The 66,472-nt window shown below is 40.8% G+C and overlaps 3 protein-coding genes across 3 annotated transcripts; 2 read left to right on the top strand and 1 right to left on the bottom strand.

Moving 5' to 3' along the window:
• The first annotated feature begins 6,082 nt into the window (after nt 1-6,082).
• Pdcd2 (programmed cell death 2) lies at nt 6,083-12,868 on the top strand. Its single transcript, XM_028783498.1, has 6 exons — nt 6,083-6,409; nt 7,001-7,240; nt 7,980-8,111; nt 11,311-11,414; nt 12,176-12,289; nt 12,415-12,868. The coding sequence occupies exons 1-6, from the start codon at nt 6,127-6,129 to the stop codon at nt 12,571-12,573; spliced, it is 1,032 nt and encodes a 343-aa protein (XP_028639331.1). The 5' UTR covers nt 6,083-6,126; the 3' UTR covers nt 12,574-12,868.
• A 4,060-nt stretch (nt 12,869-16,928) lies between these two features.
• Nucleotides 16,929-32,283, bottom strand: Tbp (TATA-box binding protein). The gene is made up of 8 exons (XM_028783478.1): nt 32,147-32,283; nt 28,551-28,715; nt 26,945-27,324; nt 24,305-24,392; nt 20,526-20,617; nt 19,756-19,923; nt 18,473-18,567; nt 16,929-17,651 (listed from the first exon to the last, which is right to left on the bottom strand). The coding sequence occupies exons 2-8, from the start codon at nt 28,602-28,604 to the stop codon at nt 17,572-17,574; spliced, it is 957 nt and encodes a 318-aa protein (XP_028639311.1). The 5' UTR covers nt 28,605-28,715; nt 32,147-32,283; the 3' UTR covers nt 16,929-17,571.
• A 1,795-nt stretch (nt 32,284-34,078) lies between these two features.
• On the top strand, nt 34,079-51,048 carry Psmb1 (proteasome subunit beta 1). The gene is made up of 6 exons (XM_028783490.1): nt 34,079-34,233; nt 38,519-38,626; nt 39,402-39,483; nt 41,994-42,123; nt 49,309-49,415; nt 50,554-51,048. The coding sequence occupies exons 1-6, from the start codon at nt 34,124-34,126 to the stop codon at nt 50,737-50,739; spliced, it is 723 nt and encodes a 240-aa protein (XP_028639323.1). The 5' UTR covers nt 34,079-34,123; the 3' UTR covers nt 50,740-51,048.
• The last annotated feature ends 15,424 nt before the right edge of the window (nt 51,049-66,472 follow it).

The raw sequence follows: 66,472 nt of genomic DNA, 5'->3' as shown, positions 1-66,472 counted from the left end.
CAGAAGAATCCTGAAGTGTGGCGTGTTCTCCTTTTCGGCGAGGCGGCGCGTCACAACCAATCATATTGTTCTTAGTTGCCATTGCTCTATTCTACCCTTGGAAACTGTATAAAAACTTGCTGTATGAGCTGCCCTGGGTCGCCTCTTCTTTGGATGCAAGATGACCCCAGTGTGCTGGAACAATAAACTCCTCTTGCTTTTGCATCGATCTCCAGCTCCATATAGTTCACTGGGGGTGGGGGGTGGACGTGTTCCCAGTAGCTAGGGCTCATTGGAGTCTTACACCAGCCATATGCTCTTTGGTGTGTGGCCGGGGGACCCCAAAAAAATACGCAGCCAGGTTTATTGCTGTTCTATTCATGCACAATAACAAGCAAATAGAAACAACTTCAATGTCCTTTAACCAACAAATACATAATGAGAATGTGGTTACATCTACACTATGGAATACAAGTCAGTGTGTGGACAGCTTTTGGGGCTGCTTCTAGAAACTTGGCAGGAATTTGACATTGGGCCAGGACAGGGAAGTAACTTAGGCAGGAATCTGACTTTGGGCTAGAACAAAGAACTAGGCTTTGAGTAGGAATTTGACTTTGGGCTAGGACTCAGAAGTAGGCTCAACTAGCTCCTCCCCCAACAGACTTCGCCCCTACACAGCAGGAAGTAGTTTAAGAGAAATGAGGCCCCATCCCTCTTTCACCATTGGCTTCCCCTCTCCTTTTTTTTCTTTTCTATAATAAGAAAAAGTGAGGTATGTTAGTATAAGTCTGAACCAGTCATCATATTCATGGGCCAGTGGCCAGGCGACTCCTGCATTGTTACTGAGGCAATCACTCCCAGGATTCACCTGTCTCGCTCACCTACACCTGGGAAGTTACACGTCATCACCCACTTAAATAATTGAGACTGCCCCAACCTCTCTCTCTTCTTCTTCTCCTCTTTGCTTCCTCTGCCATCTCCCCCGCTTCTCTCTCCCACTCCCCTCCCTAAATAAACCCCCTCCTGTGGGAAAAAAAAGAAGTAGGCTCAAGATGAATACAGCTGAGGAATGTGCTCTTTGTATCTTGATGGGTCTTGTTAAGACTCTGAATACAATAATCATGGGACCTTTCTGTCTATGCTTTGTTTGTTCCTTAACTACTTTGTTTATGACTTAGGACTGACCATATCCTTTGTATATACCTAGTATGATATAAAAGCAGACTGGAAAAAAGTAAACCTGCTGGGGTTATGCTACTGTGTTGTCTAATTGTCTTTTTTCTTTTTAATCCTTCCTTCTTCCCTCCCTCCCTCCCTCCCTCCCTCCCTCCCTCCCTCCCTCCCTCCTTCCCTTCTTGGAGAACCCATTGACTGACTGATCTGACTTGGTGATCAGTGGTAAAGAAAAATGAAACCATAAACTTTGCAGGTAACTACATGGGACTAAAAAAAAAAAAAATCATATTATGTGAGATAACCAGGAAGACAACTGTTGCATGTTCTTTCTCATTTGAGGTTCCTAGCTCCAAATCTTCAGATGCAAGTACATAGCCTATAGTAATTACAAAACCCAGTAAAGTCAAATGAACCATTGCCAGATTGGGGGTAGGGGCAATAGATGGGGGAAATAGCAAGGTACAAATAATCTGATCAGGGAAATGGAGAAAAAGAGGCATCTGCAGGAAAGGAGAGCAAATACAGAAGAAGGTGGGAAAGGGTAAAGGGGAATAGAGGCATACACATTATCTGATATCAGAAATGGGAAAGAGACAGGCTCCTTTGGGAAGTAAGGGAGGTAAATACAAGAGGTTGGAAGTGGCAAAAATAAACAATATGAGTGGCTGAAAAACTCACTGGAAATCATGTTTTTAACTATTTACCTAAAAATATAATTAACATAATTTATTACACACATGCATACACATAGTTTTAATAAACTTTTCTAATCTAGGCTGATGGTGTTTCCTCCAAGAGCCAAAAAACATCTGAGAAAAGAACAACAACAACAAAAAAAAACCCCACAACATGCCAGGCAGCAGTGGTGGTGCATGCCTTTAATCCCAGCACTTGGGCTGGAGAGTTGTCTCAGTGGTTAAGAGCACTGACTGCTCTTCCAGAGGTTCTGAGTTCAATTCCCAGCAACTACATTGTGGCTCACAACCATCTGTAGTGGGATCTGATGTCCTCTTCTGGTGTGTCATGTCTGAAGACAATGACAGTGTACTTACATAAAACAAATATTTTTTTTTAATTTAGTTGGGAAGCCTGTACATATTCATATGGGGGATGTTTAGGTTTGGTCTTTTGCTATCTATTGTAATGCAAAGTGTGTGGCCCCAAGACTTAGTTGTCTCAGAAACGTGAGAGTCTGCACATACACCTTGGCCCTAAGTTATATCTGACTGCCAATAGCTAGGTAGAAGAGACTTAGGTGAGGTTTAGGTTTCCTGGCCTTTGGGGTCAGGGAGAGAACCATGAGGAGGAGAAGGAGAGTGCAGGAAGAAGGGGAAGCTGCCATGGATTAGGAGTCAAGAGAACACGGCCCTGAGGGCTGCCCAACTGGAGTTAAGAGCAGCTAGATGAAACATAGTATGTAATAACTAACTTGTGGTTATCTATAGGAAAGTAGATTCTAACAACACAGAGAGTAGTGTCCACCCAGCTCTTATGTTGTTTAAGGCTTACTGTAAATATGAAGGTTGTGTGTGTGTCTTTCATCCAGGAACTTAAGTAGCAAAGGTGGAGTAGAAACCTGTGGCTGGGAGTTAAATAAATTTCTGCAACATGGGGAAGGTATTTTGGGATGTGTACACAGCTGTAGATGTTCAATTTAAGATAAACACTTATGGGCATGCTCAATTACACTCACTGTTCAAGAGGAAAATGTGGCAGAAAACCCTGCCCATATAAATTGTGACAAAGTTGTAAAGACAAGGGGAAATGAAATTTCTGGGGTAATCAGCACACATCACAGACACTTAACAGTAGTGGGAACCTGCTGATTGCTTCCAGCCTTCATTATTAGTCTCTGACAACTACAGAAACAAGAAAACTTTAAAAGTCCTAGGACACTAACCCCATCTCCCTAGACCCTTTCCCTAGTCTCACAGTTTCCTAGCAACTTGAGCCTTCTTGATCTTCCTGTAAACAATCACAGTCCTTAAACTTTTAGATGTGACCTGAGAAGGCTAGGCTTCAAATTGGCAATTAAGGAGACTAGGCCTAAATCTCTGTTTCCAAGAACTGGGCAAGTCCAGGCCTCAGAAGCTGCCCTGCCACCTGGTCTGAGGCAAGGACACTGGGTCAGCAGCAGTTTCCAGATTTCCTCAGCTACTTCCTCAGTCAACAGTTTCCAAACCACCCCAGAAAAATTCCAGCCCCTACACCCCAGTAATGGAATGTCCATAGAGATGGACCCAACAGATTAACATAGAGGTCACCTACCCTGGAATTTCCTAATGTGCTTTAAATAAGGCCTGTGACCTCACTTGATTATCTCTCTATCTTGGTGATTGGGAGACTCGAGATGCTGGACTTCTGCAGAATAAAACTTTCTTTGTGTTTACCTACCTTTGAAGAAGAGTTAAAAACTGATTTGTTCCAAGATCCTTCAAACTCTTGTGGCTACTAACAGCACAGTGGTCATTAGCTTGCCTTCTTGGAGAGTCAAAGTTAGCCCAGACCAAAAGAATTCCCTGCTAAGTCTAGCCCAAATCCTCACCCTGAAGAATCACAAAATCACATTTCTGTTATGCTACTAAGAATTTGGATGGAAGCCCTGAGTGGTGCATGTATTTGATTTTAGCCCTCAGAAGGCAGAGGCTGGCTGATCTTGGTAATTTCCAGTCCAGCCAGGGCTACAAAGTGAGACCCTGTCTCTAAAGCTTTGTGGGGAGGGGCTTCAAGTTCTTTTGTTTTGCCTCTGGTCTGCTACCTACAGGGGAACTGCTGCCAAAATACAGTTTCATTAAATGTATAGGGAAGATCTTCATGCTTGGGACTGAACCTTCAAACACTATAGAAAATATAAGGGCCAAGATGCTGGATAAAGAGTTCTTCCTAGCCGGGCGGTGGTGGCACACGCCTTCAATCCCAGCGCTTGGGAGGCAGAGGCGGGTGGACTTCTGAGTTTGAGGCCAGCTTGGTCTACAGAGTGAGTTCCAGGACAGCCAGGGCTATACAGAGAAACCCTGTTTTGTAAAACCAAAAAGAAAGAGAGAGAGAGAGAGAGAGAGAGAGAGAGAGAGGGAGAGGGAGAGGGAGAGGGAGAGGGAGAGGGAGAGCGGGAGGGGGAGGGAGAGGGAGAGGGAGAGAGAGAGAGAGAGAGAGAGAGAGAGAGAGAGAGAGAGAGAGTTCTTCCTGGTCAGTAAATTGACGTAAGCTGCTGGCACGGAGTTGCTGAAGGCAGGGTGGGAGAGTGTCTAATGTATAGCACAAAGTCTCCTTTGTCTTCAGCTAAAATTTGAAGGTGTAAGCTGAGCATACCAGGAATTACACAGTCTAGAGATCTTGATCAGGCCTATTTTCTCTGCCAGTAAAGAATTAAAAGTCAGGAAAAATCTCAAGTGTAATGAATAACAATGCAGAAATCTCAAACACCACAAAACAGTAGACAGAAGAATCAGCAGTTGAAGAGAGGCTTTTCTTACGGGTGAGAAAACACACACATACAGTAGGTACACAGAGAAAAAGACTCTTAAAAAAAGCAGAGATGGGGACTTTAGGAACCAAACAACTCAGTCTCCTCCTCCTCTTTTTTTTTTTTTTTAAGATTTATTTATGTATGTGAGTATACTGTAACTGTCATCAGACACACCAGAAGAGGACATCAGATCTCATTACAAAATGGTTGTGAGATACCAAGTGGTTGCTGGGACTTGAGCTTGGGACCTCTGGACAAGCAGTCAGTGCTCTTAACCGCTGAGACATTTCTTGAGCCCCCAGTATCTTTTTGAAATCTGCTTCTCTCTCCCTCCCCCTCTCTCTGCCCCTCTCTCTGTTCTTTGGAGTTACCCTACACCCACAAACAATTCTTGTGTGGACTAATCTTGATCTGGCTTCAAATTTGTTAAACCAGCCCAACAGCAGGGAGTCTACTAGCAGGAGAAAAAAAACGCTTACAAAGCCTTTGCTTTAAGCTGTCAGGCTTTTGACTCGGATCAGGAGGGTGAAGCTGGCCATCCTGAAGTTTGATAACCACGTCCCCCTCTCCATGTGTGTCTACCTACCAGGGTATTTGTCTAACTTGCAATCCCTCAGCAGACATCACCTTTTTGTTGTTGTTTGTTTTTGTTTTTGAGATAAGGTTTTTGTGTTGCCTGGTTGTCCTGGAACTCACTTTGAAGACCAGGCTGGCTTTGAACTCAGATATTCACCCCCTCTGCCACTTGAGTGCTGGCATTAAAAGTGTGCACCACAGCCGGGCGGTGGTGGCGCACGCCTTTAATCCCAGCACTCGGGAGGCAGAGGCAGGCGGATTTCTGAGTTCGAGGCCAGCCTGGTCTACAGAGTGAGTTCCAGGACAGCCCGGGCTATACAGAGAAACCCTGTCTCGAAAAACAAGAAGTGTGCACCACGCCTTTAGCTATTGGATAAGAGACTCAGACCGGATCAGAAACATTTCATAGTTTATTCAACGTTAGGTATTGTCATAGTCTTTGTGACTATCTTAGGGGTGGTCTTCAAAAGAGATTTTTCCTGGAGCTGAGCAAGTTTTACAGAAGCTGAATTTTCAGATTTCTACTAGGACAGTTCTATCTTTAGCAAACGGAACTTGCTAAGTGGATATTGGTGGTGGTCACTTGTAGCTAAAGGCTACAGCTGCGAACTAATTAAAGTTTTTCTTTTTGCCTCCGAGTGCTGAGAATGCCCCCACGCCTCTCACCAGTCGTAAGATCTAGAACCAACACCTTAAGCTCAGAGGTCTGAAAGAGAGTCTAGCTTTCGCGTCCCCGGAAACAGTGACAGGGCGGTGGAGTGATGAAGAGGGTTAGTCTTGCCCACCAGTGTCCTTTATTCATTTTTGTTTCCTGACTACCGAGTTACCTCCAGCCCCGTCCCAACTCGAGATCCGACCCCGCCTTCCGCCTTCCGGTCTAACACGTGACCGGCCTCTTCCGGTCTGGTGGCCTGAGTCCTGCTGCGAGCATGGCTGCTGCCGCCCCTGTTCCGGTGGAGTTGGGCTTCGCCGAGGAGGCACCGGCCTGGAGGCTGCGCAGCGAGCAGTTTCCCAGTAAAGTGGGCGGGCGGCCCGCGTGGTTGACCCTGGCCGAGCTGCCGGGACCCGGGGCGCTGGCGTGCGCGCGCTGCGGCCGCCGGCTCGCCTTCCTGCTGCAGGTGTACGCGCCGCTGCCCGGCCGGGACGACGCCTTCCACCGCAGCCTCTTTCTCTTCTGCTGTCGCGAGCCGCCGTGCTGCGCCGGCCTGCGAGGTGAGCGGCTGCCGGGGCAGGACCTGGGCGAGGGCTGCCACGGGGGCTGAACCCCTGACGTGGGACGATCGGTCGGTGCGAGTGGTTGTATTCAGGTATCAGAATTGTCTTAGAATCGTGCCCCTTTCATCTTTGGCTCGGACACTTTAGAGCCAGTAAGTTACTCGTGTCAGAGGGAGCTCTTCCCGGTTTTAAAAGGTCTTTAGCTTTCTTTCTTCTTTTCTTTTTTTTTTTTTTTTTTTGTTTTTTGTTTTTCGAGACAGGGTTTCTCTTTGTAGTTAGTCCTGGCTGTCCTGGAACTCACTCTGTAGACCAGGCTGGCGTCCAACTCAGAAATCTGCCTGCCTCTGCCTCCCAAGTGCTGGGATTAAAGGCGTGCGCCACCACCGCCCGGCTTTTTTTCTTTTCTTTTAGCTTTCATTTTAATCCCCTCTTATATAAAAACTGCTCCCTGAAAGCGAAAACCGTAGTTTTCTTCCCTAAATGACATTTTATGGGATGAAGCACCAAAGACTGTTCAAATGTTTGAATTATTTTGTTTCACTGGAAAAAAAAATACTCTGACGTACCCCTTTCTCCTCTTCATTTCAGTTTTTCGTAATCAGCTACCAAGGAAAAATGCATTTTACTCATATGAGCCCCCTTCTGAAACAGGAGCTTCGGATACAGAAAGTGTGTGCCTCCAGCTTAAGTCTGGGGCCCATCTCTGTAGGGTTTGTGGCTGCTTGGCCCCTATGACATGCTCTAGGTGCAAACGGGCACATTACTGCAGCAAGGAGCATCAGACATTAGACTGGCGGCTAGGACACAAGCAGGCTTGTACACAATCAGGTAAGACATCCCTGTTTTTAGTTTAGCTTCACTGCCTCTATCAACTGAGATACTTCAGCTTCTAACCAGAAGTTTAACCAAAGTTGAAATTAGGAATTGGTAACATGAACACTTCGCTAAATCTAAAACACAACCAGCTTTATTAACAGGGAAACAGTATTTAACAGTGATCATGCAAAAAGCTTCACTATCTTTTGGTTGTCAGCACATGCATGCATCCCTAATCTGATAATGAATTAATTGTTCCGTGACTTTGTAAACTGTATCTCTTCACTTTATTCATGCTTGTGCTGTTGTAAACATCTGTAGTGTTAGTATAGAAAGTTATGTATAATATCTAATACTTGAGAACAAGTAAGTTAACAGTTGGTGTATTTACTGTCTTTTAAATTTTACTGAGCAGGTACGTACATGGTGGTACCTATCTATAGTCCTAGCACTCAAGTGCCAGCTGCAGGAGGATTTAGAGTTTGAGGCCAATCTGGGCAATGTAGTGAGATCCCGTCTCCTAACAATAAGCCATATTATATATATGCAGCAGCTTCACACATTTAATATCTGTTGCTTCATGTGATGGCTAGCATGAGGCTCTATAGTGATTGTCCTGTACCATAGCAGCTCTGATGTTCAAACTGTGATGACTTCACTCAGCAACACAGATCTCAGAACTTTAGAAAATGGGAAATTTTAGGTCTTCAAAACCAAATGTTTATTAATGATGCTAATAACTTTCTTGTAGGCCATTTAGACCATACGGTTCCAGACCACAATTTCCTGTTTCCAGAATTTGAAATTGTAACAGAAACAGAAGATGAGGTTTTGCCTGAGGTTGTGGAAATGGAGGATTATTCTGAAGTGATAGGAACTATGGGTAAGGAGTATGTGCATCAATTTTACAGTACTATGACCAAATATACCTTGGGGAAAACCAGCAGGGAGGAAAGGCACCGTCACTGTTTGTCTGTGGTGAGGCAGAGAATGTCATGGTAGAAGACTGTAGATCCCAAGTCAGTGTAGAACAGTGTATGACAAGAGGGGTCCTTTGTAATGTAGTCTTTTAGCTCTACTTTGAGATACATACTTTGGTTCATACCAAAAGTTTTTGGTTCATGTAAGTACATACATACTTTCTCTAGAGTTCATGTTCTAGGGCTGTGTCTTTGGTGACCATCTAACAGAGACTTGAGCAGTGACCCATGCAAGTGTTGGTCATGAGTCGAGCATTCACCTTGCCCCGGGATGTTTGTGCATGGGCTCATTCAAACACCTAGCAATACACTTTGCCTCATGCTTCCAGTGAAGAAATTGAAGTTCTCGGTATCATGTGTTTGAACAAAGAACTTAGTTTTTATAGTTTGATTCTAGATCTTACTGACTCTAGAATCTGAGCTTTTAAACCATAAAGTCAGGTTTATAGAACTAAATTAGAATCCCAGTTTACTGGCTCATTTGCTGCAAGATTACAAAACGAGAGTATTGTGGCCCAGTTCATGCTTGGTAACAGAAATATAGGAAGAATGGTACCCAGTAGTGGGGGGGGGGGGAGGCTTATCTCAGGTGGAAGCCCACAGAATACTCAGTCAAGTAAAATGTCTTGTGACTGAAAAGGAATCAAAGGCTGGAGAGTCTTACAGAGGACCCAGGTTTGGTCCCTAAAACCTACATGGCAGTTTTCTAATTCCAGTTCCAGGTGATCCAGTGCCCTCTTTTGGCCTTGACATGCATATACATACCTACATACATATGGGCAAAATATTCTATAAAAATACATGTGCCATAGGAACTACCTGGATGTAACTACAACATGTCTGTTCGTGCATGTACTGTTGCTCATGTTTTCACAAGTGGCAAGATATGAAAATGTTTTCCTTCAGAAAGGATGTTAAGGGGAGGGCTGGTGTACTCAAGAATTGACTGTAGGACCTGACAGTCATTTGTACAAGTAATCATTATATAAGAAGCAAGATTATATGATTATATAATCATTATATAAGTAGTTGAATTCTATAACCACTTAATCCAAGCCAGTGATCCCTACTAAAATATATTCCAAGAATGAAAAAAAAAGGTGAAAAAAATTTAAATACACATTTTTCTTTAATTTTGAGACAGATTCTCATGGAGGCCAAGCTGGCCTTGAACTGTCTTCTGCCTCCACCTCCAGAGTGCAAATATTACAGGAGTTAGTTATATCATTTTACACCTGACTGCTGTTATTTTATTAGTAAATTTATGTGTTGGGTCTGGGAAAAGAATAGTACAGATTTGCAAAAAGGTGAAGGTCTGAATTTTTATTAGAAGATGCCAGCAACTTGTAAGTACATTTATCTACAACAAAGATTTAGAGATAATGATCATCTTATTTGTAGTTGGCACTCCATATCTATAAAATGTTGTATTTAGAGAGGTGGTTGACTCTAGAACTAGGGAGGAAATACTCAAGAAGTTAGTAGTTAAGAATTCAGTTATCATGCTTTTAATCCCAGCACTAGGGAGGCAGAGGCAGGTTCTCTGAGTTCAAGGCTAGTGGGTCCACAGAGTGAGTTCTAAGAAGGCTATGCACATTGAAACCCTGTCTCAAAAAAATAATTCTGTTATTAGTGGGTCTAGGGATAGATGTATAATTCCAGCTACTCAGGAGGCTTAAGGCAGGTTTGAAGTCCAGGGACTTCTAGGGCTACCAAATGAGTTCAAGGCAAGCCTGAACAAATGTGTGAGACCTATCTAGAAGAATAAATAAAAGCGATGGGGGTTGAACTCAGCATAGAGCATTTTGCCTAATGTGTACCAGGCCCTTGATTCAATTCCTGGTTTTGAAAAGCAGAAATCTCATTAATCATCAGAAACTTATTTGTAGATAAAATCAAGTGACTTGGAGATGTTGAAATTTGATATGAAGCTGATTCTTGGTACTTGACAGTTAACTACAGTATTTGTTCAACATTTACAAGATAAAATTTTCAAAATGCTTCTCTGAAGCTACTGTGTTGTAGCTGAGAACTGGTTTGGGCTTCAAGGAGAAAGGTTGGGAGGGAGGACACAGGAGGTTTGCCTCTGGAAGTTTTGTAGGGTCCCCTAAATTATCTTTGCTTTTACACTTTGAGAGAACATCCATCTGAGGGAATTTTTTAAAGATTTATTTATTTATGTATTCACCATTGCTCTCTTCAGACACACCAGAAGAGGGCATCAGAACCCACTACAGATGGTTGTGAACCACCATGTGGTTGCTGGGAATTGAACTTGGGACCTCTGGAAGAGCAGTCACTGTTCTCAACCACTGATCCATCTCTCTAGCCCAATTTGGAACCTTAAAGACTAGATTTATTTATTTATTTATTTATTTATTTATTTATTATAATTTATTTTTTCTCAAATCGTAATTCATTCACACAGGGGTTATAAACACAGAAAGGCAGGATGTGGGGAAGGGGATGACACTGGAGTGTGGGTGTTCAGGGGGAATACAGATATCTTTAGAACCGGGTATCGGCTGGGTGAAGGTTCAGGGGACAAGTCACTATGATTCTGCCTGTGACTCGATTGACCTTATCTAAGTTGGTATTGTCTGCCAAGGCTACCTATTTACAAGGTCTATGACTACTCAGGCTTGTAGATTTCCACAAAAGCTGCCTGTTTACATTAGCTTATAGCCATCTGTTTCAATGTTTTTCCACTGAGACCCAAGACTTGGTGTTAGTATACATGTATGACAGGCCTATTGCTGATTTTAGGCCTATGGTTGATTTTAGGCCTTCAGTGTGTAAGCAGGGCTAGCCTTGACATCTCCCTTCTCAAAGTATAGAAGGGCTGTGGCAAATCTAATCTTGCAAAAGCGGGGATAGAGGCCTGACCTCCAGTAATTGAAGGGGACTTTGTAATGGCTCCGGTCCCCCTGTCGTTGTCCAGTGAGGTATGAGAAAGACTAGATTTATAATGATTACATAATGTTACATAGAAATAAGCACTAATGTTACTTGAATAGAGGAAGCTATCTAATTAGAACTAGCTTCCCCATACATTTGAATTGTGAAATTGATTATCCCAGCATTCCATGTTGTTTTTTTCAGGGGGAATACCTGAGGAAGAACTAGATTCCATGGCAAAGCATGAATCCAAGGAAGATCACATATTCCAAAAGTTTAAATCCAAAATAGCCCTTGAACCAGAGCAGGTAAAATGGTATTTATAGTTCATTGTGTTTTCAAAATGATGGCCACACCTACTTTTAGCTTATAAAAAATCCATATGTTAATGACAAGTTTTCCCCACTAAGTTGCTTTATCATAAACAAAAATTACTAAAGGCAGCTTCCTAACAACACTCCATCAAGTGTCCAGGATAACAGGAAGCTTTGATCTGGTCCTAACACTTAAGGTGGTTTTGGAAATGGTGATAAGTCTTAAACAAAAGACACTCTGAAGCTGACTATACTGAATTTACTTTTTAAAACCCCACGTTTGAATTCATACATACCCATTTTTAAGCATTTAAGGATCCTGATTATATATGAAGACAAGCGCTAACTAGCTACCGTTGGCCACATTTTATATGCAGACTCTAGTAATGAGCTGGTACAGTGCCGTGATAGAACTGATTCCAGTGTGGGGCCAATGCCTGTGGCTGCACTTGGTAACTTGAGTTTGATCCTCGAGACACACATAGTGGAGAAGTTGACTTCCACAAGTTACCATCTGACTTTCATACTTAGACTTTGACACGAGTGCTGCCACGTACATGTGTGTGCACAGTAATTTTTAATTGTTTTAGAAGATTCTGACATTTTAGGGAAGAATATCACTATTAAGGAAATCAGGTAAATTCATGGCTTTTGAGGTTTAGCGGTGTTGGCAGTATATAGGAGCCCATGTGGATCTCCAAATGATCCTCAGATCATGGTTTCATTGGAAATACTTAGATATGTTGATCTTTTAGATTCTCAGGTATGGAAGAGGTATTAAACCCATCTGGATTTCTGGTGAAAATATTCCTCAAGAAAAAGATATCCCAGATTGCCCATGTGGTGCCAAGAGAATATTTGAATTCCAGGTATTACCTTAATTACTATTTTAGAAAACTTGCTCTAGGTGGCTCACATGCCAGAACAGAGGGGCTATAAAGTCAGAACAGACAAAAGTGCCCTTTCTTGAAATATTATGTTGTCTTCTTCCCAGGTCATGCCTCAGCTGTTGAACCACCTAAAGGCAGACCGACTGGGCAGAAGCGTGGACTGGGGCATCTTGGCTGTCTTCACCTGTGCTGAGAGCTGTAGCCTGGGTATCGGCTACACAGAAGAATTTGTGTGGAAGCAGGATGTGACAGATACACCTTAAAGGGGTTAAATTCTTAAAAATCAATGTTCCTTATGCCTCAGTACCTCACAATTCCATCTCTGGGACAGTTACCAAAGACAGAATTATGAAGATGTTGATTTACAATGTCTGTGCATTACTAAAACAAGTATCCAATGACAGGGAATTAAATTTGAGGTATAGCCACAGCAAAGGGCAATAGTGTTACACAGACACCAAGAGGGTTATACACTGACATCAGGATACCATTATTGATGTCCATGGCATGCTAATTTTATAGAAATACTCAAGTATGTAAAGAAAAAAATCTGTTAGAGAGATGGCTCAGCTGTCTGTTATTGCTATTATTTAAGTTTATTCATGTATGGCACCACAAAGTGCCTGGTGCCTTCAGAGGCTAGATGATAATGTTGGGTTCTGTGGAACTGGAAGTTAGGACACTTGTGAGCAGCTGGGTGAGTTCCAAGAATCAAACCTGGGTCTTCTGCAAAAATAGTGAAGGCTCAGTTAATCTCCGAGCTAGCTCTCCAGCTCCAGCTCAGCCATTAAGAGTGCTTGCTACTCTTCCAAAAGACCCAAGTTCAGTTCTTAGAGCACTCACATCAGGAAGTGTACAACTACCTGTAACACCAGGTCCAGGGGATCTGATGCCCTTTTGCTCTTGTGGGCATGCATACATATGTGGCATAACTCTCTCAGATACAGAAAACATGCACATAAAAAAGTATCTGGAAAGGGAAGCTTTACACATATATTTCCTATAAACCACCAGGTCCAAAGCATTTCCCCACCTCTAAATTTACAGTTAGAGGTACCGTAAAACTCAAGGAGACAAATCCTGTCTGGTACAGAACAAAGAGAAACATCTTTGTTAGACTAAGTAGGATAAAGAAGAAGCCAGTAAAGTAGAAGTACCAGGAGTGGTGGGAGCCTGGATTTGAGGCCCTACTTCAGAGCTAACCTTGAAAAGCCAGGGAACCTGCTTATAGAAGATTGACAAACAAGACTCTTGTTTTCCCTTCCCAGACTGTCTTCACAGGTTGACAGAGGAAAGTGAACAGAGAAGAAACTGGCCCTGGAAGCAGTAACTTGAGTAAATAGAGGGGCTGGGTCATGTTTCAAGTATGAGATAGTCCATATAATACACTACTAAACAATGGCCAAATCTTTAGATGTTAATGGCATTTCCAGTTGCCACTCAAAAGTGAATTCTCAACATCAGAGATCCACACTAAGACAAACCTAAAGAGAGCTGTTGTATCATGTTACCCTAGCATTCTTGTTCACTCTGAATTTTAATCTGTCAGCCTTCACAATTTTATGAGGTCACATCATATTCTACTACCATTGACTTTCTGACTACAGCAAACTACACAAGAGTCCTGGCCTATGAGTTCATACCATCTACGTGTACCTTAAGATATATGGGATCATTTAGAAATTCCTATGGAGAACACTTGTTAATTACCAAGCTACTTGTAAGGGTGGAAATGCAGTTCATTTTAACTTGAAGCTAAATCAATAAGAACCACAAAGAACTAGTAGTATAGTCCATAGCTGTGGAAGGAATTTGCGTCAATTAGTGGCAAACATGTAGAAACAGTGACTCAGGAAAAGCCTCAGACAGAGGTGTGAGTGTGGCTTCACATCCCAAATTACCAGCAATGCTGTCTGCTCAGAATGTATTACAGAAAGTTCTAAATGCTTAGGGCTTCTAAGAGTAAATGCACTAAGGAATTTATAAATAGCAAAAGCTATTATTTGAGGATATCCCTAGACAGTGTGGACAGGAATGTACCCAGCTAAGCACTCACTTGAGTACATCTGGGTCAATCTTGGAAGTCCAGATTCATGGCTACCCTGGGCCACAAACTGAGTGCCTGATCAGCCTAGGCTAGTGGTAGTAAGATCCCTTCTCACTAAAACCACTGTATTTGTTGGGTTTTGTCAACTTGAACCAAACCTTTTTATGTCCGAGTTATAGACAGAGGGAATCTTGAGAACATGGCTTTGTAAGATTGGCCTGTAAGCAAATCTGGGGGTATTATCTTAACTGATGTGGACAAGCCCAACTCAATGTGGGTGGTGCCAGCCCTGGGCAGGTGGTCCTGGGTTGTATAAGAAAGGAGGCTAAGCCAGCCAGTAAGCAGCATTCTTTCATTGACTACAACTATATGCTGAAATAAGCCCTTTCCTCCACAAAAGTTGCTTTTGGTCATGGTATTTTATCACAACAAAAGAAACTAAGACAATCACATTCTCAAAAAGTCTGCTGCATGTGTAATCTAGATACACAACACAATAGTCTAGTACATACTCTGAGTGTAGGTCAGTTACAGAGGCCATTCCCTGCAAGCACAAGAGCCTGTGTTCTATCCCTAGTAAGGATAAAAGGATATGCATAATACAGGACCAGTTAAATGAAGACCTTGGTGAGCTCCAGTGGCTTATAATCCCAGCTATTTTTCGAAACAGTAAGGCAGAATCACTGACCTCATGGCCACCTGGGTTACACAACCCTAACCATGACACCCTGTCTCAAACAAAAAAACAGAAAGAAAAACAAAAAAACTAAGATATATTAAGATGATGAAAATTGAGATGTTGAAAATAAATACCAGAAAGAAAAAACAAAATTAGTACTTATCAACTATTACATGCCTAGAACTTAGGGTTCAAATGCAGTCAACTCTTAGTAGTAATAAAAGTTCAACAGATAGATTGGAAAAAGATAAATATGTATCAACATTTTCCCTTAAAATGTTACAAACAATTAAAACAAGAAACCATGATGAAATAATTAGCTTTTATGAATTGGAAATGTCCCCATATAACAATTATAAAACTTTAAAAGAAACATGGAGAATACCTTTTTACATGGGGAAATAATCTTAGAAATACTAGAATAATGTCTTTCCAAATAGTTCATATATTATTGACATCAGTAATGCCTGGGATGTGCCAAGAAAAGGTACTTTATACACTTTTGTGGGGAGGGGTGGGTTGAAATCTAGTATTGATCTGTCAAAATTTAAATCATATACACCATCTATAACACAGCAATTCCTCTTGTAAAAGTGTATAGGAATCTGTACGTATTCAAAACCACATACAAGAATAGCTGGTCCAACACTGTACAACGCTGTGTACTACCATCACTAGGGGAAGGGTTCAAATCAAGGTATCTAAGAAGACATTACACTGCATCTTGGAAGTATAGCTGATACACTGACTGCAAAAAATTAGTCACAAGAGAACATGTGCTTCAGTGTTTTTCCAAAAATGAGATGAAAAGCAGACCCAAAGGATGGATTTGCACATTGAAAATTATAAAAGAAGCCGGGTGGTGGTGGCGCACGCCTTTAATCCCAGCACTTGGGAGGCAGAGGCAGGCAGATTTCTGAGTTCGAGAGTTCGAGGCTAGCCTGGTCTACAGAGTGAGTTCCAGGACAGCCAGGGCTACAGAGAAACCCTGTCTAGAAAAAAACCAAAAAAAAAAAAAAAAAAAAAGATATATATATATGAAACACAGCTGGTAACTTTAACATCCTAGTCCATCACCTCACCATACTAAACAAGTCAGCAAGTCAAACCCCACCCCCACCCACCCAGTCCACAGTTCCTTCCCATACTTGGGTCCTGAGTGACATGGTATCTGGCAAGTACTAAGGACTAAAGCCTTATTTTCCTGGCTGTTGGCATTCAGTGGCGCTCTTCTCAGTCTTGTTATCTCAGACAGTACTCTAGTAACCACAAAGTTCCAGGACACTCATGCCACCCCAAACCAGTCACTTACTAATGTTCCCTCCCAGCCTGCTGCCACTATCAGGCATCTGAAGAGTTCAGGCATAATATAGGGGAAGATGAAGAGTTACAAGACACCCACTCACTAATCTGGAAGTTACTCTGGGAAAATAGGAAAGGCCAGGAAGAAAAAGATTTCCATCTGATTATACATACTTGGGACTGTACAAAATGTACTTTTAGAATTAAAAAGGACAGAATTCTCTCCAAAATAACCTGAGGCTTTGTAAATGTTCACCTGATATTTCAAGAGAAAACAGCCATGACAAAAATACTATACCAGAGAAGTAGCTATCTGTGGATAGGGCACCAAACTTCTATGCTTCAACTACTGACTCAGAGCCCTAATGTCTCTTACTAGCTATGAAACCTTAGACAAGACTTTGGCAAAGGCTGAAAAAGGAACAAAACAACTAATTTGGTGAAAATCCCAGGCACAGTGGACTATTTAGGAAACCGGAGCCTGTTCAATGGGGATCATAAAATCTGTGGCATGTCCATTCTCACTTCAACAGACAATAAATGTTAACCAAAAAACCAAAAATCAAACACACAGACAAGCAAACAAAACAATGGTCTCAGGCATTATATCTAAAATAAATTTCTTTGACAGTATGATCACATGACTTACAAGATATCATTTATAACAAAAATCTAACAATTTACAAGCTGTGTTTTTGGGCAGAGTACTCTGAAGAAAGAAAAGTATGTACAGCCATTTGTTTTGATTAATACAACTATTCAGTCCTGCAATACTGGGAAGGCGGAATGTATCTGGCACAAAAATAACTCCTAAGAGTTACAAACTAGAAAAACAACACTTTTAAAAAAAGATTTTTACTTTTCTGGTAGAAATATAAAAACTGGCTTGTGTGGGAAAGGTTAAAATAAAAAGTCCAATTGTACAGGTGGCTTGAACACTTAAAAGTTCTGTTCCTTAAACCAACAATCACCAACAGCAGTGTTTAAAACCTAAATATAAATAAATGGGCAGTGCCGCCCAAGTAGCAGCACAGAGCAAGCAACTCACAGTAATGCTGCAGGGTGATCTCAGTGCAGAGGAGGGAACCTTTCCAGTATCCTGCAGCAGGACACACGGTGTCACTTCATGCTGCCACCTGTAACTGAGTCCTCACGACTGTACCATCAGTGGTACCAAAACTGACTGGTTTTAAAAAATACATGGGTGGGGAGGCAGGAGTACATGGCAGACAACTATGTGGTCTTCCTGAATCCCTTTAAGATGGGGTAGATGTTTTCAAATGCTTCATAAATCTCTGCTCTAACTTTAGCACCTACAAAGACATATTGGAATAGAAATGAGATGGTTAAGTAACATTTCTTAAAATAGACAATAACATCATTACCTTAAAACATAAGTACAGTTCCCTCCATACCCAGTTAAGACAAACAAATGGTGGTGTCCTCTTATCACAATCCCTACTGCACCCCTTTTTTCTGAGACAGGGTTTCTCTAAGTAGCTCTGGCTGTCCTGGAACTTGTGTAGACCAGGCTGGCCTGACTCTGCCTCTGCCTCCTAATTAATAGGATTAAGGGCCATGCCCAGTTAGCTCTCCAGCTATCTTTTTACAGTATTTTGTTAGCATTTTAAAAAGTGATATACCTAGTGACCTTTAAACACCCTAGACCATCATTTCCTTACTACATAGTTGGTCCTAGGCCAGGATCCACACGTTAGCAAGACAATAACCACTCCCTAGTCTAGTTCCTTCTCATACTTGGTCCTAAGTGACATGGTAGCTGACAAGCACCAAGGACAGAAACCTTATTCTCCCAACTGTTGGTATTCAATTGAGCGCTTCTCAGTCTTGCAATCTTAGAAGTATATTCTACTACCCCACAAGGTGCAGGGGCCAACTGAAAACAGTCAGTGTTCTTTCCCTTCCTACTGCCAAACTCAAGCTTAATCTAGGTGACAGCAACATAAGCAGCAGGACTCTGCTGTTCTCATTCTTCCACCTTTCTCATGAAGGTTAGGATGGAATGTAAAACTTAAAAAGCATCCTTACAAGTGGCTAGACAACTGCCCCAACACAGAAAATGCCATCTTAACATCCTTTGCAGTTTCAGTACACAACTTCCCTTTCAACTTACCTGTTAATACAACTTTTCCAGAAACAAAAATAAGGAGAACAATTCTGGGTTTGATCATTCGGTAGATTAATCCAGGAAATAATTCTGGCTCATAGCTAGAAAGAAAATGGAAATATAGTTTAGAAATCACCAGTTTTTTTGTGTTTCTAGATACAAAGAGGCTTTGTTCCAGAAAGCACTGAGTGAACAATCCAGGTGTACACAAGTAGGACACACAAGAAGAAAACATTGACCAGTTAAGACATGTTGACTAACTACTGGCTACATGTCCTCCTATCACTTAATGCTATCTTCAGACTGTGATAAAAACGAGAGTTGATACTCACACTCTGATCCCAATTTAGATTCACTTTAAGGTAGTCTAGGTATAGAAAGCAGCTTATCAAAATGTCACCATTCATTCCTAAGCTAAGAGTGACAGTCAGCCTTGTAATCATCTCACCTTCCTCAATAGAACTATTCTGGACCTGTCTGTTTTTCTAACAGGTGACTTAGCCAGAGTAAGAAACCAGACATGAGCTTTGAACCTGGTCATACCATCTACCTGAACTGACATTAGTTATTGTACTTTAACATAGTGATTTCAGATTTCTTAGTTCAGTCTACAAAAGGATATGTTATGTCTTTCTTGTGAGTGATCCAGAGATAAACTCAGGACAGGTCTACATGAGGAAGAGCAACATGAGTGAACTGAAACTCAAACAGGAGTTTCTATGTTGAAAATTGTACCCAATATGCCAGGGTTAAAAGTGTCATATGCAGAGGCCATGGAGCAAGAGGAAGCTGGTGAGTATGAGAGAACTGGTAAGCTGGTGTGGCTGCAAATAGAAAACAGATGCCAAGATAAGGATGTGAGTAGGGATACTAAGCAAATATTCAGGCAGAGAAAGGACAGAATAATACGGGACAGTCGACCTCTGCTGCTCATCTTTATACTGTGTTGGCATGTCGACAAAAACAGACTCAAACTAGGAGAAAAGTGATAGAAGAAACTACAAATTCATGTATTTACATCTATTTACTGATGAACAAAATGGTGAGGCATACAGTGGTGAACCAAGTCATTCCAATGAGAGAGAGTCTGGGTGTCATGTGACTAAGGAAATGGGGATTATAAGGACAGTAGAGAGTACAGTAGCACAAGCAGCAATACCTTGTGTTTAGAAGTACTTAACTTGCAATTACATCATACATGCTTAGAAATTGGACATCATCCTAAATGATGCCTGAGTAGATTATAAATGGACTGTTGGAAAACTATTCCCCATACTTCTTAGACCTACCTACTGAACTGCTGGTGGGTCAACACAAGGCCTTCCAGCCTTATAGGAAACTTCACATCACAGCTCCCCACCATGTTCTGGATCTTGAAGTCTAAGAACTTAGCTGGGAAGCCCAACTTCTGCACAACTCTAGCGTATTTTCTTGCTGCTAGTCTGGATTGTTCTTCACTACAGAAAGAAAATCAGTGAGTTATGTACAAAAGCCTATTGGAATAATTTAGACAAATAACGGAGTCTAAATTAGAAAAGTAATTAAACTATCCCTGTGTCCTTAAGAGAACCATACATCTATCAAAACATCATCCTTCTGTTTGGCACATTACTGCCAAGCCCTAGGATTTAAAGGACTCGACGTAGTGTGTGGTTCAATTAGCATGATCACTGTCATTGCCACATTCTGACCTATAAATCTCTACAGAAATGAAAACTTCATCTTTATTAAAAAAAAAAAACTAGTAAAATTTATTATTGAGAAATACAAATTCTATCTTCCTTTATATCAAATCTCTTCATTTTTAGGATATCACTATTGGATAAAACTGTGATTTCCCAACTCAGAGTTTTATCTCAACAGCAGAATGCAAATGGCAGTGCTACAACAGAGCACAGGAGATCAGGAGTAACAAACTGGAGTGTGGGGCACAAAGCTATGCAGAGTAATTAGAGCAAACCATTCAAAAATAACATGTGCTAGCTTGTAACACACAGATGGCAGAGCCTTCTTTCTTTCACAATCTATCCACTAGAAACAAAGCATTCCTTAAGGATACCTTTTGGCTCCTGTGCACACCATTTTTCCAGAACTGAAAATCAGCGCAGTTGTTCGTGGCTCTCTTATTCTCATGATGACTGCAGCAAACCGCTAAAATGTCAGAAAGAAGCATAACAAGGTGTGAATGGAAGGGTAAAAAGGAAAAGTTGCCATCATGTTGACTGATAAACAGTCTTGTGTGACTGAGGAAAGATGTAGTGCTGCGTGTCCTAGGTCAGACTCTCTCTGCTACATCAGAGATTCCTATCAATGAACTTAAAAAGTATCATTTAAAATGATTTTTAAAATTCTTTTTCTTACATTTATCTACTTTTTGTATTTCTTTATAAATTTTTAAAATTTATTTTTAAAAAGCTTGATCTTTTTTCTATTATTTTCTAACCTTTTTCTTTCTTCTCTTTTGAACTTTCCAAGTTTGTCCAACTAAAGCAACCCATGAGTACTAAGTCAGCACTGCAGAAAATACTTAAAGAAATGTTACACAAAAAGGAAAAAAAGATAGACATGAAAGCTCAGGAAAGAATAATAATCTTATGAGGAACAGATGAATAAGTGAGAACCAAGAAAGAACCAATTCTGTCAGACTCAGTAAACCAACTAACTCCTAATGAGGATAGGAGAGAAAGCCAACCAGACAAATCAATCAATAAAATTTCAGGAATCAGATAATGTTTTCCAATAATAGCTCTAAATGTAAACAGTCTTAACTATCTAATGAAAAGACAGAGACTAGTTGTTTTTTTTTTCTAATCCCACAATTTGCTAACTGTAAGAAACACACCTCAATTGTAAAACCATGTGCAAACTGAAAGTGAATGCAAAGGAAAATAATAAAGTAAATAGAAACAGAAAACAAGCAAGGGTAACTACACTCATATCTGACAACGTAGGCTTCAAGCAAAAATGAGATGAGACCACTACATCTTAATAAGGGTGAATGATCCATCAAGTAGATATTACGGTTATAAATATTAAAAACAACAAAAACTTGGTTATCTAAAAGTGACCAGTGACCAAACCGATTCTTTGTATTTAATCTTCCAATTAGCCTTATACTCAACTATGAACTGGACATGAAATTGATCCCACATTTCCTATATTCACAAGACCATTCTTTCCCTCAGTCTCTAGATACTACTATATTGCCAGTTTCAAGATGACACACAACTAATGAGATTATAGTACAAAGCTGGGGAGAGTGACACAGTTTTAATTCCAGCATTCAGAAGGCAGAGACAAAAGAATCTGAGTTTGAGGCCATAAAAAATGAAATCATATTATAAAGTATGCAACTCTATTACGGATAGAAACATAAGGCAGGCAATGTTTATACAGAACAGTTATACAACTTAGGACTCCACTTGGTTTGGGCTATGAATACACCCTTCTGCTGATAATGGACCTGGCAGCCTGAGACCCTTACCTGCATGCACAATACACATACAGTCCCCTCCAAACCCAGAAACCCAAGACTCACAAACCAGGAACTACACCTATACAGATATATATACAGGACACTTAAAAACAATGGAGTAAGTTTCTCTTTCCTTTGATGATTGTCAAACACAGATATTCAGTTATGTCCAAGTACAAGGTGTGTGTGTTGGGGGGGCTGATTGATTAATCCTGACTATTTGGATGCAAAAGGCAAACTGTGTCCTCTGTGTAAACTTTTAAGGGGAATCCCCTATTACCATCTTATCCCCATGCAAAACTAGGCATGTATATCACTAAAATCAGTTGCATCACAACTTCATAATAGACACATTTATAACCCAAATCTGTTTGTCAAATAGTAAACCATACCCCCGCTGGGCGGTGGTGGCGCACGCCTTTAATCCCAGCACTTGGGAGGTAGAGGCAGGTGGATTTCTGAGTTCGAAAGTTCGAGGCCAGCCTGGTCTACAGAATGAGTTCCAGGACAGCCAGGGCTACACAGAGAAACCCTGTCTCGAACCCCCACCAAAAAAACCAAAACAAACAAACAAACAAACAAAGAAACAAACCAGAAAACCATACCCCTAATAACCAGATTCCTCTCTTCTTTAGCTCTATAGTATCCTAGGAATTGGGAGCCCTTGAGTCCTTTCTCATTCATGTAGCACACCCTCATTTCTAACAGTGTATTTCTTTCTGATCTATACTAATGCCTATAAAGGAATTGTTAGTTTGGAATCTGTGTGGACCTTTAATTCCTTGAATAAAACGCCAAGAAGCTCACAGGAGGATGCATAAGGCACTCCCACAGAAGAAACTAAAGGCTCTCATGGCCAATATCAACTAAAAATATACAAAAAAAAGGGGGGGGGGTGGACACTGGTGAAGGAAATGGGGCTAACCCAGTAAAACTAAGATATGGTACTGAGACCAACAGCCAGGTTATGGTACAGAAAATTTCAATGTGTCTGAAGAATTTACAAATAACTAGAATTGTGTATTCTTTAATGACCTATATCAAGTTGTAAAAGGACAAAAAGCCTGAGTAGCCTCCTCCTGGCCACCAGCTATCAGCGGCTGTCCTGAGTTCTTTCTGTTGCCTTCTCCTTTTCATTAATAAAACTTATATACATGTGTGTGTGCATACACAAAAACATCTTATTTTCCTTTATTATTAAAGGGAATCTATGAGGTACTTGTTTCCACAGTACAGGTTTACAAGTACTAGATGGCCCTTAGATGAATACTTCCCACTTGAAGAAACTATCTCTACAAATTTTCTCAACCTAGCCTTCTCCTTCAACATCTAGGGACCTAGGCAGCTCTCCATCTCAACCTCACAATTGTCTGCTCATCTGTCAATGAAAATGTTCCCTACAGAAAAAAGACAGAAAAATGGAATCTTTCCTACTGGTGCAGATTTTAAAAAAAGAAAAAGCCTTTAAACACACACTAGGCTGTTCTGATGGTTTGTATATGCTTGGCCCAGTAGCACTATTAGGAGGTGTGGCCTTGTTGGAGTACGTATGTCAATGTGGGTGTGGGCTTTAAGACCCTTCCTCATCCTAGCTGCCTGGAAGCCACTCTTTCATCAGCAGCCTTCAGATGAAGATGTAGAACTCTCAGCTCTGCCTGCACTATGCCTGTCTGGATGCTGCCATGCTCTCACCTTGATGATAATGGACTGAACCTCTGAACCTGTAAGCCAGCCCCAAATATATGTTGTCCTTTATAAGACTTGCCTTGATCATAGTGTCTGTTCATAGCAATAAAACCCTAAGACAATCTTGTCTATCAAAAAAAACCTTAAAAGTTATAGCCAACAATTATTACTGACTAATCTTTTACCACCCATATAATCCATTCCCAACTCCTTCACAGAGCTACTGAAGTAGATACCACAAGTATGTCACTAGATATGCTTCAGGATCTAAATGGGATATTCTGTTTTCCAACTTCATGCCGTGTGCCCACTACAATGTGAGCATATATAAACTTAGTTTACTGTATGGATTTCTACATTTAGAGGGCCACATATATAGTAGGTATTTAATAAAATACAAGTTAAAGAACTGAGGACACAGCTCAGTGGACAGCACTTCCCTAGTGTGGTTAAGGTCCCAGGTTGAAACTCTTAATACTGCAATAACAGGAAAACCAAACAAAATGAAAACATTCCAGAATGAACTTTTCCTATGCACTTAACATTCAAGATAAGCATGATACATACTTACTTTGCTAGTATCAAGAAACAAGCACAATACAAGTTTTCTCACCAACATTTAGGAAGAATTTTCTGTTTATCTCACACAGTATGAAACACATGAAAACGGGTCTGACCTTGGGATTATACTCAGCATTTCTGGCACGAAGTGCAATGGTCTTTAGGTCAAGTTTACAGCCAAGATTCACGGTGGATACAATATTTCTGCAAGAAATTTGAAAACATGATTACTGAAAATATATAACTTTTAAACAATGAGGGCAATGTCTTTAGGTAAAGTTTATAATCAAGATTTTCTATAAAACAATATTTCTGCAAAAAATTTGAAAAGAAAACATGATTAATTGATGATTGTTTATCACCAAGCTTTAATTTAAAAAACATAACAAAATCCTGCTGACTTTAAATGTCTAAAAAGTGCTCCAGATATTCTCACTTAGTACTCAAAATATACTATGAGGTGGTAACTATTACTCCCATATTCAGACAAACCAGCTGAGCCTCTAGGGAACATACTATCTTTGGCTTGGGATGCATGTGACGAGCCAGCCTGGCCAAACCAGCAAATTTCATGCTAGTGACAAATCCCATCTTAAAAACCAGGGTGGGTAGTGTCCTGAGAAACAACACTTCAGACTCTCCTCCAACATACAGAGGGAAGCTCATGCACACATGCACAAACATCATCTTTATCCACCTGGGTCTAAAGGACTGTTTCATGCCACTGGATCCTATTAGTCAAGTATTCTAGGAAATACTTTTTTTTCCATCTTGAGACTGGGTTCTGTGTAGCCCTGGCTATCCTCGAACTCGGCTCTGTAGATTAGGTTGTCCTCAAATACACAGTGCTGGGATTAAAGGCATGTGCTTCCACCACCTGGCCTAGAACTTTTAATAAAAATGGAAACATAGCAAACAACTTTTTCTGTAGTTTTCTAGGTCTTTCAAAGTAGACAGACCTGAAATGAACAATGTCATCAAATACAATTAATAGCCCATCAACTGTCACACAAGGAACACTACCATACTAAGAACTCTTGAGTCCAGACAACCATCTCCAGTCAACTGTCACAAGAGGAACACTGCCATCATTAGAATGCTTTCCAACCAGCTTTCTTCTCACTCTCTATAAAGACGACTTTTGAAATCTAGTGACTCAAAGTCTTGCTGAAAAGCAAGGCAACAGGGAGAATATCTGCAACCCAGCATGTGGGAGGCTTAGGCAGGAATATTATCAAGAATTCAAAGCTAGCTTGTATTCTATAAACAGCACCATGCTTGCCATGTTTATCAAGTGAGACAGTCTCAAAAATATCCCTAAAAATTTAATTTAAAAATTAAATTTTATTAGACTAGTTTTCTCTAGTACATAATCATAAAACCAGGTAGACCAAATCTTTTCACTTATTTCCCCCAACCTAGGAAATACTAAGAAAAAGATTCTTGTTTTACTTAAAAATGAGTTTGACTCAGCATGCACATACATGAACTAAATTTTCAGGTTCATTTTGGTGTACCTGTCATAAATTTAGTCAGGTAAATAATAAATGTATTCTTATTTTAGAAAGTTAAATCTTGGGAGAGGAGCAACATTTAGAATGTAGATAATAAAATAATACATTTTCAAAACAAAAAAGAAAGATATTTAGCTGAATTCTTTATAAGGCTTCTGAACTGACACCTAATAAGAAATATTATTAGATAATGGAAACAGTAATATGGTTGATTGCATGTTCTGTGGATATGGAAATAAGTGTACATCCTAAGCTGGCTCTCATAAATGATTTTAATCAGAAGTACAAACCTTAATGCTTGTGGATGTCAAACAGGCATTAAGAAATAGTTTAGAGCAGTTCAGACAAAAGGAGTGCTTACAGGGCTTATCTCTTAAAATCAAAAGTAATCTTAAAATTGTATACAGGCAAGGTAGAGTCAGCTTAGCTTAAAAAATGAGCTGGCATAGCTTGCATACAAATACAATATATATGGGGAGAACTAAGTGTAAATAGGAAACACAGCTGAAAGTAGGAAGACACAGTTATTAAACACAAAAACCGAATAGTGTTGTCTGCAAAGAACCCTTTAATCAGCCATTAAGCTTTCTTACAGTAAAACTAACTTCTTGTTACTAAGTATCTGGAAAGTTTGGGCTGTTTCAGGAAGAAAAAAGCCTGAATCTCCCACCGTTTTTTACATGTTGGAAATACTTCACTTATGCAGAAAAATTCATCAAGATAAGACCTGCTATCCTTACTCTGAGAGTGACAAAGATCTCCAAAGATAAAAATATAGCCCTCACAGCCAAAACTGAAGAAATCCTGGACCCTAAGACCTGTGCTGACACTATGGCCAAGGCTGTTACAAAATTGGCCTGTGACTCAGGCAATTAGCTACAAGGAAATGTCCACAGTATCAATGACGTTTGGTCTGCATTTCAGTGGCCCAAATACATAAACACAAGTAATTCCATTTCTAAGGGAAAGTCTCTGCTGAGAGCACTGACCCACTCTGTAGCTTTAATTCCTTGTCAAGAACAGATAAGTCTCAGTATAACAGAATTACCACTGGGTTACTTCCTTAAGTAAATCCATTGTCTGAAAGCAAATAGTGCTACACCAAGCACCTCCTTTGGTGCAGAGACATAGGACCGGGAACATAAACAGAAAAACCATGAATACATCCACACATGCACGCACACACTCACTGTTACGCACGGGGGTTGGGAGGTGGTGTGTACATGAGTGGTAGGTACTCACTGAAGCTGTGGTACAATCCCAGAGCTCTCAGAGGCTGGTGTGGCAGGAGTGATGGGGGTCATAGGAGTCATTGGAGAAGGGTACAAGGGGGTGGTGCCTGGCAATGGTGCAGTGGTCAGAGTTTGAGAATGGAAGAGTTGTGGGGTCTGGCCTGAAGAACCCTGTGTGGGTTGCTGAGATGTTGATTGCTGTACTGAGGCTGCTGCAGTTGCTACTGCCTGCTGTTGTTGCTGCTGCTGCTGTTGTTGTTGCTGCTGCTGCTGTCTTTGCTGCTCTTCCAAAATTGATAGACTATTGGTGTTCTGAATAGGCTGTGGAGTAAGTCCTGTGCCATAAGGCATCATTGGACTAAAGAGGGGAATTCCAGGAGTCATGGCGCCCTGTAGAAAGCAAAGAGAGCAGTGATTAAGATACTCATGTTGGGCAATTTAGTTTTTTTCCTTGTGGAACTCAAGCGAAGTATAAAGACTGATGTTTTCTGAATATAATACGTCATCAATACTAGGGAAGAATTTGTATCCTGAGATGCTTCACTATCTTCTGTAGTATTGAACACAGTAGAAGAGCACTTAGGATTTGAAATCTGGATGTTATTTATGATATGCAAAAAAGATGCTTAGTCTACAGAGAAACCCTGTCTCGAAAAACTTAAAAAAAGAAAGATGCTTAGACTCTCAAGCATATTTAGACCACATAGAAAAAGCCTATGTCCCTATTTAAAGTACTATCCAGTACCCAGGCATGAAGGCACACGTCTTTAATCCTAGCTCTGGAGACAGAGGTAGGTGGATCTCTGGGAATTCAAAGCTAGCCTGGTTTACAATACAAATTTCAGGGCTGCTGTAACATAGAGAAACCCTGTCTCAAAAAACCAACCCCTCACCCAAGGTACTATTCAGTATATGACGATTATCCACTAACTACGCATGTATCAGTTTTGGATGATGGATCACACGGATGATGGATGACAGACCAATAGATGCCTCTATCATACTATTCTAAAAAGTAATCTATTCTACTAAAAATAAAAATCAAAAAAGCCTGTAAAATATTTTCAACTGCCTTTTCTATAATGCTTCTTTTACAAAGATAGATTTAATTATATAATTAAAATGTTCATTTATAAAATTTTATTTATAAAAATAAAGTAGATTTAATTATTTATGTGGAGGTAGAAAAACATCAGAGATAGTAAAATTTATATTGAATTGCTTACAATCTAGGTCTAATTCTATTGCAAACATACACACACACTCATATATGTACACATGTTTAACATCAAAAACTAATGTTTAATTCTGAAAGCAGATTTGGTAGTAATCGGGATAGGAAAGTAACTGTAACAGGGGCAAGAAGAAACCTTCTGGAGTAAATAAAATAAATGTTCTACAGCTCATAGTTGGAACAGTCTTCTAAATAAATTAGGTTCCAAATAAACTTCCCAAACAAAAGAGCATCATGTCTATCTAAATCAGAAATTTTCACAAAGCAAAACAAGCTTGAAAAACTTACAAATCCACATTCAATATTGCATGGTAAATGTCACTTTCTTTTGCTGTCTCTTAAGGGAATGTCAGACCTTTTGCCCCTCCTCTTGCTCTATTACCTGTGGGGAGGCCAAGCCCTGAGCATAAGGTGGAAGGCTGTTGTTCTGGTCCATGATTCTCACTTTCTTCAGTATTCAGATTTTTCCCTAGAGCATCCTCTGCATATCTCCTTAGAAACTTCTTCAATTTTCTGGGTTATCTTCACACCCCATGAAATGGTGATGCTGCTTGGAAAAGTATGTTTTAAGTTTAATAGATGGACACAGGTTTCATGTTCACACAAAATAAACACACAGAACTATTTTGGAGTGTGTGTGTAAATACACACACACCCCATATGAATATATGTATCTTTTACTCCCAAAGCCTAGTCCATGTTTCCTGTGACTCATGTAAAATTGCCAACAAAAACAAGAACTATGTTGCTGTGTGCTTAAATATTCTAATAGTACTGAAAATTAAGGTGTTAAGATTAGTAATAAAAACTGCTGGAGAAAGGGCTGGCAAGAAATGGTTCAGCAGGTAAAGGCATATGCTGCCAATCCTAATAATCTGAGTTTACCCAAATGGTGAAAGGAGAGAACAGACTCTTACAAGCTGACTCCTCACATCAATGTAATTTATTTTATATGTGTGGGTATTTTGTCTTCATGTATGCCTGTATATCACTTTCATGCCTTGGCCTGCAGAGGCCAGAAGAGAGGGTAAGATGCCCTGGAACTGAGCTACCAAGGGGTCACACATGTACTTAAAATAAATATGGGTCTTTGGATATACAACTTGTAACTTTGAAACCTGTGTGTTATTTGTGAATTTAGATGATAAATGCTTAGATTAAGATCAAATTGTAGCGTGTGAGAGATGGCTCTAACTTGGTTCTCTGGAAGAGTAGGCAGTGCTCATAACCTCTGAGCCATCTCTTTAAGAACCAGCATCAGAGGCGGGCGGTGGTGGCGCACGCCTTTGATCCCAGCACTTGGGAGGCAGAGGCAGGTGGACTTCTGAGTTTGAGACCAGCCTGGTCTACAGAGTGAGTTCCAGGACAGCCAGGGCTACACAGAGAAACCCTGTCTCGAAAAAACAAAACAAAACAAAACAACCCTCCCCCCCCCAAAAAAAAAACCCAAAAAAGAACCAGCATCAGGAACCAACCCTTTGTACAACCTCCACCCTCACCTCCTACCTCCAGCAAAGGACTTAGGGAAAACTAATTCCTAAGCAAACTGTACTATAAGAAGAGAACACTTATTAGGCACTGTTCATATAGCTCTTTTAGGTCAATTCTGTTTTTTAAATATGATGCTCAGTTTTATACCATTCACACACACCACCTCAAGCATAAAACGCTATGCTTTAAGTAATTATTTTTTTGTGTGTTCCAATTTTAATTAAAGGCAGTAAACAATAGATGAAACATTATCTCATTAGAACACATTAATGTGCCAGGCAGTGGTGGCACATGCCTTTAATCCCAGCACTTGGGAGACAGAGGCAGGTGGATTTCTGGTTTACAGAGTGAGTTCTAGGACAGCCAGAGATACACAGAGAAACCCTGTCTCAAAAAAACAAAAAACAAACAAAAACAAAACAAAAACAAAAAAAAACCAACCACATTAATGCAAACTATGCCTGGAACTGGGTTTCATTAATCATCATCTCTTTAGTGGTCATGGACATGAAATATGAATATGGACTAAGAGACTAAATGTGCAGTTTTTCCTTTGTAATGGTAGTAGTGATAGAACCCAGAGTCTCCTAAATGGGAGGCAAATGCACACCCTTAATTTTTTAAAGATACTTTAAAAAAAAAAATCAGTTCAGTTCATGTAGACCAATAACTTGCTCAGAGATGTCACAGAACTGAATCAACATTCCAGATACAATGATAAAGAGGATACAGCCCTTATCAAACAGTTCAATATAGAAAATATGCAGAGAACTATAAATATTTAGCAAGCACTAAAATTGCAGTCATTTACTAAGTAAGGCAAGATGTTGGGAAGCTGAAACCATTATACAACGTGTCTTCAAGACATCTGCACCTAGGACTGGATTTGGCATTTGTGATCATGAGTGAATGTTACGGAAGAAAGAATACAAACTAAAGTCAAGGGACTGGAGACCTGTTTGGCAGTTAAGAGCACTGTTGCTCTTCAGAGGGACTAGGTTTGATTCTTAGCACCCACATGGCTACTCACAACTAGCTGTAAATCCAGTCCCAGAGAATCCAAAGCTCTCTTTTGTCTTCTATGGGCCCTGGGCATGCATGTGGTGCACACATAGACATATAAGCAAAACATTCACATATGTAAATCTTTTAAAAAGTTAAGGAAGACATAACTAAATTCAAGTACCCTTATGAGAGGCCAGAGCTCTCACAAAGCAGGGGCAATCTAACACAGGTCTAGCAAGAGGAACAAAACCACACAAATCAGCACTGTCGCAGGACGAATCACCCAAGTGAAAGGGGGACAGAGCCTCGGAAAAGCATGCAGTATGTGACAGGTTTAGTATAAAGTCACTACAAAAGACGACAAAGCAGCTGTTGGTGGGGTTGCATAATTCAGGGTGTAAGATGTCATTGCACAGGCAATGAGAACAGTTAAAGGATTTTAAGGTGCAGTTTGCGTATCTCCTTTGTCAAAGAGCAGATAAATCTGAGAAAATTGAAGACTGAAAATTCAATTTCAGAGATCACTGCTTTGGTTGAGTTAAAAAAAAACGTTTGGCCAGGCGGTGGTGGCGCACTTGAGAGGCAGAGGCAGGCGGATTTCTGAGTTCAAGAGTTCGAGGCTAGCCTGGTCTACAGAGTGAGTTCCAGGACAGCCAGGGCTACACAGAGAGAAACCCTGTCTCGAAAAAACCAAACCAAAAAAAAAAAAAAAAAAAAAAAGGCTTGATTTAATGTCCAAAGTATAACTAGAGATTTATTCAGATGACTTTCTGCAAATGAAGTTTACTGAACGCTTGATTATATAAGACTGGGGAAATTGTAGTATGCTTTGCAGAGGTCATCTCACACCTGCAGACGATATAAACCACCTTTTCTCATCTGCAGCTTAAAATCGCAATAATCGCTGCACAAACTTATTTTTAGATTGTTTTCAGCTTTTGGAAACTGAGCCATCAAACTGAGTATTTGGAAAACCAATTTTGCACAGTCTTCAAGCATCTGCCTCATCCAGTCCAGCATCTTTTCCCAGAAAAGCCTAACCGGAGTTTTGGAAAACCACGTTAACCTGAGCCTAAAAAAACGACAGCGTGTAAACAAAGCGTGCGTCTTTATGTTAATCTCAACTGAGCTTGAATCTCAGGCTTCTGACGAGACGTTGCATCTCAAGAACCGCTTCCTAACAAAATTATTCTTACTGGAGACAAAACGAGCAGCCGCAGGCCTGGGTAAAACTGTCTTCCACCGCGGCAAGTAGCTGAGACGTGCAGTGCGCGGGGCTGTCCGGTGCCAGCCCCTCGGAGACGCTCACACTTGGCACTGGATTTCATGACTCGCGGAGCCGCAGCAGCCCGCGCGGAGGACCGTTCCCCTCCTGGCCGCGCGCCCATTCCGCTTTTCCTCCGGCAAACTCCAGGGACCCGCTGCAGAAGTCGCCTTTGTTAAGGCCTCCAAGCAGAAAAAAAAGGATGAAAGGACCGTTACCTGGGCACTGCGGAGAAAATGATGCGACCGCAGAAACCTAGCCAAACCGCCAACAGATACCCGCCACCGCTACTGGTCTCGACCCCACCGAACGCCTGACGCACATCTGATGCCGTCACTTCCGCCAGTTGCGCTCTCGACAGGAGACCGGTTCGTAGTGCTTAACCGAGACACACGCGAAGGAAACGAAGGGGCCGGGCTCCCAGCAGTTCCGGGGCGGGTCCTCTGATGGGCCTCTGATGGCCCTTTCTAGCTGTCCAAGAGAAATGTAGAGTGTGGAACGGAATAGTTGGGGATGTGGTAATGGGGATTAAGCTCAAGCAAGCGTTTTGCCACTGAACTCCATCCTCAGTCTTCCATGTTTTTTTTGTTTTTGTTTTGGTTTTGGTTTTTCAAGACAGGGTTTCTCTGTGTAGTCCTGGCTGTCCTGGAACTCACTCTGTAGACCAGGCTGGCCTCGAACTCTGGAACTCAGAAATCCGCCTGCCTCTGCTTCCCAAGTGCTGGGATTAAAGGCATGAGCCACCACCGCCCGGCTGTTTTTTGGGGGGGTTGTTTTTTTTGTTTTTTAAGAGTTTCTTTGTGTATCCCTGGCTATCTTGGAACTCACTCTGTAGAACAGGCTCACCTCGAACTCAGAGATCGCTTGGGAAGCTCACTGGCTCCTCCACTTTGTTTCATAGATTTGAATGATAGTAGTAGCTGCCTTTCAGAGATCTGTGAGGCGGATAAGCAGATGCTCCTCATCATGTTCTCAGTGAATATTAACTTGCGTCCAAAGAACAACAAAACAAGCGGCTTTGTGGTCACAGATTCATTTCTGTTTTTAGCTCTGGTACACCAGCTCTCGTCCTTGCTGTCACAAGAAAACGTCAACTGTTTCTTAGACTGGTTCTTAATACTTGATTCCAACATATCTTAATTTTTTCCTTCTCTGGCTATTCTAGGCATATACATGTGTTGTTCTGCTTACTTCCTTTCTCTTATATTTTGCAGTATCAACGAAGTAATGAGCCCCTCAGGTTAGCGCCCCCCCCCCCGTGCATGTGTGTGTATGTATGTGTCTGTGTGTGTGATGGACAGTATCTGTGTGTGTTATGTGTGTAGGTGTTGTATAGGTTGTCTATTATGCATAGACTCTATGTACAATAGTACTGTGTATCTATTTTTTCCTAGAGGAAACATTTTCTCTTAGAAGTACAGGAAACCTCAGAAGACTGGGGAATTGCGAAAATTTAACAAAGGCTTGATAAGAGGCAACTTAGGGGGAGCAGGTTTCATTTTGGCTTACTGCTTGAGGGAATACAACCCTGAGGGTAAGCATGACACCTGGATTGCATCCTCAGACCGGAAGCATAAATAAATAAATAAATGTTAGTTCGTTTCTTCTTTATTTAGTCCCGAAATCCAGGCAGTGAAGTGGTGCCGCTTATATTTTGGTTGGGTCTTCCCTCCTCAATTAAAACTTCTTGAAACACCCGCATAGATATGCCCAGGACTTTTACCTACGTGATGCTGAATTCTGTGAAGTTAACAATATTAACCACCAGATTCTGGCTACAGAAACCTAGTATTGCTTCCTGGGTCTCGTGGCTGCATACACCACACAGTTGACTATGCATTCTGATTGCCTTGAATGAAGTAGAAACTACTAACTCTTCTCAAACTCTGTGCCACTTCACCAATGTGACATCCGAGTTGTCATTGCTCTGTAATTGGGTTAATTTTTTAGTATTGTCGGACTTTTAACTTTCTATCCGACATGAGTAAATCCAAATGTTTTCTTGGGGTTATAAAACATGTCTCTGTTGGTAGAATTGGCCAGATCCAGGTCGTGCGCTAGCCGGAAGCAGGCGTAGACCTCCAAGAGCAACAACGAGTGCAGGCTAGAGGAGCCCGGGGGGGGCGGGGCGAGGGAAGCGGAAGTGAACTGATCCCGGTGGCCATTTTGCCGTGAGACAGCAGGAGTTGGGAGGGATGCTTTCCACAGCCGCTTACCGTAACCGTGACCAAGAGCTGGGAATGGTGCCTCACGACTCCGCTGGCCCTGTGCAGATGCGTTTCTCGCCTTATGCTTTCAACGGAGGGTAAAAGCCCGGGTCTGCTGCGCTCACCTTGTTCGAGCGGACGGTGTGGGAATGGCGGGGATGTAGCCTGCAGCCCAGCACTCAGAGTTGTGCATGAGCGCCGTTGGTACCGTTTGCTCCAGCTAGACGGGCTCCCACCTTAACCGTCCCCTCTATGGACTGTCGTTTCGTAGGGCTTGAACACGTTTCTAAAGCCAGCGGGCGAACATGAAGTTATGATTTGTCTTAGTAGTTAGACGAGTAGCTGTTTCTGTCGTTGAACCGTCTGCTCATTTATTATTTTAAAAGGAAGATAACCTGATTAACCAGACTTAATTTCAAGGATGAAAAGTGAAGGTTGTTTTCTCTTATTGAGACGTAGCCTGCTGGGCAAGCTCTTACTGACCTGCATCCCCAGCCTTAGACAGTCGGACCCTTCTGTATGTTTATTCTTACTCTAAAATTACTTGTGCATTTTAATCAGCTGCTTAATTCGAAGGGATGTTTATCCTTTGACAATACAGGGGTATTTTATACATTGAAACAGCCAGTTGTAAAAAAAAAAAGTCTTAAGAAAAGCAAAACCAGCTAGGCGGTGATGTCACATGCCTTTAATGCCCTCAAAGGAAGGTAGTTCTTGGCCAGTCTGGTCTACAGAACAAGTTCCAGGGTAGCTGGGGCTACACGGAGAATCCTTGTCTCAAGAAAGAAAAGCAGAAACGTTAAATATGTCTTTATGAGTGTTGAGCGTTGATCATATTGAGAGTGAAAGGTTGATTTTAGCCTTTGTTGTGCCTTTTCAAAAGCAAATGTGAATGAGTGTACTATGCGGGTTCCTTTCAGTTACTTGAGCTATTTTATAGGTTGGGGGAAACTCAAAGTGGTTACATTTTTTTGTAAACTTTAAGCAGTTAAGTGAATATTTTTTTTTTTTTTTTGGTTTTTCCAGACAGGGTTTCTCTGTGTTGCCCTGGCTGTCCTGGAACTCACTCTGTAGACCAGGCTGGCCTCGAACTCAGAGATCCGCCTGCCTCTGCCTCCCAAGTGCTGGGATTAAAGGCGTGCGCCACCACCACCCGGCTTTTTTTTTTTTTTTTTTTGTTTTGTTTTTTTGTTTTTTTGGAATATTTTAGTCTTAGTTCTTGGCTCTTGGCATTTAAACAGCTCTGGTTATAGAGCTGATGTGAATTAGAACCGGTTTTAAGTTCTCAACCTTGTCTAGTTTCGGTTTGCTTTTCCAGTGTGCTGCACGTGAACACTAAGTACTTACTTTGTAAGGTGTGTTAATAATTTCAAGGTGTTCTGAACGCAGTACTCATGATTCACTTTTTAACCTCCTTGATTTCTTCTTATCCATCACTTTGTTCAACACCTGTCCTATCACCTTTCTCCTTCGTACCTTTTAGCATTTATTGCAACTAGCCCTGCAGGCAGCCTCTGATTCTACAACATATTAATTTCTCTTTGTAGGTTTTGTAGTTTTGTCACTTTAGACCTTTTCATGCTTGATCCCTGGGAACATACTTCCCAGTCTCTGGGAAACTGTCTAACTGCATTTTCTGTTCTCACCATAACTCACGTTAGTAAACAAAACAAGCAGGGTAATTGTTGTTTTCAGTTACTGCTGTTCCTTGAAAATACTCCCTTTGATGATGTCATCACCCTGCTTATCTCAGTTTAATGTCGGGGGGGGGGGGGTGTTGTTTTCCTCACCAAACACATCTAGGGAGTTGTAAAACCTTGGTTGCACACATTGGTGTTGTATTTGAATTTGTCCTTCCCCCTGTCATCCTGTCTGTCTTCTGTTACACCACTCCTATTGGAGTACTATTTATTATGCCCCATTCCACGTACTGTATTATTGTCAGAATTGTCTTAAAGCCTCACTTTGCAATGGAATCTTCTCATTCTTGTTCGGTGTAACTCCTTACTTGTTCAGGACTCCTTGCTAGAATTCTAAACTCTAGCTTGGCACTTGGAGTCTTCTACAGCAGTCCATCACATGAGGAGTGTGTATATCTCTGGTAACATAACGTGACTACCTTAACTAAGTTGCTTGAGTGGACTGTGGTAATATTTTTTTCCTTCTGTTGCTGTTCATGGTATTTGGAATGCCATTCTTTCTTGCTTTGGAGTTTTAGTTCAAAACTTGCCTCAGTAAAAATAGTAAGTAATATTTTCTGGATGTTTATTTCCTAGAAGGAAATACATTAGGTACTTTATGTGAATTATGTGTTTAATTCTCACACTCTGAAACACAATAGGTACTGTAATTACCATCAATTTGAACATGAAGAATTTACCTAAAGTCACACAACTAATAAGTGGCATGAGTAATTCCAGTGCCCAGCTGCTTAGTCTTCATATAGTACTGTCCTACTGTATTCTACAATGGCTATTGTTCACTTACTAGAACAGGCAAATGTTAGGTGGACTTTATAGTTAACTCATTTAATCCTTATATATAGCAGATAGTTACTGTTTAGTAATCTCATGTATTTTAAAGAGATTGAAGTTTTTAGAAGTTATTTGCTTGAGAAAGCAACAGTAGTATCTACGTTTTTCTCTGGGGCTCTTCAGTAAGTTCAGAAATTGTACAGAAAGAAAACAAAAGCTTGCTTTTTGACTATGGTATGACAGCGTTTCCTGGGAAGACAGACAGACAGACAGACACACACACACACACACACCCCTACAAACAAACCTACTTCGTGATTGGCTAAAGTTTAACTTGGAGACCCAATATTTATTTATTTTTATTTACCTATCTATGTATTTATTAAGATTTATCTATTTATTTTATGTATATGAATACACTGTAAGCTGTCTTCAGACACACCAAAAGAGGAAATCAGATCTCATTATAGATGGTTGTGAGCCACCATGTGGTTTCTGAGAATTGAACTCAGGACCTCTGGAAGAGCAGTCAGTGCTCTTAGCCACTGAGCCGTCTCACCAGCCCTTTAAAGATTTATTTTTTTATTTTATGTATGTGAGTACACTATTGCTCTCTTCAGACACAGCAGAAGAGGGTATCAGATCCTATTACAGATGGTTGTGGTTGCTGGGAATTTGAACTCAAGACCTGTGGAAGAGCAGTCAGTGCTCTTAACCACTGAGCCATCTCTCCAGCCCTGAATTATTATTATTATTTTTGTTTGTTTGTTTGTTTGTTTGAGACAGGGTTTCTCTGTGTAGCCCTGGCTGTCCTGGAACTCACTCTGTAGACCAGGCTGGCCTCTAACTCAGAAATCCGCCTGCCTCTGCCTCCCAAGTGCTGGGATCAAAGGTGTGCGCCACCACTGCCCGGCTAGCCCTGAATTTTTATTGGGTGTGACAGGAGTATAGGTCAGGAGATACTTAAAGAAGCAAGGATGACTCAGAATCAATTGTATCATAACAAAGTTTACTCCAGTACAATTGACAACTTACAAAAGTTGTAGCTCTGGATTTTTTGTACAACTTGTAGGTAGCTCATAAGTTGGAAAATCTCGTCTTACAGTTTGGCTGGTCAGAGTCTCCTCCCCTAGTAGTTAAGGCAGTGTTTCACTATGTAACCCTAGCTGACCTAGAACTCAAAGAGCCTGCCTTTCCCTCTCAAATGCTGGAATTCAAGCTGTGCATAGGCGTGTGTTTTGGAGTGGGGAGGTGAGAGGGGTGGCTCCAAGAATCTCATGAATTTGGCCTGGATATAACTTGGTTTCCCTCAAGTATTTACCTTAGGGGTCTCATTAGCGTTCTATCCAACAAGGGATGTTTCAGTTCAGAGGAGACTGCTCTAGACACTGACTGTTCATTTAATGATGTTATCTAGTAGCTCTTGTGTAAGGAAATATCGATTTTCTTTTCTGAACTCAACTTGCTTGTAGGACTGTTATCTATATATACCTGGTCTTCAAGACTATAAACAGGTTGCTTTGTAATACCAGTGCTTGCCATACATGAGTATTTTTGTTCTTTAATGATGAAGGTATGATTCACTGTCTTTCCTATTACCTCTTCTCAGTGAGGTGCTGGAACAGTATTTCCCGTTTTATATTCTGTGTTACGTAGCTGAGAAAATTGAGGCCTTCAGAGGTTTATTTGCCCACTGGCTTATAACTGCTTAATGGGGAGGGCTCCATTAGGCTCTAGGTTAGGGATCTTCCAGGATGACATGTAGTCAGGAGTCCTTTCCTTCAGTCTTGAATTCTGCTTTTATGTTGAGTAAATTTACCCAGATAGGGCCTGTAGGACACACTGCTATTTGAAGGGACAGAGTTGTCACCCTGAAGAATTAATGTGCATTCTTTCTTTAATTCATCAGTACTGTACTGGCAATTGCTGGAGAAGATTTTTCCATCGTTGCTTCAGACACTCGGTTGAGTGAAGGATTTTCAATTCATACCCGAGATAGCCCCAAATGTTACAAACTGTAAGTAAGTTTTTCTTTTGTTTTTTTTTAAAGATTTATTTTAAGTATATGTTTGTTTTGTTTGTACATATGTTTGCATATCATGTTGATACTGAGACTTGAACCTACCTAGGTCCTTTGGAAGAACAGCCAGTGCTCTTAACCATTGAGCTATCTCTCCAGCTCATAAGTAAATATTCATAAATACATTTCACTTACCTTTTTGGTGGCAGTTGGGAAGATTATCTATGTAGCTAATCACAGAACTGTGTTATAGTAGAAGTGAAGTGGAAATGGAACCAACAAGGCTTGAGTTCTTTGCAAAGAAGTTTAAGGTGATAAGGAATAGAAAATAAGGAAGGCAGCTTTGCCATGTGTCGGTCCTAGGCACGGCCCACATCTACCATAAGAAGCAGTGAAGTCTTGTCTTCCCCATTCCTGGCTATCCAGTTTTTCTAAATCATCAACTGTTCTTTCATAAGGAAATTAGAATTAGACTTCATTAGTCATATGTTCATATATTTTTAGCTTCATATTGTTTTCTGTGGAAATAGATTTATGAAGCTTCTATATGACCCTTGGGTTACGTCATTCTTCATCTTCTCTAGCTCTAGATTGTAAAATAGTAACCCTTATTTTCTTTAGCCTAATCATACTGTATCTTTGGCCCACCTAAAATTAATTTGGTATAAGGAGGTATTTTGATGTCTACTCCCATGCCTCAAAAGCACTGGCTAGTTGTCAGTTTCTGAGCTTTGCTTTATCAACTCATTGTCCTGAAATTGGCTTTTTACAGAACAGACAAAACAGTAATTGGCTGCAGTGGTTTTCATGGAGATTGTCTCACTTTGACAAAGATTATTGAAGCAAGATTAAAGGTAGGTGCTTTTGAACATGTCTGCTCTGTTTAAACAATTCACAGCACAGCTACATTTAGAGAAATAACAAGTTAGCATATCCTAGAAATAAAGTAGTACTAACACTGGCTATTGAGGTCATTCAAGTAACAGGAAACTGCAGCACAGTTTAGAGGTCTGCTAAAACCTCTGCCTTGTCAGGGCTATCTACCTTATAGATGGATCTTCTGAAGCTTCTCTGAAGTGTGTCCTATCTGGCTGTGGCAGAAGATAGCCTGGGCAGCTTATAGATAGGAGCATGGTTTGGAACTGTCTGCTGACCTTTCCTCCTTCACAGCTTTCCACTCTAGACAGCACAAAAAGAGGAAAAAATAATTCTGGAGCACAATGAAGGGCAACAGCTCATTCATCACCTGGCGGGCTTCAGAAGTAGGGATGATGTGTTAGGGATGTTTTGGGGGATGGGGGTAACCACATTCTCTGTTGCCTACTTTGTCACTTAAGGGGATATATCATATAGTCATGAAATATTTACTTACTCTTGCTGTGGGGCTGTGTAGAAATTATTTCACAGTATTTTAGAACATTTACTATTGAAAGCTTCAGAAATTTACATTTATTAACAGATATATCATGCCTTCTAAATAATATTTTACTATATCTTACCATAGAAATTATTTTGTATTTGTCTCCTTCTAGTCATACAGTTTTGTAATTGTTCAGTGTCCTGAACTTGACTTACAGTACTTAGGCTTTACTTCAGAAATGCATGTCATGGGACTAAAGAAATTCAACCAGGTGTGCTAGTGCACACTTTTAATCCCCATCAGGAGACAGGCAGGCAGATCTCTGTGAGTTTGAGGGCAGCCTGGTCTACAAAGTGAGTTCTAGGGCAGCCAGGAGGGTTATTACACAGAGAAACCCTGCCTCAAAAAACAGACAACAACAAAAATGGTGAACTTAGTTCATTTTATGCTTACAGTTTTTAAGGAAATTCTTAGCTTAATTATTTAATTTCATTTCTTTTATGTGTACGGGAGTTTGGTCTACACATGTTTGTATACCATAGGTATGCCTGGTACTCAGGGAGGTTAGAAAATGGTTCTAGATTCCTTGGAATAGTTTGTAAATGATTGTAAGCTGCCATGGAGGTGCTAAGAACCAAGCCTAGGTCTTTTTTGTTTTGTTTTGTTTTTTGTTTTTTGTTTTTCGAGACAGGGTTTCTCTGTGTAGCTCTGGCTGTCCTGGACCTCTGAAGACCAGGCTGGCCTCGAACTCATAAATCTGCCTGCCTGCCTCTGCCTCCCAAGTGCTGGGATTAAAAGCGTGCGCCACCACCCCCCGGCCAAGCCTAGGTCTTAACTCTGCTGAGCCATCTCTCCAGTCCCTATGGTCATGGTTTTGATTTCCTTGGTAGACAATTTGAGAAGTAAGATTGCTGCCCTGATGATGTGTTTGACCAAGAGTTACAAAAGCGGGGCCCCAAATGATGCAGTCAGCCGATTTCTGTTTATAAGATACCAGATCATAAATATTTTAAAACTCAAATGCCATTTCATTTCTATCACAGCTGCCCAGTTAGATTAAGAAGGCAGCATAAACAACATGGCTGTGATGGAGGAAAATTTCAAGCTCCTGGTGCTGATTCCATTGGGGTGCATAGTATAGGAAGAGATAAAGTTGGAGCACCTGCCCCAGGCTCACCTTACATGCCTTACGTATTATATTGTTGAATTGGTAGTGCCTGAAAGGAAGAGGAGAGAGTAAAAAAGCTCTTTAAACCAACCTTCTGGACATTCTCCTCCTTAAAAATCTGTTTGTTTGTTTATTTGTTTGTTTTGAGACAGGATCTCTATGTAGTCATGGCTGTCCTGGAGTTTGATGTGTAGACCAGGCTGATCACAAACTCATTTCTTGAATGCTGGGACAACTGTCTATTCACTTAAGATAGGGAACCACTACAGACCAGAGTAACAACTCTACAAACAATGAGTTCATTGGTTATTTGGAGGAGCATTTGTGAGGGTTTGCTTAGGAGCATGAGCACCTGAGTGCAGCTGTATCACCATACACCCATCCAGCGTAGATGACACTTCAGGAAGGCGGCTTCCCCTGAAACCCCTCCCATCAACATACAGGCAGCTGAGTGATAGTTTTCTTCTTAGCAATTGTTTACTGTTTGTGTAACCTTGAGGAAGGCCCTCATGAATCTTGTTGGTTTCAGCTTGGCACATGTCAGGTTTATTCTCATCCTGAGTCTTGCTCTTTTTTTTCCAGGAAATGTTTTCGATCTGATAAACATGCTACTGACAGTCTCAAGTATATGTAATAAAATATTATTTTATGTTAGTAACATTGTGTTACTTGGTCATGAAAGAAACAAGCTTTTTTGTTTTACTAAGGAATAGCTATAGTGTGTACTGGTTGTTTTTGAAGCTTGACAGATTCTGTCTCTACTGAATCTCCGTTGTCTCTCTGTTTCATGTCGGGGGGGGGGGGGGCCCCAGGCGACTGAAAAACAACACATGAAGATGTACAAGCATTCCAATAACAAGGCCATGACAACAGGGGCAATTGCTGCAATGCTGTCTACCATCCTGTACTCAAGACGCTTCTTCCCTTACTATGTTTACAACATCATTGGAGGACTTGATGAAGAAGGTAACATCTTGCTTTCTGTCAAATGCGAAAGTGTTATTTCATAAATATGTGTGCTTCTGCCTGGAGTTGAGTTATCTAGTTCAGCAGCTTTGTTCTTTGATCATGAAAATAGAACAAACTGAAGCTAAGAGAGATAAATACCATTTAGAGACACATAGCAAGTACTGTATATGGTACCGGGTGACCTGTTAGTTGTTTTCTCGGTATATAGTATTTATTGATAGCTATTATCTTTCATCTTACAGCTTACACAACATAGTTAATTAAAATAGTTCTTTTTTAAAAAAAAATATTTTTATGTGCATTGGTGTTTAGCTAGCCTGCATGCATGTCTGTGAGGGAGTGAGATTCCCTGGAGATAGAGTTACAGGCAGTTGTGGGCTGCCATGTGGGTTTTGGGAATTGTACCCAAGTCCTCTGGAAGAAGAGTAGCCACTGCTCTTAACTCTCAAGCCATCTCTCCAGCCCCCTCAAATAGTTCTTGAAAAGGAATTTCTGGGGCTGGAAGAACTCATGGTTAAGAGCAATTATTGCTCCTGTCCAAGACCTGAATTTAGTTCCCAGCACCAACATAGTGGCTCATAACCATTTGCAACTCCAGTTTCAGTGGGTCGGATGCTCTCTGGGGATATTGGGGATATTGGGTGTACATGTGGTGCTCATACTGTTGTGTAACAGACTTTTCCTGGGGAGATATAACACACAGACACACACATTTACTCACCCACAAAGGTAGCCCACAACAGACCAAAGTACAGATATCACCAAAGTCCAACCTGGTGAACCAATGAGTTTTATTGGAGTTACTTACAGGACTGTGGATGAGGGCTTACTTACAAGAACAGAGATGACTCAAAGGCAGCTGCATCACCAAAGCTGGAATCCTGAAGCACACTTAAAGCTTGAAGATAGTTCAGCAGATTGGAGAATGTCACTCCTAGGAAGATGGTTTAATTGAGCGACACAGTTCCCAGGCAGCTTAGCTAATCTCTGCTTCTTTTCTGTAGCTTGGCTTTTCTTGAAAGTGACTGTCGACAGTATTTATTGTTTACTCTTAAGGGGGGGGGGTGTTATAAATCTGATTTGTTTCAGGGACTTCCTGAAGCAGTTAAACGTTGTTTACCTTCTGTCTTAGTTTTCCTGCAGGATGAAATGTTTTCATCAGGAAGGAAACTGCTACACAACACATTCATACATTCAGGCAAAAGACGCAGACTCATAAAATAGAAATAAATCTGTTTTGGGGGATTTTGTTTGTTTGTTTTAAAATATAATATGGTAATACATGCCTATAACCCCAGCACTTGGCGGCTGAAACAGGATTGTATCCTTCATGGACTATTCAAGACCTTGCCTCTAAAAACAAAGGTGATTTGGGTTAGTTAGTACCTGTAGTGCTCTCAAGAGTACATGCCTTTTTTTTTTTTTTTTTTTTTTTTTTTTTGGTCAGAGTAAGATAGGATATATTTCATAAGATTTAGGCTGTATCTGGCAGCACATGGAATCAGCACTTAGAGAGGCAGAAGAGTCTCTGGGTTTGAGACTAGCCTGGTCTACATAGTAAGTTCTAGAATAGCTATGATTATGTAGAGAGATCCCGTCTCAAAAAAGCAAAAAGATTTTTGTGTGTCTGGGTGTATTTGCTCCCCTGCCTCATGTTTTATTAGTTCCTGGAGAATTTTGTGCTGTGTATTTTGATCATAGTCACCTACCTTCCCATTCCTCCCAGATGTACCACCCCTAATTTCCTTACCACCCAACTTTGGATCCTCTTTGTTTTCATCTTTAAACCGTCAAATACAGTTTTTGTTGCTCATACTCTTGGATGTGTGACCTTCCACTAGAATGTGGTCAACCTGCTAGAGGACTCACCCTTAAAACTGACTCCTTCTACCAACAGCTGTCAGTTGCCAAAAGCTCCTTGGCTAGGGTAGTACTAATTGTCCTCTTCCTTCTCTATGCTGGGATGTTTGTCTGGCTTGAGCTTGCTCAGGTTTTGTATACAACTGCTGTGAATTCCTGTGTTCAAGTGCCCTTCAGTGTCCAGAAAACAGTTTCTTTGTAGTCACCACCACCTCGGGCAATCTTTTCACCCATATAAATATACATAATGAAAACGAAATCTTAAGAAACCATTGTAGAAGATTTACTTTTTTCATTGTGTGTGGAGGTGTGATATGCATGTAAGTGCAGGTGCCTTCGAAGACCAGATGTGTCAGAGCTGCTGTTTATTAGAAGCTGTTGTGAGCTACCCAGCAGGTGCTAAGAGTCCTAACTTCCGTCCTTTGAAGAGCACTAAGAACACAATCTTAACCACTGAACCATCTCTCCAGCCCAGATACTTGTTGTTTTAAGATTGGAGCTAAGACTTAAGAAAAAAATCAGTTTTTGGGAGTTCTGGTGTAAAAACAATGCATTATACGTATGTATAAAATTGTCAAAGAAATAATTTAATTTATAAACATACAACCAGTATCAACAATAATCTTTTTAAGATAGCAACTTTAAAGGGAAATCAGACTGATCTGTCTTTTGCTGCCTGGATCATAGCAAAGGGCTCTGGTGTTGGAATGTAGGTGAAACTGAGGACTTTGGCTCAGGGTTAATACATTTCACCCCCGCCTTTCATCTCTCCAGGTTAGATGGGTCCTCTGAGCCTGATAATGGTGTCTCCCTGGATTGTTTCTGACCATCACAAAGAAGCCTTGCCCCTTGCTTGAGTCCATTTTTTGTGCTTTCTATGTCTGCTTTGGTGGTGTGTGTCTTTCCCCTGGTCTGGTGGAGGGTTGGTACTGTTTTAGATCTTTGCTGGGTTCTCGTGCTTGGTTCTGACACTTCACAGTGGCCCCCCAGGTTGATCCTCTTCACTGTTTCCTCGTCGTCTTCACCTGTCTGTCCTGATTTTCTCCACAACTGCAACTTACTGGTTCCTCATTCTTCTTGCCTGTGGATAGTCTTTTTGTCTTGTGTAAAAGTAACTTTTATTCTCTTGATGTCAGAGGCTTACTGCCTCTGTCTGCTAATCTAGGCTTAGTCCTGGAAGCTTCTAACCTAGGACTAGAATGCTTTCAGCCTCCGAGACTTGTTGCTGAATAAGCTCACTCTTTTTAGTTCTTTCTGAACTCTGGCTGGCTGATTCATCTCAGCTGTTCTGGCTCAGCACTCCTCTCCATGCTGACTGATTCAAACTGGCTTCTCTCAGCTTCTGACTGAATTGCTCTGCTTGGCCTCATAGTAACTGTTGGCAATCTGTTCTAATCTTCTGGCTCCCCATTCTCTGGCTCATTCTAGCCTCACCTGTGTCTGGCTTTTTCTCTTTCTGCAACCTGTCTACAACTGTCCCAATAAAACTATCCTCTCTTTCTGCACTGCTCTCTCTTAAGTCACCTCTTTCCCTCTGTTCTCATTTCCCTGCTGTTCTCATGAGAGTTGGAATATCCTATTCAGTCAAATCTTATTTGTTCCTTTTCTGCCACTCATTGATATCACTTTCAAATATGGGTGCTTCCTTCCACAATCTAACTGTACTTTTATTGTTTGGGATTAAAGATGTGTGCTCAGGCTGAGCTACACTACAACTAAAAACAGGTTTTTCCAGTAAACAACACAATCATGGGGTTTACAGTGTGATCAAATTTCCTGCAACAGTCTTGTTCTGCTTTTTAAAAATTCCCTCGTTTATTTTTTAAATTCTGCTGTTACTTTTATTTCTAGTGTCTTTAAGTTTTTTAAGATTATATTTTTGTTACTTTATTAGGTCTATGTTCTCTGTATTTTTTTCTTGTATTTTGTATTTTATATGGGGCTCTTAATTATAATGGAGTGTTAATTTAGGGCTGTTCTTCATCATGAAGAGTGATACACCAGTCTGATTAGCAGTCCTAAGCAATATTGTAGTATACATTATTACTACTATAATTTTTAAAAATGTAGTTCTTTGATAATTTCATACATACATATAGTACATTACAGTTTCCATATACCTCAGGATGAGTGATCTTTAGTCTACTAGGCTTACAGCTGGAGCTTTTTGTTGGTTAGTTTTCTATTTCTGTTTCTATTCTTTCTGTCCACTCAACCTAGGTCACCAAGTCTGCTAAAATCTCCAAAGACTTACTGGCTTTTAGGTAGTAGGATGGGTGTTAAGTATATTTAGGGTTTGATATAAGCCTTCCTGACTTTGATGGGTCTGCCTGTTTCTCTCTTACCACTTTCAGTATGCTCTCTTTGTTCTATATACTAGGTGGGTTTTGGTTTGTTTTGGTTTTTTTCCCCTTAAGGCAGGGTTTCTCTGTGTATCCCTGGCTGTCCTGGAACTAGCTCTGTAGACCAGGTTGTCCTTGAACTCAGAGATCCACCTACCTCTGCCTCCTGAGCATTGGGATTAAAGGTATGCACCACTACCACCTGTCGACATGTTTTTTTTTTTTAATTTATAATATGACAAGGAAAGGTTTTTTTTTCAGGTTTTGTCTGTTAGGTGTCTTAAATGCCTTTGAATTGGCATCTCTCCTCACTTTTTGGGGAATAGAGTAGGGGGAGGACTTTGAGAAGGTTTCTCTGTATTGATGGCTGTCCTGGCACTCCCTTTTTAGACTAGGCTGGCCTTGAATTTAGCAATCTACCTGCCTCTGCCTCCCAAGCTCTGGGATTAAAGGTATGTGCCACCCAGTGTCTCTTCTTAACTCTGGGAACTTTTCTCTTACGATTCTTTTAAAAATGTTTTCTTTGCCACTAGAATAAGTTCTTCTATGCCCCTGACCAGTCGATTTGGTCTTTTCAGAGTGTCTTGGCTATGCTTGTGGTACTTTCTTACTATTTTATCTTTGTCGAATTCTTCTACCTTGTCTTCAAGCTCAGATGGTCTGTTCTCTCAGTGAGCCATTCTGCGCTGAGACTTTCCACTGGTTTTAATTTTTTTTATTTATTTTTTATTTTTATTGTTTTTTTTTTTTTTATTAACTTACTGTGATTTGTTTCTGGTGTTTCATTCACATTAGTTTTTCTTCAGTATTTCTCTCCTTTGTTGAATTCCTCTTTAATGTAACCATCACTATCTACTTGATTTCTTTGTTAAGATTTATTTTATATATGATTATCTGCATATATTTATATGTACTACATGTATGTCTGGTGGCTGTAGAGACCATCACATCCCCCAGAACTATATTTGTGATCCACTGTGTGAGTGTTGGAAACCAAACTTTGCATTGAACTTTCTCTCCAACCAGAACCCCTTCCTGATTTATTCAGCTGTTTGTACCTTTGAACATATTTTGAATTTTCTGTTTGAGATTTCATCTAACTTTGATTAGATGTGACTGTTACAGGGTTAGTAATTTTTGGAGTTGTGTTGGTTTTTCTAGTTTGGTTATTTTGTGATTTGCATGTCTGATATGTTTTGGCGATTTTTTTTATCAGCTATATTCTTTCAGTTGAAATATTCAAGTGGAATGTGGGTGTGGTAGTCTTGAATTATAATTCAGAAAACAATTCCTTAGACCAGGAGCTCTGGGTTCCTCATGTAAGCTCCATCTTCTTCCGAGAAGGACACTATTTGGGGAGAGAAACTACAGCTGTTTGGTATTACTATAATGCAGCAATGCAGTGTGCTAAGTGTCTTTTAGACTTCAGTGACTGTTGGAGGGTAAATAACCAAGGGTAGTTAGTATACAGCATATTTGTTGGATTTTAGTTAATAAGATTAGGAGTGGGAGGGAAGTAGGGTAGATAAGGATTAAATATTAGGTTGCCTCAGAAGTCATTCATCATCAAGATGGATGAAGTGGCCAGGAGGGGAAAACTGGGGTACTGTTAAGGGCTGCAGATTTGAGAGATTAAGTTATGGAAATTTATAATTACATAAAAAGTGGAAAGATCAAGGACAGGAAGATGTAGGAATTAAAGGGGGAGGGTGTATGAGGTGTGGCTAAAGAATAAAAAATTGCCTTTGGGGCCAGCCTGATCTATAGAGGGAGTTCGTGAATTGCTAGGACTAGACAAAGAAACTCTGTCTTGAAAAACCCAAACAAACAAAAACCCCTAAGTTATGTACAAAAGCAAAACCATTATGAAACATACAAGAGTAGAAATTAAATAATAGAAAATAAGAGTTAAAGGGAATATTTGCAAAAGTAATTGTTGGCATGGGCTGGAGAGACGGCTCAGTGGTTAAGAGCACTGACTGCTCTTCCAGAGATCCTGAGTTCAATTCCTAGCAACAACATGGTGGCTCACAACCATCTGCAATGGAGATCCGATGCCTTCTTCTGGTGTGTCTGAACAGAGCGATAGTGTAACCACATAGGCTAAATAAATAAATCTAGCCAGGCAGTGATGGTGCACACCTTTAATCCCAGCACTTGGGAGGCAGAGGCAGGTGGATTTCTGAGTTCGAGGCCAGCCTGGTCTACCGAGTAATTCAAAACAAGCTGTAACATTTTGGGCAAAGCAAAGCTCTTAACAGTACACATTTGTGTTTTGCTAAAACTCTTTATTAAATATTTCCATTAAATAGAAATTTGGTATTTGGCAGGGGTGATTCTCACCCTGTATCTGAGTCTACCATGAATTCACTATCCTCCTGCCTTAGCCTAAAACATGGTATCTTAGTTAGGGTTTCTATTGGTGCAATGAAACATCATGAAGAAAGTTTATTTAGCTTACGTTTTCATATTGTTTTCATCATTGAATAAAGGACAGAATGGAACTCAAAACGGTAGGAACCTGGAAGCTGGAGCTGATGCAGAGGCCATGGAGGGGTGCTGCTTACTGGTTTGCTCCTCATAACTTGATCAGCCTGCTTTCTCATAAAACCCAGGACCACTGGCCCAGAAATAGCATCACTTACAGTGGCTGGGCCCTCCTGCATCAATCACTAATTAAGAACATGTGCTGCAAGTCGGCCTACAGCCCAGTCTTAGGGAGGCAGTTTTTCAGTTGAGGTTCTATCCATGAGACATTTGCCAATGACATTCATTCTAGGCAAGTTGACCACAGTGTTAGGTCACTAAGATGTTCGTCTCTTGTCTCTGACCTCATTCCATAAGGAATAGTCTGCTGGGATCCACTGCACCACAGTACTTGTGTTCTGACCTTTGTCAGAAGTTTAGCTAAGTCCATAGCACTCTGCATCATGCTTTGACTTCCTTGTTACAGTGTTATATGTACTCTTTCTTGTTTAAGGAAAAGGTGCTGTGTACAGCTTTGACCCAGTGGGCTCTTACCAGAGAGACTCTTTCAAGGCAGGAGGTTCAGCAAGTGCCATGCTACAGCCTCTGCTCGACAACCAGGTAATGTGCTTGAGCTTCTGCCTGTGGCAGCGTGGGCAGCTGTGGTAAGCTCCAGTTCCTCATTCTGCTGAGGTCTTCTGAAACTGCTTTTCTCTCTGCTCTGCCAGTGCCCCTTAGTCCTCACGTGCCCATGGCTTTCGACTCTGTGTGCAGCCATTGGTCGTGTCTTGTCTATCCCATGCTGTCTTGACCTTACATCACACAATGCCTCCATCATTACCCTCACTGTTGGGTTATAGTCCATTCCCCAAACTTTTAATTTGTCCCCCCTTTTTTTTTTTAAATGCCATCTTGACTCAGCCCTCCATTTATTGGGTCTTCTCAGAACGCCGTCGGCCTCCAAGCTCAGCTACCCAATCCATGCTGCTCGTGATTCCCGTGTCTTGCTTTCTACTGCTGTGTGTTCATCTCACCTGTGCCACAGTCTGTCTGCCTCTGCTTTTTCCTGAAATGATGTCTTCTATCTGATCCTGCACTTTAGTTAGGAATGTTTATGCTCTTCTGTTTCAGTGCCTTCTCCTAGTTTTGATCCTATTGCCAGTATAAAAGTACCATGACCAGAAGCAACTTAGAGAGAAAAGAGTTTATTTCAGCTTAGCAGCTTGTACTCTATAATGGAAGGAAGTTGAGGCAGGAACTGAAGCAGAGACCATGGAGGAATGCTGTTTACTACCTCGTTCCCTATGCAGCCTATGACCACCTGCCCACAGTGGGCTGGGCCCTCCAACGTCAATCATCAACCTAGAAAATGTCCCACAGACTTGCTTATAGGCCAGACTGATGGAGATATTTTCTCAGCTGAAGCCCCCTCTTTCTAGATAACACTGCCCACATTTTTCTGAAGGAGCTGCCTACTAACAGGGACTGTCTTTGGCCCCTTCTCCCTTCTTGGTATATTTTTTACAGTATCTATATCTGCCTCCATGTGTTTGTGCTTTTGAGAAATTGGGAGCTTTGCCCCATTTCTGTTGTGTTTAAGTGGGGACTAGAATATCCTTAATCAGGAAGACATCCTGATATGACCTGATAAATACAATTCAAATCCTGGGACATGGATGGAGACTCATGCTGTGGGAGGCTGGGGCCTTCTTTAGGATTGGGGTCACATGATGCTCCATATGAGTTTTTGTCTCCCCAGGTTGGTTTCAAAAATATGCAGAATGTAGAGCACGTCCCCCTGACTCTGGACAGAGCCATGAGGCTGGTGAAAGATGTCTTCACTTCTGCAGCCGAGAGGGATGTGTATACTGGAGATGCCCTCAGGATCTGCATTGTGACCAAAGAGGGCATCAGGGAGGAGACTGTTCCCCTGCGGAAAGACTGATATGTGGGCCGTGGATTGGAGATGGGGCAGAAGTTTGTTTCTTTTTATTAAAAAGAAATATAAAGTACTCATTTTCTTACACTGTGTCTTCTCTAAGCATGACAAATTGATAAGAATTTCTTTTGGGGTTGGAGAGATGACTCATCAGTTAAGAAAGTATAGCTCTTGCAGAGGACCTAAGTTTGATTCCCAGCACCCACCTGTAACTCCAGTTCCAGGGGATACAGTGTCCCCTTCTGGTCTCAACAGGTACATGCACATGCCCACATACAAATAATGTAATGCAAAATAAAACCACTAATAATTTCTTCTTCTTTGTCTGGATATATTCATTTATTTTGAGATTTACTTTTCATTATGTGTGTGTTTATGTGAGCACGTACCATACATGCTTATGTGAATGTGTGCCACGTGTATGCAGGTGCCCAGGGAAGCCAGAAGCAGGCATCAGTCCCTGGAGCTGGAGTTACTGGTGCCTATGAGCTGTCAAATGGGTCATCTAGAAGAGCCACACACTTAACTATTGAGCCATCTCTTCAGCTCTATAATTTTGTATTTTAAGAATAAGGAAAGTGGGGGCTGAGAGATAGCTCAGTGGTTAAGAGCACTGACTGCTCTTCTTCCAGAGGTCCTGAGTTCAATTCCCAGCAATCACATGGTGGCTCACAAACATCTGTAATGGAATCTGATGCCCTTTCCTACTATGTATGAAGACAAGTGACAGTGTATTCACATATGTACAGTAAATAAATCTTTAAGGAAAAAAAAGACAAAGGAAAGCGGGACTAAGGAGGTGGCTCAGTGTGTGGAGTTGTTTGCCACCAAGACTGACAACCTGAGTTCTGTCCCTTGGATCTGTGCGGTGCAAAGAACTGAATTATATAATTTGCTCCCTGGCTAACAATATACACGTATTTTGTGTACATGCGTACACACACACACACCAGCCAGAGGACAGTGTTGAGCTTCTGGATTGGAGTCACAGACAGTTGTGAGGCACCTATGGATGTCTTCCGCATTAGGATTTTATCATGTTCTGGGGGTATTAAGAGCAATGGCAACAGTGTGTATTGTTTGGGGGACCTCTGGTGCCTTCTTAACTCATAGGAAGGCATCCCACACTGGGCGCTGGGATTTGTTTAATAACCCATGGCTTCTGAGATCATCTTTCTATCCATGCTGCGTACCTCCATTCAAACTTTTTTTAATTAGCTTATCAAGTGGAAAATTTCCAGGATTCTTGTCCCAGATTCCTGCCCGAAGTAGCTACCTGAACTTTCCTCAGTGATGTATTGTAACCTTGGAGTATAAGCCAAAGGGTTCTTCCTCTCCTGTGGTGCTTTTGGTAGTCCTGTTCTTCACAGCACTGGAATGAAAGTAGAACAGAAACTTGAACCAAGAGTGGGGTTCTTGTGATGAACCTATGTTGATTTGGAGGAGTGGGGAAGTGTTTGGGACTTTGAGCTAGACAAAACATTGAGTGCTCAAAACTTAATGGGTTGTTCTGCGGGAGCTCAGAAGATAATGCTGTGAAAAACAATGAAGGCTATGAAGACCTGGATTGTGATGCCTTCAAAGAAAGACTATCAGGGCCATTTGAATTAAGAATCTGTGGTTGCTTTTTAGTTAGGGCTGAAGAATCAGCTATGATTAACAAGATACCAGCACCTATTAGATGAAAACTTTGATTTACCAGGACATGGACTCTGGTCATCTGGGGCAGAAAATCAGCTGTGATTAATAAGAGATAATCATTGAAATAAAAATCTGCAAAGTATTTACTAGGGATAAACGCAAAAATTGATCTAGTGGGGTCAAGTCTGTATCTCAAGCTGTTAGCTGAATTTGGCAATGTGTAAGAGTCACCCACTTGCTACTGGTTTTAAAGGCGAGAAAGGAAAGCTCTTGATTGAAGGGGTCATAAAGAGAAGCTGAGGCCTGGCACCTTGTGGCAGGGTTGGGGTACCTACTGCAAGGCCCAAGAGGCTATTGCAGCAGAAAACCCGGGATGTTGGAGAAGCTAGGACCTGGGACATCTGCCAAGAACAGTGAGTGGCAAGTGTGAAATGAATCTGGCCTGAGCCTGCACAACCACCATGTGTGCAGAGGATGGCAGAGTTGGAGAGCCCTTTAGAACACAGAAGATTGTATTGTACAAGAGGACAATTGGACATGTTAGACATTGATCTACACAGCTAGACTTTGGTTTTGCTTAAGTGTGTTGTTGGTTTATGACTTGTTTCTTCCCTTTTGGAATAAGAAAGTAATTTGTCTTTTTCCACAGGAGCCCAGGTTTAAGAGTCTGGGTTTATGAATGAATGAATGAATGAATGAATCATTTTTGAGACAAGGTCTCTCTATAAAGCCTTAGTTGACCTGGAATTCACTATGTAGACCAGGCTGGGCTCAAACTCACAGAGATCCACCTGTCTCTTTAGTGCTGAGATTAAAGGTATACGCCACCATGCCCAGCAAGACTAGATTTTAAGAGACTTTGTATTTTTTAAAGGTTATTTATTTATTATTTAATGCATATTTATTTATTTATTTATTTATTATTTAATGCATATGAGTACACTGTCACTGACTCACCAAAAGAGAGCATCAGATCCCATTACAGATAGCTGTGAACCACCGTGTGGTTTCTGCGAGCTAAACTCAGGACCTCTGGAAGTGCTCTCAAGCCTGAGACCTTGGACTTTTAAAGCATTGGATTTTTTAAACTTTAGTTTTATTTTTAAGAGGGGGAGGAGGTGTAAGCACGTCCGTACAGGTACCCCTGTAGACTGGAGGCATCAGATTCCCTGGATCTGGAGTTACATCTGACATGGTTGCTAGGAATTGAACTCAGTGCCTCTGGAAATGCTCTTACTTGCTGAAGCATGTCAGTTGAAAATTTTAAAGATAGGTTTTTTAAAATTGTATTTTACATTATACTAACTTGAAAAAATGATGACAAGCAGTAAAAGGTTATGGTTTACCAGTGGTTTGTTTGCATGCTAAGTTGGTAAGGAGTGAAGCATCCTGATTGTCTTCTGGGAAGAGGGAGTTGCCTTGATCAGACTGGGCTGTGGCCATGTCTGTAAGAGATTGATATGTAAGGGCCCAGCCCACTGTGGGCAGCAGCATCCCTAGGTATGCAGGCCTGGGCAATATAGGAAACCTAGCTGATTATAAGCCCCCAAACAAGCCATAGAACAAATCAGTATGCAATACTACTTCAAGATTCCTACCTTCAGGTTCCTGCTCTAACTTCTCTCAAGAGATAACGACCAGGAAGTATAAGCCAGATAAATTTCTTTCCTCCACAAGCCTTTGGTCATGATGTTTATGAGAGCAACAGAATGAAACAAAAACAGTCCCATAACCAACTTTTTAAAAATTAGGATATGGGGCTGAAAAGATGTTAAGAACACTTATCGACAGTTAAGGCAGTTAACACTTTCGTGCTTTTTCAGAAGACCCAAGTTTAGTTCTCAGCACCTGCATGGCAACTCTGGACCATCTCTAACTCCAGATTCAGGGAATCTATACCAACTTCTTTTGGGATATGTGGGCAACAGGCATGCATGTGGTATATGGACACACATAGGGAAACACCCATACACATAAAAAAGTAAAAGTAAAAAAATGGGTTATTTTTAAAATTAATGAGTTTGTGTAGACACACATACACACAGAGACACGTGCACACACCTGCACCATAGTGCAAATGTAGAGGTCAGAAGACAATATATCAGTTCTTTCTTTCCACTATATGGACTCTGGGGATGGAACATGAGCAGTGTTGTGCAGCTATTTTCTTATTGAAACATTCCACCCTGCCGGTTAATGTTTTAAGACAGAAAGTAAACAACTTAAATGACCTGAAGGGAGTCCCTGAAACTGACTAGATTGATCAATTTCCCTCCATGATTAAACAATACAGACTGTTGAAAGTTACTCTCAGACAAACCAAGCTACAAAGAAGACTCTGAGACTAGACCAGTTGCCTGGAAGCAGAAACCAGCAGATCTACCTGGAAGAGGTTTAGACCTGAGTGTGAGACACCCAGAGAGGACACTTTCCAACCTGTTGAGCTGCCTGTAGGCTCTGCAATGTGATCCAGATTCCCAGCTTTTGTGAGCTGTCATCTGTGCTGGAGTGGGCTTTGGTTATGCAGCTATCTTTGAGTCATTTCTCCTCCTATAAGTTACTCCTCACCCATATTGTAAATATAAAACTCACTGATTCACCAAGTTGGACATTGGTGGTGTCCATACTTGGGTCTGTTGTGAGTTCCCTCTGGAGGGTGAGTAGATGGTATGTTGCCCCTCCCTAGGGAAAGTCTGCCACATAACAGCGGTCATCACTTACTCACTGTTTTCTTGGTGTGTTTTTGTTGTCACTGTTCTTTGTATACTCTAGATAATAACCCTCTATCAAATATATAGCAGAGATTTTCTTCTGTGAGATTTTCTTCACTTGGTTGACTTTTCTTAGTTGTACAGAAACTTTTTATTTTCTCAAGCTCTCATTTGTTAATTGTTAACCTTATTTCCCATGCAACTGCAATCCTATTCATAAAATTCTTATCAATGCCTATGTGGTGACATGTACTCTCTCTTTAAAAATATTTTATTTATTTTTATGTTTATGGGTATTTCGCCTGCACCTATGGTGCCTATGTCTGTGCACCACGGAAGCCAGAAGGAATCAGGGCCTCTAGAACTTTATGTAGACAGATTGGGAGACACTTTCTGGATACTGGGATTCGAACACAGAGCCTCAGGGAGAGCAGTCAGTGATCTTAACCACTGAATCATCGCTCTAGCCCCATACTCCCTACTTTTTGCTCTAAATGTTTTAGAGTTTCAGATTCTACGGCAGGGTGTGAATTTTTGTGCAGGATGAGAGAGAGAATCAAGTTTCATTCTGTATACTTCCCCAGCAGCACTTGCTAAGAGACGGTCTTTTCTCCGATGCATATTTTTGGCAGCACTGTTAAAACCAGGTGGCTGAAGACGCATGGACTTCCATCTGCATCCTCTATCCTGTTCATGTAGACGTCTGGTTTTGAGCCAGTACCATGCTGTTCTTATTACTATGGCTCTGTAGCATAACTCGAAGTCAGGTATGGTGATGCTATTGACAGTGTTCTTTCTGTTCAGGATTGTTTTGGAAATTTTTTTGTGCTTCTATATTAATTTTAAGATTTTTGTTGTTATTTTTCTCTACATCTCTGAATAATGGTTCTAGGATTTTTACAGAAATTGTATTACATCTGTGTTTAAGGTTTAGGTTAGGTTAGGGTTTCTATTGCTGTGATGAAACACCATGACCAAAAAGCAAGTTGGGGAGTAAAGGGTTAATTCGGTTTGTGCTCCTGCAGCACTGTTCGATATTGAAGAAAGTCAGGACAGGAACTCAAACAGGGCAGGATTCTAAAGGCAGGAGCTGATGCAGAGGCTATATGGGAATGTTCATACTGACTTGCTCCTCAAGACTTGCTCAGCCTGCTTTCTTATAGAATCCAGGACCGCCTACCCAGGGATGGAACCACCCACAAGGAGTTGCCCTTTCCTACATCAATCATAAAGAAAATGCATGGGGCTGGAGAGACGGCTCAGCAGTTAAGAGCACTAACTGTTCTTCCAGATGTCCTGAGTTCAATTCCCAGCAACCACATGATGGCTCACAACCATCTGTAATGGGATCAGAGGCCCTCTTCTGGTATGCATGAAGACCGCTAAAGTGTACGGACATGCATAAAATAAATAAATTTTTAAAAAAATCTAAAAAAAGAAAAAAATGCCTTACAGCAGGATCTTATGGAAGTGTTTCCTCAGCTAAGGCTCCCTCCTCCCAGATAACTCTATTTTCTGTGTCAAGTTGACATGAAACTAGCCAGCACACATCTGTATGTTGCGTTTTGTAAGATGGCCATTTTGACAATATTAAATTCTTCTAACACATACACATAGAAGGTCTTTCCATCTTCTCATCTCTTCCTTAGTTTCTTTCTTCAGTGTCTTTATTTAAAGGTTTCTTTCTTTCTTTCTTTCCTTTTTTTTTTGAGACAGGGTTTCTCTGTGTAGCTCTGTGTAGCTCTGTGTAGCCCTGGCTGTCCTGGAACTCACTCTGTAGACCAGGCTGGCCTCAAACTCAGCAACCTGCCTGCCTCTGCCTCCCAAGTGCTGGGATTAAAGGCATGCACCACCACTGCCTGCCTATTTAAAGGTTTTCTTGTAGAAGTTTTTTTGTTTACTTGGTGTGATGGTTTGTATATGCTTGGACCAGAGAGTAGCACTATTAGGGCGGTGTGGCCTTGTTGGAGTAGGTGTGTCACTGTGGGTGTGGGTTATAAGACCCTACTCCTAACTACCTGGAAATCAGTATTCTGCTAGCAGCCTTCAGATGAAGATATAGAACTCTCAGCTCCTCCTGCACCATTCCTGCCTGGAGGCTGCCATGCTCTTGCCTTGATGATAATGGACTGAACCCCTGAACCTGTAAGACAGCCCCAGTTAAATGTTGTTCTTATAAGAGTTGCCTTGGTCATGGTGTCTGTTCATAGCAATAAAACCCTAACTAAGACACTTGGTTAAGTTTATTCCAACCAAGATAGTGTGAATGTGTGTGAGTGTGTGAATGTGTGTGTGTGTCTCTGTGTCTGTGTTGTGATTGAGGTTGTTTCCTGGACTTCTCAGCATGCTTGTCATTGGTGTGTAGAAGCTTTTGCTTCTTTTATATGCTAATTTTGTAACCTAACAATTGAAAGTGTTTATCAGCTCTAGGAGTTTTCTGTTGGAGTAGATAGTATCCCTTATATTAAAATCATTTCATCTGCAAACAGGAATATTTTTACTTCTTTCCTATTTATATCTATTTTTTCTCCTGTCTTACTGCTCTGAGACTTCAAGCACTCTGTGAATAGGAACAGAGAAAGTTTTGTTTCTTATTTTAGTAAGAATCCTTCAAGTTTTTCTACTTCTAGCATAGTGTTGTTTGTGGGGTTGTTGTGTATTGACTTTATTATGTTGTGAATTATGTCCCCTGTATCCGTAGATTCTCTAACAAAGTCTTCGTGAAGATATACTGGATTTAGTCAAAGACCCTTTCTGAATCTATTTGGTTTCTGTCCTTGAGTCTACTTATGTGACAAATTACATTTATTGATTTATATATGTTCAGTCTTCTCCTTAATGAAGTCAACTTGATGACAGTGAACGATGTGATCTTGAATTAGCTTTGCTAGTATTTTGTTGAGAACTTTTGCATCTGTAGTCATCAGGGAGATCAGTCTATAACTTTCTTTCTTTTTTTTTTCTGTTTTTTTTTTCTTTTTTGTTTTTTTTCGAGACAGGGTTTCTCTGTGTAGCCCTGGCTGTCCTGGAACTCACTCTGTAGACCAGGCTGGCCTCAAACTCAGAAATCCACCTGCCTCTGCCTTCCAAATGCTGGGATTAGAGGCGTGCGCCACCACCGCCCGGCTATAATTTTCTTAATGTTGTCTCTGCCTGGTTTTGGTATCAGTATGATATTGGCCAAAAAAAAAAAAAAAAAGTTTGGAAGTTTCCCTTCCTTTTCTACTTTATAGGGTAATTTACAAAATATTAGTCTACATTCCTCTGTGAAGGCTAGATAGAACTATGTAGCAAATACATCTGAACCTAGAGTTTTCTTCAGTTGGGAGATTTTTATGACTGTCAGTCTTGGTGCTTGATATAGGACTACTTAAATTAATTTTCATCTTTCATCCATTTCTTTTAGATTTTTAAAATTTAGTGGAGTGTAGGTTCAAAAATATGTTCTTATGGTTTTCTGAATCTCAGTGGTATCTATTGTAATGTCTTCCTTTTTATCTCTGATCTTACAAGTTTAGGTCTTCTCTGTCTTTTAGTTAATTTAGCTAAGGGTTTGTCAGTCTTTTTTAAAGTGTTTGTTTCCATTTCTAAAGAAACAACTCTTCATTTCACTGACTTTTTGGGTTGTCTTGTATTCGTTTTTTCTGTTTCATGAATTTCTGCCCTTAAGTACTTCTCCTTATTTACTGATTTGAGGTTTGATTTGTTCTGACTTTTCTAAGGCTTTAAGGTGCATCATTAAGTTATTTGAGTTTTCTTTGTTTGTTTGTTTGTTTGTTTTTAAAAATGCGGTTACTTAGAGATATACACTTGCCTATTAGGACTGCAATCTGCTTTTGAGTGTCTCCTTAGAGCTTGTGAATCATCTTCAGAAATTTTTTTTTTCCATAACGAAAGTATTTAGAGCTTGATGTGGAGTGTGGGCTGATGTCTGTAAGGCTGAGTGTTTGGTAAACACTGCTGTTTTGAACTGGGGGCTCCACTGTGACCTCAAGTAGACCCATGATCTGATTCCTGCTTTGAGATGTGCTACAAAGATGGCTGAGGCCTGTCAAAGGGTAAGTGGCTAGTCTTCATTCATGAATGCCAGGCTCTGTGTCACTCTCCTGGAGGCCACCAGGTGGCACTGTGGATTTACCTCTGGTGCTCCCACTTTGCTGTGAGCATTCCCCAGGATTAAGTTTAGTTTCTGTGATAGGGAGGAAATAGAACTTGAGCCCAGTAGTAAATATTGTTCTTTCTTAATGTGGAAAAAGGACATTTTGTGATTACTTGTAATCTCAAATCCTGTACATATTAAAATGCGAAGGACAGAAGAAGATAAGCTGGTCATCACTGTATTGGATGCATGCTAGGTGTATGTTTGATCTGGAGGGGAGAGAAAAGAAGACAGAGAAGGAGTAGGAGAAAGGGAGCTGACTTTGACACCAAAAGACAAAAATCAGACACCAGGCTTATTTGGAGCTATGTACTTTTAAAAGATGGGTCTCACTATATAGATAGCCTCTGCTGACCTGGAACTTTCTATATATACCGATTTCAAACTCACAGAGGTCTTCCTGCTTCTGCCTCCCCAAGTTCTGGGATCATCATGCCCTGTGATTGCTATTTATTTTTATAAAAAACATTTATTTATTTATTAGATTACCAAACACTTCTTTTTTCTTTTTTATTCTATATTTTAGTTATTTACATTTCAGATGTTACCCCCTTTCCCCATTCCCCTCCTCCCCATTAACCCCCATCCCATCCCTCCTCCTTTTTTGCTTTTATGCCGTTTAAATTACATGCAAGTATTAAGGTCAGTTCTAGGTTGAGGAGTTTTTTATTTTTATTTTAATTATTTCTAAAGCAATAGACAGATCCTATTTTTCTTCTACATTCACAACTCTCCTATTGGTATTGTACCTGCTTTTTAGACTAGATGGTTGAAAATCAGCTGTAGCACCTAGAAGGTAAGGACACTGCTGCCCTGTGGTAGTCTTAACAAAATTTCACCTCATTTAGAATGGTAAGGACACATATCTACAGAGCCCAAACATGGGCTAGCTCCACATGGCAACTGTACCAGCCTGTTCCAAATTTTCACCTCATTTAGAATGGTAAGGACACATATCTACAGAGCCCAAACATAGTCTAGCTCCACGTGGCAACTGTACCAGCCTGTTTCCTCTGCCCCTGGGGGTACAGCTTTCATAGTCTGGAATTTTCTCCCATCATGGCAAAGCCTACACAGGACTTGCCAGCATTTTGCACCTGGTCTCCCCATGGGACTCAAATGTTTTAGACTTAGTACAAAATTCCCTGGAAATTGTACTTTCATTGTAAAACTTCTCATTAAGAATGTTTCCTGTTGGGGCTGGAGAGATGGCTCAGTGGTTAAGAGCACTGACTGCTCTTCCAGAGGTCCTGAGTTCAAATCCCAGCAACCACATGGTGGCTCACAACCATCTGTAATGAGATTTGATGCCCTCTTCTGGTGTGTCTGAAGACAGCTACAGTGTACTCATATAAATGAAATAAATAAATCTTTAAAAAAAAAAAAAAAAAGAATGTTTCCTGTTGTCGGGCAGTGGTGGCGCACGCTTTTAATCCCAGCACTTGGGAGGCAGAGACAGGCAGATTTCTGAGTTCGAGGCCAGCCTGGTCTACAGAGTGAGTTCCAGGACAACCAGGGCTACACAGAGAAACTCTATCTCGAAAAAACAAAACAAAACAAAAAAAGAATGTTTCCTGTTTCCAGAGCCTCTCTAGGGACCAGTGTGATCCAGAAGGAGAATAGGGAGAGGTTCTAAGCAGTGCTTGTGGAAAGCATGCAAACAGCAAAGCTGTAGACATGATGTTTCTGTTCTATTCTGTTACGAATGTGTTTCTACATATATACATAAAGCAGACCCTTGTGTTTTCATTTCTCTATTTCTTTTCATGTAATGTAACATGAATTGAGATGTATCAATGGTAATTATCATATGTAACTATGTCATAACTGAGTGTTCCTCAAGGGACGTTGCCACATTCTCTAAAATATATAGTGCATTTTCAGTTGTATTTGAGAGAGTTATATCATATTAGATAGAATTATGGCCTGATTATTGTTTTCTTTTGGAAATTAAGCATGACAGAAGGATATGTAATCTGTGTGTCAAGTGGACCAGGGGTATACTTGTGACCACTAAGCTTGGGTTGTTAACCGTGTTTAGAATCAACTGAAACCCAAGCACCCTGTGAGAGATTTTTTTTGATTGAATAATTTGAGGTGGGAAGACCTACCATAAATCTGGCTGATACCTTCTGGTGGCAGCGTACATAAAAGGCCATGCAAGAAAAATTTTTTTCCCTTTCCCATGCTTGCCCCCACTGTCACTGGCTTAGGACCTACTTCTTCCAATATTCACTGAAAACCAGCAGCTCTCCAGGAATCCTCAGGGACTAGGTTAAAACTACCAGATTAGGACTAACAAGATACATAGAACAACAACAACAACACACACACACACACACACACACACACACACACAGTACACACACATATACACACACACACAGAGGCCTGATATACTGGCCAAATGTTGGATAATTTTCAATTTTATAATCTATATATCATTTGTCTTTAAATTTTAGAACAGTCCATAAGTAAATGTAATAATATTTTTATTAATATATAACATATGTGTGTGTATATTCATTCTTTTATCAGTTCTGTTCCCTTAGAGAACTCTGATTAATAGGGTGACAATAGAAATGGCTGAGTAACTAATATTCACTACATGAAATATTGTGCAGCCATTCGAGGTAGAGGCTGTGAGGGCCTTAAAGCAACATGATAGAGTATTAAGACACAAGAGGAATAAAAATATTCAAAATTGTAAAGAGTGATCACAGGTATATGGAAACATCAATATGTTAACATAGAAGTAAAAGACCACTCAAATTAACAGAGTGCCTTAATATTAGATGAATTTCTATTTTATAGGCATTGGATGATGGGTCTTTATCACTTATTTTTAAATTTTAGTATAGAAGTTCATAAGTTTAGAATTCCATTTTTAAAAGTTCAAATTTTGTATGATTCCAAAAGAACCAACCAAATTTTATAAAATATTTTTAACCATTGTGGCTATTGCCGATAAATCAGCTTGAAAAATACAGCTGGCACTTGGCTTGACTTAGAACAAGTATTCCACTTGTGTAACCAGTATATAACCTTCATTAGATAGGCCATGTCTGGCCTAAACTGAGACACTTAGGAACCAGCAACACCATTTCATCTTTATCACTAAAATGTCAGTGTACTGGATTTAAATCATCACTAAGCACAAGCGGCTTTTCCTTTGAATTTCTCTAAATCTTTATTTTTTCACCCCTGTCTTTTGTCATGGAACATATAAGATACATACAAATGACATAGACCAGCACAGTAACCCCCAGGTCCCTTTCAGATGTCATTGACTATTCATAGCTAACCTTGGATCATTGTCCACTCCCTCCCCACCAGATTATTTTGAAACAAATCTCAGAATGCTTATGGTTTTATCTTGTAAACATTTTAGTGCCTCAAAAGATCATGATGATGTTTTATAACAACATCACAATATCATAATCACACCTCCAAAATTAACTATAATTCCTCATTATTGAATGTCCCACCTGTTAAAATTTCCTCGATTGTTTCATAAGTGTTTGTAGCAGTTTGTTCAGATGTGAAGCCCTGCCCCCTTCCCCCGACTCCCCAGTCATTTACTCACTTGAATTTTGCTTATTAAAGAAACAAGATGGTTTTCTTTGCAAGGTGCCCATGTTCTGGTTATCACCAATTTTCATTCTCATGGTTTTTGTCCCTCTTTTCCTATAAAGCGGTAGATTTGGGACCTTGATTACATCTGTTCGGTTTTTTTTTCATCAACAGAACAATTTAAATTCATGTAAGTCTTATTGCTTAGGACAACAGTTTAGACCCATTTATACTAATTAAACAGTAATGTAGTGGGATGGAAATCTTTAAAACGAGATTAGATTTATTTGTTCTATGTGTTATGAGTGTTTTTGCCTAAATGTATGTATTTGTACCACGTGTGATCAGATCCCCTGGAACTGGAGTTTATAAATGTTTGTGTGGTTGTGTTCCACCATGTGGGCACTAAGAACTTAACCAAGGTGCTCAGAGATCTGTCTGCCTCTGCTGCTGCTGGGATTAAAGGCATGTACCAACCACCACCAAAATTAATATCAGAGTTATCATTTTTGTTTGCTTTAGTCAATATAAGATAAACTGCAGTTTCTAGGCACTTGTCCTATTCTCTCACAGGGTCTTGCTGCCTGTCTAGAGGGTGGCCCCCAACCTCCTAGAGGAACTTTTGGTTTGAGAGCCCCTTGCATATATTCAGGCAGTATTGGGTTGTACCTCATCTCAGCTTCTATAAGAAAATTCATTTTTCTTTTATTCTTCTACCTTGACATCTTACCTCAGTCTGTGTTAATACAAATATCACTCATATTCTCAAGTAACAAGTTTCCACACTTATTGGTTATGATGGTTAGGGTTTTTTAAGATTTATTTTTGTTATTTTAGAGGGTTTTTTTGGCTTATATTTTTAATTATTTGGTGAAGAGTGACTGTGCCATGACACACATGTGTAGAGATTAGCAGACAACCTGTAGGAGCTGGTCCTCTCTCGAACCATGTGTGTCCTAGGTGTAAGGTGTGTCCTGGCCAGCAGGTGTGTCCCTGGCATCAGACTCAGGTTGTTAAGCTTGTAGACAGCCGTTTTACCTGTTTGCCATCCCGTCAGCCCTATTTTTGTTATTTTTTTAGTTATGTGTTTATGTGCCCAAGCATGCCAAAAGAGTGTTGGATTACCTGGAACTTAGCCATAGGCAGTTGCAAACCTCTGGATGTAGGTGCTGGGAACAGATTTGGGTACTCTGCAAGAGAAGTTTGTGCTCTTAGCTGCTAAGCCATTTCTTGGTGGTCATGATGGTTACTTTTGTCAACTTGAAGCAAGATGAAACCACTGGAGAAGGGTGTCTTAATGAGGGATTGTGGCTCAGTTCGGTCTTTGGGTGTGTCCATAGGAAATATTTTGATTCCTTGGTTGATATGAGAAAACCTGTTCTAAGTGTAAGCAGCACCATACTTTTGTTCGGCGTGCTTGTCTGTGTAGACCAGAGGAAACTAGCTGTGCCTTCTGCATGAATGCATTTTTTTTTTAGATTTATATGTTTGTTTTGTGGGTCTGGGGTATTGTGTGGAAGTCAGGGAATTTAACAGGAGTAGATTCTCTCCTGCCACGTGGGTCCCTGGGGTGGAATTAGGATCGTTTGGTTTGGCAGCAAGTGCCTTTACCTGCTTGGTTATTTCTCAGCTCTTGACTATGGGTGTGGTATAACCAGCTGCTTTAATTTCCTGTCACCTTGGATTCTCTGAAATAATGGACTATACCCCAGAATTGTGAGTTAAAATAAACCCTTGCTCTTATCTCTTATAAGTTGCTTTTGTCAGAACATTTTATCTCAGCAACAGAAATGAAGCTCTTAGACCCTTGGTCTAATAACTTTCCTCAGTCCTGTGATTCCATTTACAGTTTAGCATTCTGTTTTCTGTGCCCTGAGAGAGCACAGAAGCTAGTAAGCTCTGAGTCACACATTTTATTCTGAGGGACAGAACTCATGTGCTCTACCCGCAGTCTCTTTACCACCTCTGCCATTATCTTTATTACTGCAGACTATTTCTGGATCAGGCCACAACAGCTGTAGGCTAGATTTAACTCACACAGCTGAGGCGCACAAAGTTCACTTCATGGACACAGTCTTCCCTGGTACCAATAGCAGCAGCAGGGTCAAAGTGCCTTGGGCATCTCTGGGAAGCTCAGGTGGTCCAGGTTCCCTTCTAGGAACCCAAGATTCAGGCTATGTATAGTGGTGACTCTTGCATACTGCTTGCCTGGCTAGATCCCTGCCTGTGGCTCAGATCTCCAGAAGGTATGTCACACCAAGTCAGGATGCAGCAGGAGCCAGCAGCTTGTCCTGGAACATGAAGCCAAGGAAGCACAGCCAGGTGGGCTTAGGAGTCTGGAAGAGCTGAAGCTGTTGATAAGATATCAGACTGGAACACAACAAGGAAAGGCAACACTAAGGGAAACACATTCAGCCCTGTGGCTGGTGGTTTTGGCTAGGACCTTCTCTTTAAACTTGTGATCACCATGGCCAGGATCAGAAGTGGCTCTGATGTCCTCTTTGCTGAACATTAGAGTACTATGTTTCTCCAGGTCATGAATACTGTTAAACTTAGATCATGTGACCCACTGGTCACATTCCCTTTCCTCCTCTTCTGACCTTGCTGCTTATTATTGACCAAATATACTCAGAGTCTATGGCGGCAGCATCTAGAATCTAATACACATACAACTGGATGTTCATCTCCTCCTACCTGAGCTCTCTGCCTGTGATAAAAGGTGGAGGATCCAAAGAGAAATATGGGAGAGGCCTTCTTGGGGCCAACATCTCAGTAGTTCTTGTGTGAATCAGTTGTTCTTATGAAGTCTCACACACTATTTCAGCCCCCTGGTGAGACCACAGCCCACAGCCCATCTGCTTGGAACTCAGAGTCACTTTCAAATGCTGGTGTCACTGGGCCTCTTTATGAAATCTTGACATCTCCCTGTCTCTTCCTTCTGCTTCTGTGCTGATCCCCAGACTCTGTGTCTACTTTCTCTTTAATACTGTCCTTAGAATGCCAGGGCCCCAAGCACTCTGCACTGGCTCCAACTCCATGCCCACTCTCTTTGTTTATTTAATTATTTACTTATTTAAATAATTAAGTTGGACATGGTGGCTCATATTTATAATTCTAGCACCCAGGAAACTGAAGCAAAAGTATCCTCATGAATCTGAAGCCAGCCTGGGCTATAGCAAGCTACTGTATTAATCATAATAAAATAATACTAATTAATTCAAATTTGTGGATGACTTAAACTAAGTCTGATCATTACAAAATATCTGATTCTTGAAGAATGCTTTCTTTATGGGAAAAGTCTTTTTAAATATATTACAGGACTGAGTTGAACAAACTGACTTTAGACAGTACGTTGGCTAGTTTCATGTCAACTTGCATAGGCTGAAGTCATTGAAGGAAACCTCAGTTAAGAAAATGCCTCCATAAGACTGGGCTGTAGGCAAGCCTATAAGGCATTTTCTTAATTAGTGATCAATAGAGAAGGGCTCAGTCCATTGTGGGTGGTGCCATCCCTGGGCTAGTGATTCTGGGTTTTATAAAAAACAAGGCAGAGCAAGCCATGAGGAGCAAGCCAGTAAGCAGCACCGATCCATGGCCTCTTCATCTGTTCCTGCCTCCAGGTTCCTGCTCTATTTGTGTTCCTGTCCTGACTTCC

Source organism: Grammomys surdaster, unplaced genomic scaffold (genome assembly GCF_004785775.1).
Source record: "Grammomys surdaster isolate TR1022 unplaced genomic scaffold, NIH_TR_1.0 1136, whole genome shotgun sequence".
Taxonomy (NCBI): domain Eukaryota; kingdom Metazoa; phylum Chordata; class Mammalia; order Rodentia; family Muridae; genus Grammomys; species Grammomys surdaster.
This window is presented reverse-complemented; position numbering and strand designations above follow the sequence as displayed.

Excerpts from the sequence above, each read along its gene's own strand:
- Tbp (XM_028783478.1), bottom strand. The coding sequence starts at position 28,604 with ATGGACCAGAACAACAGCCTTCCACCTTATGCTCAGGGCTTGGCCTCC. Across the intron at positions 27,325-28,550 it reads AGGGCTTGGCCTCCCCACAG|GGCGCCATGACTCCTGGAAT; the intron begins GTAATAGAGCAA and ends TGCTTTCTACAG. Across the intron at positions 24,393-26,944 it reads GGGATTGTACCACAGCTTCA|AAATATTGTATCCACCGTGA; the intron begins GTGAGTACCTAC and ends AATTTCTTGCAG.
- Pdcd2 (XM_028783498.1), top strand. The coding sequence starts at position 6,127 with ATGGCTGCTGCCGCCCCTGTTCCGGTGGAGTTGGGCTTCGCCGAGGAG. Across the intron at positions 6,410-7,000 it reads GTGCTGCGCCGGCCTGCGAG|TTTTTCGTAATCAGCTACCA; the intron begins GTGAGCGGCTGC and ends TCTTCATTTCAG. Across the intron at positions 7,241-7,979 it reads GCAGGCTTGTACACAATCAG|GCCATTTAGACCATACGGTT; the intron begins GTAAGACATCCC and ends ACTTTCTTGTAG.
- Psmb1 (XM_028783490.1), top strand. The coding sequence starts at position 34,124 with ATGCTTTCCACAGCCGCTTACCGTAACCGTGACCAAGAGCTGGGAATG. Across the intron at positions 39,484-41,993 it reads TTATTGAAGCAAGATTAAAG|ATGTACAAGCATTCCAATAA; the intron begins GTAGGTGCTTTT and ends CAACACATGAAG. Across the intron at positions 49,416-50,553 it reads AGCCTCTGCTCGACAACCAG|GTTGGTTTCAAAAATATGCA; the intron begins GTAATGTGCTTG and ends TTGTCTCCCCAG.